Source organism: Diadema antillarum, unplaced genomic scaffold (genome assembly GCF_040938485.1).
Source record: "Diadema antillarum isolate AM-2024a unplaced genomic scaffold, OU_Dant_1.0 seq00000481_RagTag, whole genome shotgun sequence".
In the NCBI taxonomy this organism is placed as follows: domain Eukaryota; kingdom Metazoa; phylum Echinodermata; class Echinoidea; order Diadematoida; family Diadematidae; genus Diadema; species Diadema antillarum.
Window position 1 is genome coordinate 276,073 of NW_027271445.1, and position 51,529 is coordinate 327,601.

Consider the following 51,529-nt stretch of genomic DNA (forward strand, 5'->3'; position numbering starts at 1 on the left):
TTGTCCACTCATACGTCATATCATGTAGTAGTCTCCTCATCCAGCGGTTCCAACACCCAAACTTTAAAAAATCACAACTTTTGCATCGATTGTCCGATTTTCTTCAAACTTTCACTGATGTGTTCTACCAATGTTACTGCTTTCATTGAATCCACATTGTTCTTTGGGTTTGCGTTCCCTTTAAAGACATGTACTGGCTTTTAAGATATGACATTCTTCAATAAAACTGTTACTAAGTGATTGTAATCTTATTTTTTCCTTTATCATTCATTTTGGAGAATCTCCAGAGGAAATGTACAAGAGAGGCATTGTGCGATCTACTTGACTAAAATGTTATCTTACAGCGGTGATTGCTTCTGAGCAAAATAAGACAGCTTGTAAAATGTAATAAAGCAAATGCACATTCTTGTCATTTCGAGAATGTTTTCCTTGTGGAAAACGAAAAGGATTAGTCTATAGTAACCAATCAAAGAAGAGAAAGTAGAAGATACATTTTACTATCAACTCGCTCTTTTATTCCGTTGCTTTTGAGCATGGGAAAGCAGCTTGTAGGGAGGAAAGGTTGCATGCCCCGTGCTCCATATTTTACTTCATTTCATATAACATTGTTTTTCACGGTTTATGGACATGCTCGCTGTTTTAAGCCACGTGGGCCATTCCTATTAGAGCTAATTGCCATCTCTCTCTCTCTCTCTCTCTCTCTCTCTCTCTCTTTCTTTAAAAGTAATACCTGATATGTCCATTCCCCAAGCCTGATTTTTTCCCAAATCTAATTCCTAAATCCTAACCAATTCCTAAAACACTATCTTAATCATGTCCTTAATGCTCACACCGAGATTGACTATGCGTTCTTAACGAGACAATGAGTTAATTCTATCAGAAATCAGAAGTTTCTTACACTTCCAGCAATCCTACGCTCTAGATAATGGCAACACAGCGTCGAGGAGCAGCATCAACAGTGGAGAAGCATCGTTAAAGGTGAACTCGATATCTGAGGTGGTCACCTTCTTCTGCATTCGTTCAATGCTAATCATTTGACTACATATCCGTACATGAATTAGGAAATAAATATTTCTACTTATATGACGACTTGATTGCGTCTTGAACATTACTAACAAATATAAGAAAACCTAAAGAAAAAAAAATCCACTGTGACAAAAGAACCCTCTTAACTTCTCCCGTAAAGTCGTGAAAAGTAGGAAGAAGTCACTGTGAAAGGGACAAAGGGATGAAGAGACCTTTGGGTTACAGTTATCAGTGGTTGTTATTATTGGTCTCTTTTGGCTGCCTTAAAGCTGGCAAACTTTAAAATAATAAATAATTAGTAATAGATAATGGTAATAATGATAATATTAATAATGATTATGATTATGATAATTTAAATGATAATAGTTCAGGAGTTACGATATAATTGTATGAAAAGTGTTGATATTTTCCTGAGCATCGATTGGGCTTGCAACAGAAGACTAGTACAATCAAAATTTGGGAAAGGAGAAAAAGTATCCGAAAAGTCACCTCCTTCCACCCTCTCCTGACACACCCCCACGGACATCCTGCCAGCGGCAGTGAGATACAATTTTTCTCCCATTTCTCCCGGTTCTTAATCAAGTTCAAGTACTTTCGTTTCGGTGCAGTGGCATATATATGGACATATGCGATAGCTTCCGAAGGATATTGTGTAAGCGATAATAGCATACCGCGGCGTTTCTTTACACCGCCACTTCCGCGCAGATCTGCAGGTGGCAGGGATCCATACGAGAGTGGCCTGACACGCTCTTGTTTTCGTCAGGAAAAACTTGACACTGATTGGCTGACCATCTGCACGATTACTTTTTTCATTGGCTGGAGTTTTCGCGCAGGCAAGAATGAAAACTAAAGAAAGTTACTTATCTCTTCAAGATATCCCGATTTCGGTCAGAAGACAATAGAGCCAGCAGGGAGAACAAAAGGGGGCACAAAAGATGTGCAGGCATGCATTTAGGCTGCGGAGATAAATCGCTGTCACAGTATGAGTTGAAATCTTTACCGTAACTCCACCCATATCAGTATTTTTTCGAAGGAAAGAATGTCTAAAATAGATACTCAAGCACGAAAAAGAGCAGACTATGAGATTAAAAATTCAAGACACTTCAAAAGGGTACATCAAGGGCAGAACAAAAAACGTTTCATATCTGAGGTTATGGAATTCTCACGATTATTCTGTTTTCAAGAAACCGTATCAGGGCAATTACCCCCGAGGACAATTACCCCCGACTAAATACTGCTTAGTGATAAGGTTAGAGTAAAGATTAGGGTTAGGTTAGGATTAGGTTCACGATTAGGATTATGGTTAGGGTCAGGGGAAGGGTCTGGGGTAATTGTCCAGGGTGTAATCGCCCTAGAACCCAAGAAACACATGCTGTTGATTACAACCATTATCATAACAACACAAACTTTAATGGTGGAGTAGTACACAGTGCATTGGTCGTCTTATCGAGAGTATCCATCGGATTTGCAATGTGTGTTGGAGAATGTTTGTTTGTTTGGGTTTTTTTTGCCCTAAAACCTGAAAGTCGCCATTGCTATAGAGTCATCACAAATCTAGAATTTGACTGACGTCTTCTGTTTGAATTCATCAAACTAAAACAGAAAAAAATCTGGTGAATGTAATTTGGTTAAAGGTCAATGGGAGATTGGTCAGAGGATGACATCAGCATCTCATCTAATTTGCATACGTGACATGTGACCGATGTCACGAAGACAAGTCATGTGAAGGTTTCCTTTAAAGGTCCACAGCTTACTTCGTCATAATCTAGCGATAACATTGTTCGACGTTCATTCGTCTTTCTAACGCGATTGAACATGGAGTGGAATCTTCTTTCAACCACAAATATTGAGGTCACATTTTATTGATGTGATTAAAAACCGTGACTAGGCACTTCACACTACAGTGGTGAGTCTCTTTCCCGTACATTTTTTTTTTCGATTTTTTTTTTTCTAATGGTAAATTCACCACTGTTTGGAAAAGTTTACCTATATACTTCCTTTGATAGAGAAAATCATCGATGAAATAAAAGGCCATTCCTTGTTTAAGCTGAATGTGACAGTAAGCAGAATGGATCAAAGTTAGCATGGGAGCGGAAGTTTCATTAAAACATGACCTAGATTGATTATGAAATTTACACAGTGCATGCAGTTTAATATGGTATCACGAAGCAGCTGCGATCTTATAAATACATGTGTACGGAGGGAGACAACTGATAAAAATTTGTCATAGCACAACATCTTTGCTTCTCGACTACATGCCAAACTAATTCTTTCATGATCTTTTTTTTTTTTTTTTGAGAGGGCGGGGCGTCTGATCTCCATCAAATTGTCAACCTTCGTTTTGTGAAGACAAATCTACTGATGTCATCACAGTCACTTTAAACATGACGCTGAGTTTCCTTTAAACAAGTAAAAAAGGAAATGAAATGACTCTTGCATGCTTTTCAAGCGTTTTGTCCTTCAACAGGCACAGCGTGTATCCCATGCCCCCTTTGGCTGCTGATCACCTCCTATTTCCCGATGGATTTCCTCCCTCGAATGACGTACATGATTGTATATACTGTATCGCAACAGGCTGACAGGTTTTGTTATATATATGCGTCAAGCGTGTGTCGTTCTATAACCACTCGCGTTCGATAACTTGGATAAGATCAATCACATATAACTCTTTCACACTCAATAGGCATGCATGTATGTATGTAGCATGTATAGTACACATATTTATATACATATCATGAAGTACATTGTACATACATATTTGAGAGAATGTTGATAACCAAACTGACGAAATTGAAAAAGAGATACGAACAGAGAGGGAAGTTAAATATACCTCGTCTTGCTAACGGACAACTTTTATATTTTCTTGTCGATAGACCAAAATGGGTCCAAAATAATTGTCTCATTTAGATTAACCCTACTCTGGACCAATACATTTTGTTTATATGTTATTAATTATGCTGAGATGGAGAAACACAAACTTGAACTTAAACTACTTTTTACAAAACGAAGAAACTATAACAGCAACACTTTGTGTCACGAAGTTGTCGGTGAAAGTAACAAATTTAGATAGTATATAATTTCTCGTACAAAATATAATAATCTCATTGACAGTCCGTGGGGAACATTTGTCTGATGGATAAGCTCTTTTTGATAGTCTTGTTTGCTTTCATAGATTAAGTAAAGAGTAAAAGTTTCACAATGCTGACAAGAGAGAAAAAAAAAAACACGAGCAAACAAACAGAAAAGTTTCATCACGATTGTACGTGTTATAATAAGTTATAGAATGCCAAGTCTAAAGTTTCGAGTGAGACGGTCTTGCAGCTGTATCATCTGCAAAAAAAACCCCAAACAACAAACAAAAACAAAACAAAACAAAACATAGTTTTGATGGCATATTTTATAAGAAAAACCCCGGGAGATCTGTGAGGCGAATAAGTCTTTCTCTCAATGATTTTGCATATGATTATGATTGTGACTAATTCACTGTTTCGCGAAACAATGTGAAATTACATGACTTTCTTTTTCTAAGGTCCGATTCTACTTTATAGCAATTATTTAAGTTTGCTCCCGAAGTAAATTATAATAAAAAGCTAATTTTCCCTTTAAGATGCATGAAAAACGTCATTTGTATTTAAATAGACAAATGGAAATAACTTAGAATTATATTATCGCTAACGTAATGGTCATTAAAAGCTAAAACTTGAGACTCGTGTGCAGATCGGATGAATTTATTTTAATTTGACCGAGTCTAGAAACTAATGTATGTTAGGGACGACGAGAGAAAGACGGTGTGTAATTATTCCTATTATACTGTCAATGATTAATTAATGCAATGACGGAAGAAACTGTAATGAAAAATTAAGGATAACTAAATTTGACGTTACTTTCATTGACAGAAAAAAAGAACCTGCTGATGAGAGGATTGGTAGATTACAGGAACAAATACATCAGCAGGGGACGGGACAACGAAAAAGAAAATGCTCTTGATTCTTTCTATTTCTCAGTCGTTAAATGTGTATCAGTTACGTCCTGTAATTTTTTATGCCTGTTATTATGAACGACTTCTGGACAGGGCAGAAGAGAAAACGGAAGAAGGACAATCATCTTCGAATTAGGGGGAGGAAAATCAAACTTCTCGAATGAGAGTGACGACGTGGCATGTCAGGGTGACATATCCGAGTGTTTGATGAGTTATTTTTTTTCACTGCCTTTTGTACAATCTGTTTGCGCTTTTCTGCGATGCCTTGCGCGCGAAAAGGGCAGAACAATTTGCTAATAGACGGGAAATGAACCGGAGGCGAGCTTGCGTCCAAAGCGCACGTGCACTGCAACGGTCTTAACTCCCATGTTTTCTCGCACGTACGGAGGTGACAAGTGTGTGAGTGAGAGAACAAAACTGGGGCATTTCTTCATTTTTTCCTTTTGGAAGATGTAGACGATTAAAAAGGATAGGAGAAATCAGACTTCCCGAGGAAAGATAATCTTCCATCACCATCAATCAGGCTGAAAATGTCCGTGCATGTGATGTGTCGCGGAATATGCTCCGATGCCAATATAGTCCGAACCCTTACCCTTGTTACTTCGTAATCCGGTTTCCTAATATACAGTAGGACTGACAGGCAAATTACTGCTCACTCGAAAGTCAACCTGACACTTGTGGGAGAGAATTATTGGCACCTTCTTCAGCTGCAGAGATAATTGGTGCGTGGGTGCTCCCCAGACAGACACAAACTTATGTTTTCTAAAATTGAAACAGAAGAAAAGGGAAAGGAAATAACAATTAGATATAATTGGACTTTTGGATAAGTCACTCTGCGCAGTCTTTGTTGTATCAATTGCGTTTATATATATATATATATATATATATATATATATATATATATATATATATATATATATATCTTATGCGCATTTATGGCTTCTTACACGACTCCGTTTAACGGCGATAGTAGAGGAAAGGTTGTTAGCTATTCTTTAAAAGAACCGAGATTGAAGACGTTAAGTTTTATCCCTAACTTATTTTTCAATTTAAACCCTCTCTTAGTCTCTCTAACGTAGCATGGAGATGCGGAAAACAGGTCGAGCCATGTAACATAAACTGCTAATGAATGCAAGAGGAAACTCAATGGCCCGTATTAAATGTGTAGGATTTTATCTCAAACCTCGCTCTCAGTGCGCTCTTGTAATGTCGTTTAATTGTTGTTTAAATCAGGTAAACCCTGTATAACTCCAGTCACAGAATTTCGGTCTGCGTGTAGTGCAATTTCTACGCAAATTTAGACCTTGTGTGTGATATGTAGTTTAGGTTGGTTCCAGGAATGGTATGGGGAGGTGTTCCAGAGCTGATACTTAAATCAATATTCAAACATAAGTTTTCATATCTATCAAACAATAATTTGAATATTTGACTCAACAGCAGCGTGATTTTTACTTTGTGTGAATGTCCTGTGGCCTCAAAATTTGTGCGTATGTTTATAATATTACTTTGATTCTACGAGCATGATCACAATCAACCCCTTGCTGTCTGTATCAAAATAACCTCATTTATTATTTCTTCATGTCCTGATCAAAAATGTAAACTGACTACTTACATGATACGTTTATACACCGCATAAACCTCGGTAGAATAGAGAAATTTTGAAGGTACTAAAAAAAACCTATTGATATGTAAAATATATAAGTGCGCAGATACGCAAACTGCTCTGAATATTGGTGTAATTTAGACCAAAACACAGTAATACATCTAGAGACAGCCCTGTCTGGTTCATTAAACGTATTAACCAAGACGCATCGAAGTCTGACACTATCTAAAAAAAAAAAAAAAAAAAAAAAAAAAAAAAAAAAAAAAATTACGACATGTCAGATCCGATCTAATTCGTGGTTTCTCAAACGGGATCAACCCGAAGAGTGCGCACGTGCCGCTGAGGATTGCCCCGACCCCGCCCACTTTTCGGGCTCGCGCGCAAATTGATATTGTTGTATAGTTCCTGTTGTGACGTCTCGAGAGAGGAGTCGGAGAACTCGAGACCTGGAAAATATGTCACCGGTGTAATCATTCCACGGGGCATCATTTTCACGAGCCATCTCCATACACTGTACCCCTTCCCCATCTCTCTCTTCCCTCTGTCTTTCCATCTATCGTTTTTCTCTCTTTCTGTTTGTCGCTGTTTGTCTTTCTCTCTCTCATTTTCTCTTCATCCTCGTCCACTATCTTTCATCTCTCTCTCATCTGGTTTCTCAATTTCAAACTCGATCTATCCATCTTTCTTTTTTCTCTCTCTCTGTCGGTCTGCTTGGCTTTCTTTCTCTCCTTTTATCTTCACCTTATGGTATATACCTTTTTTCTCTCTTTTTATCTTCGCCGTAGTATAAGTATATACCTATTTTATCTCTCTTTTTATCTTCACCTTAGTATAAGTATATACCTTTTTTCTCTCTTTTTATCTTCACCTTAGAACAAGTATATACCTTTTTTCTCTCTTTTTATCTTCACCGTAGTATAAGTATATACCTTTTTTTCTCTCTTTTTATCTTCACCTTAGTATAAGTATGTACCTTTTTTCTCTCTCTTTTTATCTTCACCTTGGTATAAGTGTATACTTTTTTTTTCTCTCTCTCTCTTTTCTCATCTATCTTTCTCTCTCTCTCTCTGCCCCTACCCCTCCAATCTTTTTTTTTAATCTAAATCTCTCTTCCTTTCTTCTTTTTCTATCACCTCTCCTTGTATCTGCCGACTATCCTTCTCTCTATCTATCTCTCTTTCTCCCTCTCCTGACGTCATGCCTCGATCTGATTGCTCCTTTTCACGAATATGCCCGAAAAGTACGGAGAACCCCCATTTTTTCTGCACGGGAATATATCCTTAATTCCATATTAATATCATATTCCTTTGTATTGACATCTCAGGGTTTTCTCGCACCTGCCCTTCGGCCCTGACGCTATCCATGGGTAAGTGTGTAATTGATGATAAACAAGAGCCATAAACGTGACAAAATTTGACTGGCGTCAGTGCAGGCTTATTGTGACCAGTTTAAAAAAAAAAGAACTTAAAGGGTGTCAGAGTAATATTACGTTCCAACTTCCAACACACACATTCCTAATGCTCTCTTCCTTCTTCTCTTTCTCTTTCTTTCTTTCTCTCCCTCTCTTTCTTATAAAGGTAGAACAAGCCTGACTCAAAAGTAAATCCACACAAGGATCTTCAACAACAAGAACAACAACAAGAACAACAAAGCCAAAAGAATCCTTTTAAGAAAGAGGTTTGGATTGTAGACACGTTAAAACCCAATGACTTTATCAATACTTCTTTCTGACAACACTACACACATCTTGTATCCTACCATGATACTGCCTGTATAAGACGGTCTATCATCGGGACTGACTTTTGGCTGTCAAAGTGTGGTGTTTACAGCGTCTTGGACTTGGCTGAAGAGTATAATAATCGATTCTAGTTTTGTTCTTTATCTGTTCACCTAATTCAGGGTGAAGGTTTGTAATCACGAATTTTAACATCTTTCAGTGTAGAAAGTGCTACAGTAGTTATCAACATCCTCTTATGCATCCAATTCATTTGAACGTGAGAAAATAGGCACCCATTTCAAAGTGATTTGGGGTACAATCACAACTTGATTATCCACAATCTCTCATTCTAACAATTTAGTTTGGATCAATGAGCATGAAATTCTGACAAAATTGTGATCAATTCAATTTCGTGCCTGATCTATATCTACCAGCTACATTAAAAAAACTGAATCACCTTACACTTCAAAAAAAAAAAAAAAAAGTTTGATGGTCAGTAAAGCATAACTTTTTTATTTTTTATTTTTTGCACTCTTTGCCTTCTCATCAAGTAGTCAACTGTCCACGGAAAAATCTTTCATCTTTCTTTTTTTCACACACCAAAGAACTTCTGGTTTGACTTCTTCACACTCACTTTTGTCTGCTAATGTTAAATAAGGAAAAAGGGGACAAAAGTGGGGGACAAAATTTGATGTAACGCATTCAGAAATTCCCCATTGTTAACCATCAATCTGTAAACACTTTTGAGTGTTAGTCATGGACAAATACCAATTTATATGAAAGATACCATTTTTGTATACGCCATGAAGCATCCACCTGTTGACAATATATTTATTTGATGTATCTCTACCTCATAAAATAAATAAGACCATTTCCTGACAGATGCATGCAGAGGCTATTTGCTACATCTTGCTTTTTCAAAGTAGTTATTTGATAAATTTGATCATATATGGAAGGAAGAGTTCACATAAATCAAATAGGCGATTTTCATAACATATTCAAATTTCATGCATACCTTTTAACAGAGGTTGTTCTTGACATACTGAAAGCTTGTCCAAGACTTGTTCGACATAGCAACAAGTAATATACAGTGCACTCCCGTTATAACGAACATGGTTATAACAAAATTCCGCTTACAACAAAGTAAGAATTCAGGCCATAAAATTATCCACTTTATGTATTTTTATTGTTTATTTGTTCGGTTATAACGAAATTTCCATATAACAAAAGAAAACTGCCGGTTCCGAGGACTTTGTTATAATGGGAGTCCACTGTACGAAATTGGATTATCCTCACTTAAGAAGAGCATGTTAATGGAATAGCTCGTTTCTATCTTCTTAAGAATGAAACATCCATAAATTTGAATACATTAAGAAAATGGCTAATTAACCCCAAAATGTTTTTAACCAAACAATATTGTAACAAATAACAGTTCATGTCTGGCTGATGATTTACAGATTAATGCAAAATATTATGTGAAGTAAAGATGTATTCACACTCACATCTAACCGGTACATTCAGTGAAAAGATACTTATGGCAATGAAAAATGGTAAAGATTTTGCAGGTGTATATGCTATCCAACTTCAGAAATATTCATTCTTAATGCACTTGCTGCTAGACTGTTTTATACAGTGCAATCCCGTTATAACGAACACGGTTATAATAAAATTCTGGTTACAACAAAGTAAAAATTCAGGCTGGAACATTATCCAGTCTATGTATTTTTATTGTTTATTTGTTCGGTTATAACGAAATTTTGATATAACGAAAGAAAACTGCCGGTCCTGAGGACTTTGTTATAATGTGAGTTCACTGTAATAGCCAGTAGGAACCTTCAAGCCCCACAGACAAATGTTGACCCGTTTATTGTTATGGCAAGGATTTGCGTTGTGCATTTCTCAAATAGTTCTCAAGCTTATTGGGAGCTTTTGATTGAGGACACGGATGTTAATTTTTGCATGTCGTGTGCAAACTCCTGCTATTAGCATAGTTACGAGCTTGAGGTCCTGCAACCACTCAATTCTGCAATGGTAGTAGGCCGAAATAACATTCTAGAATTACCGACGTAGAAGGGAACAATGCTGTTTAAGATGTAATAAACACATTTCACAAAAACAGCGCGCTCACACTATGCGAAATTATGCGTAGTTTGCTCCCTGATATAAACTTCAAAATTTGAGCTCCCAGGGATTATTGATGCTTTGCTGGTTTTCACGTCATTTCATGGAATTTTGGTTTTCCTGATCCTTAAAGTGTCAACAGGAAATTCTGCCAATGGATACAGCAAGACGCGAGTCATGTGACAGTTTCTGACCAATCACAGACCTGGAATTCTGGTGCAAACCTGAAGGAAATAGTTTTTTTAACTCCACGTCACGGAATGTCTCTGAATTTTGCTAGTTCCTGACCTGTATCGAAATAAAATTGAGAAAACATGCCCTAAAAGCCATACGATACACTTTAGCAAACATAGCATACACCATACCAGGTATCTTAGAGGGGAATGGACAATTTCATGCTATTTTTTTTTGTGTCAAACATGAAGGATCTTTTTTTCTAAATACAACACTGAACTTTGAGAGCAATTTTGATAATCCAGATTTTACTTTTCTCTTTTATTTTGATCATGGGCATATCTGTTGATATTTTCTCTTTCATTTGATGGTAAAATTGTCAAAAACCGTCTAGAAATACTTGTTCTACATGAACATGTTTATGACCATGTGTCTGCATTACGTACATACAAGCGTCGCTCAGCTGTGCATACGACTTGAATAAATATGTGCTATTTCACTTGCGCTGCGCTCTGACTGAACAGCAAATAAGAATATGCAAATGAGTCCGCTGATGATGTCATCACCATGTGTGAAAGTTGTTATGGATTGTTTTCATTGGGTAATCAAGACCATGACCTGCACAATAAAGTCATTCCTTTGCCCTCTATAGCAGCATTACAGTCACTACCATTTCCTCTCCGCCATTATAAACTGGTAGAATAGTGACTGCTTCAGTAGAATTACCACTCAAAATTTGATTTATTCATATCTGCTACGTCTGCTTCATATGATATGTGTCCGAGTAAAGTATGACTGTACTGGACAGACATGAACGTCACATGTTGGCTTAAAGGGACTATAAAGTACTGGTTGAGGTGGGAATTCATGTTTTGAACATTCCTAAGTGAGATAATGAGAAACCTCTTATGAAATATGAAAGAGCATGTAATTTTAAGAAGGATTCAACATTTATTTGATGAAAATTGGTTTTCAAATGGCTGAGATATCCAAGAAAGAGATAATAATAAAATGCGACAGGCCACGCCTTTTATTACGATCTCTTTGTTTCACCTTGTTTTTGGATATCTCAGCCATTTTAAAACCAATTTTCATCAAATAAACTTTTGATATCCCTTAGCATTGCATGCTCTTTGACATCTCATAGAGTGGTTTCTGAATATCTCGCAAAACGTTAAAAGATAAATCCTCACCTCAACCAGAACTGTACACACCCTTTAATGCAGACAGATGTGAACAGCACGTGCATTATGGGCACCCATGCCCCTCCCGCACCAGTTTTGCTGATCCTGTGATGACATGGTTGAAACATCAATACATAAGTACAGAAAGGAACAGCAATTCACTTGAAAACATGTTAATCGTTTATTCTTAACGATTTCATCCACGATGTCACCTAAAATGTTTTGAGCACTACACATGTACGTGTAGACAGCCCTCAATATCGTCATTACTTTTATTATCATGATGGTCATCATTATCATAATTCTTCAAATAAGCATCTTTATCATTTTCTATCATTACTATAATAATTATCATTATCATTCTTATGATTATCATTATCACAGTTATCATTATCAATATTATAATAATGATAATGATTATCAATATTCCTTGTAGTACACTGTATTTGCATTATTATGCTTTTTTTGACGATGTGGGTATTCCTCCACATATTGCATACCTATGTACTAGATCCCAGGGGGTTGATTTGCGTGGTATACTGTATACACCATACATATCACTGGGTTTTATTTTCGCCAAATTTCGCAAGCCATGTGCCATTTACAAATTTTACAACACGCAGAGATATCAACTCTGATTCCAAATGAGCTATAGATACTAATTTTGCTCTCTGAAAATGAGTGAATAATACCAATTTCACTGTTCATATGATTGCTGTATTAGATGATCCTAAATCCTACTAGCGGAAGTTCCAATTTGTGAAAAATTAGACTCGCTAAGTATATGGTGTATACAGGAACTTTGAGTCTCCCGCAAGATAGACCTCACTGACGTCAGAGGAAAGCTTGGTTCTCTGGGCAAACTAGGCTTTCTGTTTTCACTTGGTCTTTCTGATGAGCACTTTCTCTTGATAGTGAAAGCATTTTAAGTCCCTTTGCCATAGCAATAGCCAAATTAATGGAATAAATGTGAGGCTACTATCATGAATTTACTATTTGAAAGAGCATAATTAATGATGGGTCAGTTGCTGTGTGTATTGTAAAACCCTCTTTTATTAATTGATCAAACCCCATGCGTGAATATTTGCCAGTTAGTGTTTTCTTCTAGAATCAGGCAGAGATGTCCACTGAGACATTCCAGTTTCTCCCCGAGGAAAACTGATGTAGTTTATTTCAAGATACATACTTTTTTAAGGGCGCTAATGGTCACCATCCCAGGCTATATTCTGGCAAAAATTCAGATAAGGAGAGCAGATGAATTGGAGGGGTACCTCATTCTTCAATGATATTTGGTGACAAACAACAATCACAGATCCTCCACAGTCACTCACTGCCTTGTGGAATATTCTCTTCTGGAATTTGATGCAGTCTCACTTTTCTTCAGTTTCTAATAATGTTCCTTTACTTTCCCCATCTCACCAGGCTAAACAATTCCTTCCTCTTTATGGATCACATTCACTAAGCTCTTCGTCTCTCTCCATGTCCTTGCACAGAGAGGGTAGCTTGAGAGAATGTCTGATGACGACTGTAAGTGGTTGGACAGAGAGTGATGGTCAGTTTTGAACCAGCCCTGTGATCCTATGGTCATCCATCCAGCTGAGAAACTCCAACCAATGACCTTACTCTCCTAAGAGTCTGCTGTCAGTTTGGGAAGCTGGTGTCCTCTGGCAAGGTCAGGCTCAGAACTCAAACTTCAAACTCTCGCCGACAACTTCTCCGCTGTATGATGCTGTTGATTTGAAGAATGATTTGAAAAATACAAAACAAAACAGAGCCATGTATTAATATTAAGAGAAAGGAAAAAGATGAAGTGTAAAGAAGAATGATAAAATCATACATATCTGTTTTTACAGCAATTATTACACTTTCTGTAAAAACATTTACTAAAACCTGCAATAGGTGTTCGCAAAATATGTAATAGAAAATAATAGAAAAGGATAGAAAGACACAAATGCAGGGAGAGGAAGATAATACCACTAAAATAGAAAACAAAACCAAAACACAAAGGGAATGCATATTCATCATCATCATCATCATCATCATCATCATCATCACAATATCATGTAACAAGACATTCCACTATCGCTTGATTAACTACAATCATGTAACAGCTTGAATTGATTGTCAAATGTGTAGAAAGTGGTGCTTGAATTTGTGTATACTACACGTGATTCTCATGATCAAGACAAATTTCTATCATTCATACATAGAGGGTAGTTATTTCTGAAACTAGAAAATGCAGTACTGTTCACTCTAGTGGTTAACAATGCAGAAATAGGGTTCAAATTTGGTTGCTATTTCAGGGGGGCATTTCATGAAGGAACTTGTCGGAAAAAATATCTGGCAAGTCAATTATATCCGACAAGTTTTGAGAAATTCTTAAGTCAGATTGGCTGATTTCTCTGAACTTGTCGGATATAATTGACGTGTCGGACATTTCATCCGACAAGTTCCTTCATGAAATGCCCCCCAGACTATGTGCATGTTGTCAAAGACAGAAAGTCAATGTGGTAGTCTTCTGGGTGGGGAAACACTCGAACAGAGCTGCAGGATGTTTCACTGATTGCAACGGTCCAATCGTCCACTCACCGTTCTCTGCCACGTGGTGTGAGGAGCCAACGATGCAGTCCTTCAGCTCTGTGTTCCTGTAGATCTGGGCGTCTGGACAGATGACCGACCCTTGGACGACGCACCTTGGAGAGAGAGACAGAAGAGTGAGGAATCGTGTCAAGATTATTGCTGGATGCGCATTACAACCTGCACTGCAAAAAAAATATTTAAAAAAACCGTATCTCACACTTCCTTCTTAAGACTTCCTGGAATTTCCTTACATAGACCTTCTGGGGAGACACACACTGGTCTATGTCGATGCAGAAATGACGATGGGCTTTACAGGAAGGTGGAATATCTTTACACAAAGTGAGCTAAGATATATCTGGCAAGTAGTTATTTAGGTAGGCATGTAGGTGGATAGTATAGACAGTGCACTCCCGTTACAACGAACACGGTTATAACGAAATTTCGTTATAACGAAGTAAAACTTTTGGTCCCAAAATTATCGCCATTAATGTCTATGGTACAAAATTCGCTTATAACGAACACGGTTATAGCAAAATTTTCATTATAATGAAGTCTTTTCCGAGCCGAAATTTCGTTATAACGAAGTAAAACTTTTGGTCCCAAAATTATCGCCATTAATGTCTATGGTACAAAATTCGCTTATAACGAACACGGTTATAGCAAAATTTTCGTTATAATGAAGTCTTTTCCGAGCCCCACGGACAAAGAAAAACAAAAGAAATGTGCTCCGTTATAGCGAAATGCGGATCGCTTTCGATAATTCGTAGCGGAACAAGCATGGGCGAACGCTTCACACCACAGTGTGTTCGCTCCGTGTGTCACGCACAGTTTCCGTCAATTTTATGCTCTCTTTGATGTAATATCCAAACGAAATTTAAAAGGTACAGTGCTAGTGTACCATTCCGTTTAACATATCTGCACAGGGTAAGATTAGTATTCAACAAACAGAATATGATATATGCCATGCGTGGTTTCCTTGTTTTTGTTATATATTATATTTGTTCGGTTATAACGAAATTTCGTTATAACGAAAGAAAACTGCCGGTCCCGAGCATTTTGTTATAACGGGAGTGCACTGTACATATTAGTAGCAGCAGCAGTGGGCACAACTGTAGCTGGAGTTCCATATATACTTTGTGATAATTGGTGTATACAGTAGTAATAGTGGCAGTAATGGTAGAAGTAGAAGTAGAAGTAGAAGTAGTAGTAGTAGTAGTAGTAGTAGTAGTAGTAGTAATACCAACTAGTACTAGTAAAAGTAAAAGCAGTAGTAATTGGAGTAATAGTAGCAGTAACAGTAGTAGTGAGAGTAGCAACAAAATTATGGATCAATGTAGAAGAAGAGCAGCAGTAATAGTAGTAGTAGTACTTTTAGTAACAAAAGTAGTTTTAGTAACACACAACAACAACAACACAATCCAGACCATAACATGGCCAAATGAATTCCAAATGGTTAAACCAGGTAGCACATAATGTTGAAATTCAAAGCACTATGTACTTATTTTCACAGAGTAAGCACACCTGATAGGTGCTGAGGTGGGGTGGGGGGGGGGGGGGGTGGAGGAGGGGGTGGGAGGGGGTGGGAGGATAGGACATTCAACACCTGATGTGTCCACTCACCCTTCGTTAATGGTCACATGGTTCATGATGATGGAGTTGGCTATCTTGACCCTGTCGCCAATAGTGCAGTGTCTGCCGATGATGGATCGTTTCACGGACACCTTATCCCCAATAGAGGACCCCTCGCCTACTACACAGTCTTGACCGATCTACATTCCAGAGATGAAATGGGAAGAAAAAACAAACAAACAAACAAACAGACCGATCAAACACTCCAGAATATTCTGTACTGTTACAGCCATATAACAGCAATATAGAAATACTTTGATAATGCATTTGGGCAGACAAACTAATATTAGGGAGCTGTAGATTTTTGCAATGGGGACGTTCAGAGGAAAAAAAAAACATGTTCTGCGCATGCGCACAAACGCGCATCGAGTCGATCTATTTATAGCTCGCGTCGTCTGAGTTTTTCACTGCGCATTCTGGGCTATTTCTACGTCTGCTCAATTTACGATGCAGAGAGCTACTTGATGCACCAATCATATGGGGGCGCCATTTTATTTTTTGTAGGTTGCGTCCTAGCGTAATCTAAAGCTACTTTTCAGCACGACGCAGGGAGAGAGGAGAATGCCCAACACACTCATCATCTCAAACGTCCGCGCTGCAAATTTAAAGCTCCCTATTATTGAAAAGTGATGCAATGAGTGTGAAGCGTGGGTGAGGTCATTGGTTATGTAAACAGCAACCCACCATGTCCAAAAAACAAAACAAAACACATTCCCATGTCAACTGCCATCAAAGCGCATTTCATCAAAAATACATACAGTCATCACAGGCAGCACAGATTTCTCACTTGATTATAATTTCCAATATACTGTATGTGAAATATACCACATTGTATTACACCGTGGAATTCACTTCCATGTAAGCTGAAAGACTCAAGCTCCATGACGTCTTTTAGGAGTAATCTAAAATCCTATTTGTTTGACAGGTGCGTTTTGAAGGCAGACATTCATGTCTTCTTTTTCTAATCTTATTCTTTTGTGGTATACATATTTTCAATCTTTTTGCTTTGATTCAAAGTGCCTTGAGCATTTAATCAGAATGGAAAATGGCGCTATAGAAATTGTATGTATTATTATGTATTATTATATAATATATTTTGCAAATTTGTAAGTAAACTGATGGTTAATGAAGTGAACAACTCGCCGCTAAAAAATTGCCTCAAAAATACAATGTACAGTCTCCAAGGTTGGAAACTGCATGAATTCTTTCTTGTCAAGGAGTTATACTGAACTCTCGCGCTATGACTGTGGTTTTTTATTGCAAATTTCCACCACTCATGGATTTGTCCAGCAAGTCTTCAAAAACATGATATATAAATTACAACAGATAATATAGATATGAGTGAATGGCAAGAAACAACGTACATGCAGAGCTGGGATTATTTCTTCCTTCATTAGCCTACTCTTCAAAAAGAGACATCATAACTAGGATACAGGTGTATCCCTCTAGAAACCGCATTCCTCAAAAACTCCACAGTGTATAATTAAAAGAAGATGACAAAGAAGAAGAAAAAAAGAAATGTTAGGATATCCCTTTATTTGGATGATGATTTTTATATATTTTTCAGTCACTCCAGAAGGTCCCATACACGAGAAATATCTGGAAAGAAGAGAAATAAAAACAGAATGCCTTTGCTACCGAAGAAATTCCTCTCTCAATCAACTACAAAAACATGAAAGGTATCTCACATATCAAATACATTTTTTTTTCCAGATTGTGTCATGAAAAGAAGGAGAAATTTTGAGTTTGCTCATAATATGATCTATATTTCAAGTCACTCTGTAAAATAAAATAATAATAAAATAATAACTGCCGCAGGCTGAAAATATTTGAAAAAAGAATGGATTACCACTAATCATATTCCTTCTCCTTCTACAAAACAAACATAAAAAATATATCAAATGTCACATATCAAATACTTTGGCTTCTCTCTCTCTCTCTCTCTCTTTTTTTAGTGCATAAACTTGATGGCACATCGATGACATACATCATGATCCCTGTGTCAAAAGTAACTCGCATGGCATCAATCACAGCACTAAAAGTGGCAGGCACAAAATTCAATACAGAAAAGGAAAAAGAAAAATATGTAGGTTTTTTTTTGTTTTCTTTTTTGCTGAAGTTCAAAATAGAATCCCTTCTCCAGCTGCGGCATTTCTTGTTTACTCCATATCCTAAAACACCATCTGTTTGCATGAATTATCAATGGCAAATGTTTTGACAACCACGCATTGAATCTAATTTATTGTATGTCATCAAGAAAATACATAAACAGGGCAGGTACCTTTCTAAGAAAGGATAGCACCTCTCATAATTATGATGAAAAAAAAAAGAAACAAAAAGAGAAGGAAGTATTTTTGTAGATATCTTGCCATTCTTGGGGTGAGAGTCACAAGTGTTTCATGACTAAAGGAGTATTATACTCCCAAAGAGACCATCTTGAAAAGTACTTTACAAAACATTTGCAGTTGAAGGTTGTCTGCGGTCTTTCAATCACACACACATAGATCGCCCCTCTGAAGAAAAATAAGGGAAGAAGTAAAGAACAGTTGTTTTTTTTTTCAAAATTCATAACTTGAAAATACCTTCATTTTAATCCCATGTGCAAATAAATATGTTGGCAACTCTGAGATTGTTTACTGAACTCTACTTTGTACTTTTGCAAATGAATTTGACAAAACAATTCTTGAACTAGCTTGCTGTGATACATATGTTCATAATACACACACACACATTAAAAAAAACTCGGGTTTATCCAATCTTTCGAGTAATTGTCAATAAAGAATAAACACCTGCGAAGTGAGTGAACAAACTCTTATCCCCTTCGTCCCCCCCCCCCCCCCCCCCCAAGGCTGGCTGTCATCATGCTTTAAATATTCCTGTTAGAGTGCTCACATAAACCACACACGAATGACATATCATCATATTCAGACATTACACCATTTGATACATAAAATGTGTCACATATTTATTGGTTAGTAATAGACCGTTTTTGTAATTCATTACTGTAATTTAGGGATGTTTCTTTTCCTACAGCCTAGCAATGATACATTTCATTTACCTGCTCCCTCCCATTAAGTTCCATACGCAGGAATTCAATTAGTTGTTGCCAGGTCGGGCAAGCCTCTGGCAAGCTTTGTGGTTGTTATGTTCAACTTTTGTGAATGAAGCATGCATAACATCTGAACACATTTCAGAACCAGTCTATTACTGTAAAACGAGGAATTTTCGCGTGCACTTTAATTTCGCGAATTTCGCGAGCGCCAAGATTCGCGAAATTAAAATGCACGCGAAAGTTCTTGTTTACACTATATGCATTGAACGCCAGTGGCACTTCGCGAAAATTTCATGCCACGAAAAAGGCTGTCAGCTCCAATTCGCGAAAATTTCATGCCGCGAATATATCATGTTTTACAGTATATCACTCAAATTCATGGGCAATTCTTCTTTCTCTAATGGCCAGGGAGCTTGTCAATGTAAGTGTTAAATTTGAGTACTAAGTTGTAAGAATCCAGTTTGCACGGATTGGTCATTGCTAGTGTAGGGAAACTTCATACAAACTCTATGCTTCTCAGGCATACATTTTTTTCTTGTAGATGTCTGCATGAAATTTGAATATGTTGGCTAGCTAGTCCATTAAATGCTGATAATATGGCTGCCAGTATTGTATATCACAGCCTGTTTAAACTGCATACTGTAAAACCAGAAATTTTCACATGCATTTCAATTTCACAAAATTCACGAGAGCCAAGATTCACATAGTCACAATGTACGCAAAAGTTCTTGTCTACACTAAAATGCACTGGATGCCAGTGGCAATTAGTGAAAATTTCATGCCGCAAAAAAGAGTGTCGGCTCAAAATCATGAAAATTTCATGCTTTGTATATTTCTTGCTGTACGGTTCTGCCCAACTTCAGTGCACCTCATCTAGCCGATATGGTACCCAACATTAATGTAGCTAGACTGCTTGCTGGCATAGTTTACAAACACAGGCCATGAGATCAGGAATATCAGACTTGAGCGAGATACCCATAGAGATTCATATTAAGCAAGAACAACTAGAGTGCCAACTCTCAGTATGCTCACACTCCAAGGCTCTGTGAGTATATGGAGCACAGTCCACCATTACTAAGATGGGCACAACTCTGGTAATATACAGAGACATCCCATTTGACACTAAGCTACTGTGCAGCATGAAATCTCAGTCATGGGGCTCATTTATCAATTTTCTACAATAAAAATCTGTCCATAGAGCAACCAGATATAACTCACAAACCTGGTACCTTTTTCTCTTCTTGTTTTTTGTTAGTTTTTAATTATTTCATGTTTAGTTTTTTTTTTTTTTTTTTTTACTCCATGTGATCTGAAAGTTGCTTCCAATTCCCTGTCAGTTTGTGTCCAAAATTACTGCCAAGATTCAATTCCCTATCTTTGAAAAATATACAATGATAAATCACTTGTCGAGTGCAGAAATTGTATAAATATTTATACATACAAATTCTACGGTGCTGCAAGAGCTCCTTAATGTGATTTTGCTACACTGAACATAATAATTAAAATGAATGAATATTAGGCAAGTATCAAATCCACATAAATTATCTTTAGTTATGGCATATCCTGTGCTCTGCTGCACTTTGATGTAGCGTGTCCTTTAAAGGTTGTATTTCTATGATAGTATCATGTATACTGCCCTCAACAGAGCAGAAATTGTCATTTTAGTCACATGATATTCCATGGCAATGCACTATGAATGCTGGCAACTCCACTACAGGGGGGTGTTTCATCAACGCTTGTCAGCGCTGACAATTTCAGCAAAATCCTTGGTTTTGATTAGCTGAGATGCTCTGGTCACTGACTGTTACTATGGTGATTCAAGTTGTCAGCGCTGACAAACATTGATGAAACAACCCCCTTGTCTTTGCAAAAAATGGGATGTGGTAGGCTTTTATTGACTGTGTGAGAACAGACATGCTCCTATTCTCAGCAAAGGCAGGCAAAATGACCCCGTCACCAAACTGCTTGGAAATAGATGCAACTGCAAAACCAAAGATTAAAAATATATCTTGATAATCAAGATATCGCTTGCTAATGACAGAATTAAGTGTATGACTACACTTCACGAACATGGGTAACACAGCATGATGCAACCTCTGTACTATGGGTAAACAATCACAATGCAAAATGGAGGGAATATATAATGCATTATAGAAATGATGCATTGCAGGAGAAAATCATTTTCTGTGGACTCACGGAAATATTGGATTTGCGTTCCTGTCAGCAGAAACAACAACAACAACAAAAAAGACTTATGAAATATCAAAACAGAAATTGTGAGAGCACCTTTTACAAGCTATAGTACTTTATATGGACCTCTTCGGAAAATACATGGGGGGGGGGGGGATTATGTGGAAAAAATAGTCTCTGTACAAGGCTGCTTAAAATGAACATCCCCATTACTTATGGTAAACTGAGGAGACTTTACAGGAATGGCATAGTTTTGATTGAGGTGGCCAGCTTCAGGTTTCCAACTTTTTTGAGAGATAATGAGAAACCTCTTATGAAATATGAAAGAGCATACAATTCTAATAGGATCTCAAAAGTTTATTTCATGAAAATTGGTTTTGAAATGGCTGAGATATCCAAAATAAAGCAATCCTATTTATTAGAATCACTGTGTTTTACTTTGTTTTTGGATATCTCAGCCATTTCAAAACTGATTCCAATCAAATAAACTTTGAATTCCTCCTCTTAGAATATCTCTTAGAATAACATGCTGTTTGATATCCCACAAGTGGCTTTGTAATTATCTTGCAAAAAGTCAGAAGCTGAACCCCCATCTCAGCCAAAACTATACCATCCCTTAAAATAACCTGAAATTGAGCTAGTAACCATTATGATATTCTAAATTATACAGCTTTAATAAGAAAAGACGGGACTATTTTTGATACAAACTACTCACCTACAAGCACCTCTTTGATACAATACACTGAATGAGATTGCGTCACTGTATGAAAAGTTTGCTCATATAATACCTCAATAGCATTATTATTTACCATATTTATCAATCTGGCTTTTGATACCCCCCCCCCCCCAAAAAAAAGAAGAAGCACACATTAAATGATGCAAAGTCAACACTCAAATTGACGAATCATTGTATCTATAGAGCCTACAGTATAGACAGCTAAACCGGACCTTATGTCAATTAACCCGTTGAGGATGGACTGATTTTGCTACAACACGCATTTCCCATAGACACCTGCCCAGTATACTTGGGACTCGTCCTCAACGGGTTAAAAATAGCTGCAAGAATAATTTTTTTTGGTTTTTTTTTTTGCTACAAAATATCACATGTCATATTTTATTGATTTAATGTTTAATTTTTTTTTTTCAAAGAGGCTGGTGCATCTATGGATCTTTGTCTCTTGGAAACAAAAACTCAAAGTCAAATGCCATAATTTGGCAGCCACAGAGCTAATAGGACCTTCTGCAATTGATGTTGAGTGGGGACAGGGTTGGACAGTGAAGATGAGGCAGTACTGAGCAACATTAAGATGGAGATGGGTGCAAACACTTACCCCTGCAGATTTGCTCCTGGTGACAGAGGGGTGTATCAGTGGTTCCTCACCCAGCAGGTGTTTTTGAGCTGTCACCTGGAGGAAAGAAAAGGTTTAGAGTAGGAGAGAGGCAAGTCACATTAATATAGGGAGTTCCCAAAATGTTTCTTCTGCCCAAAGACCCCCTTGGAGGTCGGAATACAACATCTTGATATTCATCAGCACGCTCACTAAATGTCACAATGATTTTTAAGTCAGCATGTCTAGCTGAAGAAAGAATTGAGCAATCTCTTTAATGTTACTATCCCTTTCTTGATAAATGATTATGACTGTGTTATGATTTAAATTAAATGATCATCATTATAGTGAGGATTTACATGTAAAAACCATGACAATTACCCTAGCTACATGTATATTAGGTCTCTCAATATATCAAGGTACAAAGTAAGAGTTGGACCCATAAAAGTGTTTGTTATGTAGCAGCACAATGAGTCATGCTTTCATTTTTTCACTCTACTAAGAATTGTTTTCGTCCACTCGCTGACCATATCCGCTAGTGGTCACTCTACAGCGTAATACAAGTACATTTTTACGACTGCTCTGGCCCTCTGTATCACGAGCACTAGCTCATATATCATCTGTCCGAACATTCCTCGCGAACAACTTAATTTCACCTCCGGTCACTCCTATGGTCACCATGACAACGCGAGATGGACATCCTTTCCAACCAATCTCCTTCTTTCTTCGCTCCACATCTCGAAGAAGTTTCGCATGCATGTTACAACTCTTCATTTACAAGATTCAACTCTTCACGCACACTACACTTCTTGACCAGCTTTCAACGTGAAAGTACGGAAACATCAAGTTGCAAACTCGCCAAACTTCATCATCAAACATCGGACTCGCAAACTTCTCTCTCTCTCTCTCTCTCAATCTATCTATCTCTCTTTCCATCTATATTTCACTGTCTCATGGAGTATTCGACATTGTGCTATTTCACCATTGTGCTACTTCAGGGAATATTTTGTGTCGCGTTATGTTCTTGTGTATTTAACAAACGGGAGAAGTGCAATAACTGAACTTTCAATCATTGGAGGACCATTTCCTGCAACATCATCTAATCCAGGTGCAGCTCGGCAGCACGGGAGATATTGTGTGTTATAGAATCAACGAATGGTGAGTAGAAGGATATATATTCTCTATGCTCTTTTAACTATCCTACTACGAAACCCCTTCAGTAATATATTTGACTTATATTTGAAATTATGTTGGCTATGTCACACAAATATGCAAAAACACATGCACACACACACACACACACACACACACATGGGAAGAAATGTAATAAAAGAATGTTGTGCCTACAACTCGTACCCATGCTCAACATGTATACACTTGAGTGAAAAAGGATTTCCAACTATACACCCAATAATATGGATACACTTCATAAAAAATATTTACTCCATAGGTTTTTCTTCCTTCAAACTCTCTACCTACACCACGGATGACACTCTGGCTCTTGGACAGTGAATACACGAATATAAACCACAGGAATGCCACACACACCACTACACACACTGTGACTCATTACAGAGACCACAAAAATTCACCCCTCATTTACTTCCAAACCAATGACATTCTGGGACTAAAATCCTATTAGGGTTGGCAATTGGAACACATTCCGTCAAACTGACCTAGGAGAGAGGGATGGGAGCCCTCCAAACATGAAAACTCATCTCATCACTTGGCTTCAAGATAAGAGAAACAGACAGGTAGAAAGAGATGAATAAAGCATCAGCAAAACTCTTGCCTTACTCTCAGACTATTTGATATTTCTTTTTTTTTTTTTCTATTCTGGCAATCTTATATCAAATCCTTGAAAATATACAACTGTATATCCTTTTTGTTCAATCCCTCAGTCTCAATACAAGGGAGGGGGGGGGGGGGGGTGGGGGAGGCATCAGTTCTGTGACATTACAGAGGCCTACCAAAAGGAAAGATTTGCTGTGCAAAATTAATTCCCAATGGTGTCAAAACTACCTAGATATGTTTATCAATCTGAATAGATGTGAATTTGCCAGTTGAAGACAGGTCCAGGTCAAATTTTACAGTTTGTATGGTGAAACAAACCATACACACACCAACTCTGATTGAAATTTACACCTAAACACACAAATTTACATACACCGTGTATGACCGGCTGGTATAACAGTATTCATTGCATGTAAACAAGTTGTAAATGAGAACGAAAAAAAAAAAAAAATCAGAAACAAAGTTAAGCCTGGAGTGAAGGCTAACAGACCTCAGGGGGAGTACATTTGGATGGGTGTTTAGCCTAAATGGGCCAGCCAGCGCCAAACCACAAGCCTGGCAGGTGCAGAGGGGTGCGGGAGTACTTATGTGGGCCAAAGGTGACAAATTCGCTAAGGAGAACCAAAACGGTCCCTAGTTAAAATGCTGCAAAGAAGAGGAAAAAGCCCTTAGAAATCATATCTTTGAGTTCAAAGCATTACTTACTTATCTAGTTTCTTTGCTAATATCCATGCATGTCAACACTTTTCTTTCCCTAGCATTATTTTGTAAACCATTCAATATACAGATTGTACACTCAACTCCAGTCAAAGTTGAAGTCAAATTTCCAGGTGTTGTCAAAGTAATAAATGAAAGTCAAGTGATAATTGACATCAAGTAAATGTCAAAATATTCTATGATTCGTTGAAGTCTTCTCTGCTCTTACAACAGATATATACATGCAGAACTGAGTGTTATCCCACTACATTCAACAACCATTTATCAAGACCCCGTTTACAGTGTGGGGCTGGGCCGAGCCGCGGCCGAGCCGCGGCCGAGCCGCGGCCGAGCTGCGGCAATAATGGTTTCGTACAATACGTGTATATTGATTCTCGCGGTACCGCGTCGAGTCAAACTAACGGCTCGTTCGAATTTTCCAGAGCCCGCTCTGCTCTGGTACGAAACCATTATTGCATGATTACTAAGACATATGAGAGCACCTTGGGGTGAGTAAGTCTCACAGTGTTAGTTATATGAAAGGTACTTTAACCTGAAACACAAACTAAGACAAGGAAACTCATGGAAACTTTTGAGGTACCAAAACTTTATATTATTTTTAAATGTGAACAAGTGGAGTGACAATTGGGAATTGTCCTACTCTTCCATTCATCTTCACATATTATATATCAGAGAAATGCTATCAAAACCACCCTTTAATTTTCAAGTGTGAATGGAACCCTCCATCATACAGTCCCAGAAGATGTCACTTTTGCTGGGTCCCAGGAGTGTGAGGCAAAAGTTCTATCCAGCCTATTAATTCTTTGATTGTATGCATGTACAGTCAAACTTGTCATAGCGACCACCTGTCTATAGCGGCTGCCTACTGTATACAACCACTAAAACTCAATTTCCCCAAACAGAAAGGTCATGTTAAAGACCCTGTCTATAGCAGCCACCTGTGTCCAACAGCCACTTTTTTTTTTTTGTCTTCCTTGGGTGGCCGCTATAGACAGGTTTGACTGTATTATGTAACCACTCTGCTGCTTCTGACTCTATTACATAAGAAGAAAATATATCATGCACAATAGAAGGGAAATTGTAAAGTGCAGAGACTCATACAGTGTACCCCAATCACTTTCTGATCTGGAGATTTTCCCGCCCGAAACCCCTAGCAAACGGGAGACTCCAACTTGATGTGCGCGAAGCGCAAAGTTCCTTGCGGCGGGGGTCCAGGGCCCGCCGAAGCTCTAGGATGAAGCTTATTTTTCAACATAGGATGACATTAAGTGAGAAATCATTTTAAGTGGGAGACACAGAGCCAGGGCGTGAGAAATTAAATCTCAAGCGGAAGAGCAACAGGAGATTTTGCAAAAATAGGTTTTTGGCGGGAGATCTCCTGTCGAAAGCGGGAGAGTTGGAGTCTCTGAAAGTGCATTCACATGTCACTTCATTTCTCAGAGGACTAAACTGAGGAGTGTGAACATCATTCTCCATCACTGAGTAATTCTACAAAAGGTAATCCTCAAAACAAAACAAAACTAGAAATGTCGCTATGGCGACTGGTATGCCTCCGCCATAATGCATGATTCTCCTAATAGGTCTATAGTACATGTGGACAATGTGTGATTACATTTTCACAAAACTGGCAAAATATTAAAATGACATGTTTGTCACAAATGTATTGAATGTTTACCTTCCTTGACCTATGTTTAATTGGATGAATAGGAGAGCATGTATTTGGGGATTTAAGAACTTTAACTTGACTTTGACCATTTCATAAGTTTATGCACTGAGTAATTTTCAAGGTATGGAGAAAAAGTGTGATTTCTGTATTGAACAGTAAATTGTTATCATTTTCATCTGGCCTTTGATTTATAAGAGAAGCACTGTCAGGCAGAACATACATAAATTCAGCATGTACTAAGTTTCAAGATAACTTGAGCCACTTCCGAGATATGGAGAAAAAAGTAAGTTCAGCACTTTCACTTGATCTTTGACCTTTTGACCTTTGACCTTCTTGGCAAAAAAAAAAAAAATCCCAGAGAATCTCTATTGGGTTAGACATGCATACATCAAATTTAAAAAAAAATATCCTGCTGGCATTGCATAAATATAAGGAAAATAGTAAGATTTTGAAGTATTGCCCTTGACCTTTGACCCCTGACCTTTGACCCCATGAACCCTAAATTCCCTAGATAACCACTGCCAGTCAGTAGATGCATATACACTATGTTCCATGAAGATACCTTGAACAATTTCCAAGATACAGAGAAAAAGGTGAAATTTTAACATTTTACTTGACCTTTTGACCTTTGACCTTTGGACCTCATGACCCCAAACTTTCACCAGAGAATCTTAATTGGGTAGTACATGTATACACTAAGTTTCAAGAAAATATCTTCTGGCATTGCATAGATATGGGGGAAATAGTATTATTTTAAGCATTTGACCTTGACCTTTTGACCTTTGACCTTGAGCATGTGCACCCAAAAGTTGATAGGCACAACTTCACCCCCTAATACACATACATGCCAAGTTTCATTAGGATACCTCAAAAGGTTTTGGTAGTTACCCTGTCCACAAAATTCATTACGGACGGACGGAAGGACGGACGGACAGACGGACGGACGGACGGAAGGACGGACGGACGGACGGACGGACGGACAACCCGAAAACATAATGCCTCCGGCACCACTTCGTGGCGGAGGCATAAAAATCACAAACTCTACATGTGTTAACTGCAGCTTTGGCTATCAGATGTATACCAGTCAAAGTTCAGGTATAAAGCTCATGTTCCACTTCAAAATGTGAACATAAAAGATGACACTTAAATATGCAGACAGAAATTAATGCAGTAGATTTTCCCCTAATTATCCTTAACCCGTTGAAGACTAGTCCCAATTATACTCTGGCAGGTGTTTATGGGAAATGCGAGTTAGAGCAAAATCAGCTCGTCCTCAACATATTAAAGTACAAAATCTTTTTCTTTTTTTTTCCCCCCACAAAAAATTAATCTTTGACATGCAGATAACAAGAAGAAGGCAGGAATTGAGGCAGTAAGGTGTACTATCATTATGATACACAATAGAAAAGTGTCTTGACATCTCAAAGGACTTTCGCATTGGTTTCTCTGTGAGTGTTGCATCGAATCGAATTGATGATAATTTTGTCCGTTAGGCTTTTACCGAGACAAGTGGCCTTTATTTGCAGATAGCTTCCCTGCAGGTGGTCAAAAGAAAAAACACTTCCTCTTTGGACAAAACAGCTGCTCATCAAACCACATATTCAAAGAATTTCAAGGCTCTACTCTGTCACAATTTGTGAATAGACAGGTCACAATTTTTTTTTTCTGCCTGAGGTGCCATTATGGCACAACAATGACTACAATAGAACTATCTTTTGCCTCTGATGTGTGGAGGCAAATGTATCTTTCATTATTTCTCATGAATGTTCAAATTTTGACCAAGAATATAAGAAGACTTGTAGGTATATTGGTTGTATGTTAGTTATCCACACACATGTAGGGAGGTAACAAACATTATGTCAGGTAAATGTGGGGTCGGGGGGGGGGGGGGGGTGACTCCTGGGATTGGGGTTGGAGGTCTGTACATTGTATCAGTTAGCCTATGCTACTCTGCTGTCATAATTCTGTCCAAAACATGAAAAAAAGAAATAAAATAAAATAAATTCTTCTGGTCACTAACGTTTCTTAAACAAGTCTCTATGACCAAGAAAGAATGTTTCGAGTTTCAAAAACAATAACAACAACAACAACATTCTATTTCTCACAGAGGGTTCCAACCTACACGAATGTTTAAGGTAACCATAATTTCAGGAAACCCACTTCTCATCACATTCAGAGTCAGACACTGGAATTGAGTCTTCTCGTCAACCACTTACTGCTAACATTCCGTAGGACAGCTGTGTAAGTATCAAAGGCCGGTCTCTCTAACAAGTATTGATATCGATGCTAAAGTGGAAGAGTAAACCCAATTAGAAACACTGATGGACCACCGGCAGTGTTTGTGGAGGAGAAAGCCTTACCAACATAAGTCATGAGCATGAATCAGAGATGTGAACAACAGCATTGCAGGATTCTGAGGGCTGAAAAGGTTGTATTTTAGGGTGAGAAAACAACATTTTTTTAACCTTTCTTGCAAACAGACATGGACAGTAATGTAATTTGGGAAACAGAGTATTTTCCAAGAGACCTCCAGTATTTTTAGAAAAACAAACAAACAAAAGACAAACAAACGGAACAAAATACTGCAAAAAAGTAAAAGTTGGCATCTCTGATGAACCATCCTTACAAGCAACTTTTCAGCAAGTCTAAAAACCCTCATAAGAGTCAGAATGTTTCATGTCAAGCTGCAATTCAATAGATTCAACCCTTTATCAAATCAACCTAAAAACAGCAGATTTCATGTGTGTAGGGCCTGAATCACTTAAATGATACCAGCACTGACAGTAAACCATCAAAAAATCAATTGGTGACATTGAAAAAAAAAAATGCTGGAACATTTCCTTTAATCTTTTTACAGACATCTTGTCGCATCTCCTTCCAGATACCTTCATGTACATGTAATTATTGATATACAATGGTAATATTTTGCAACTATGACCAAAAAGTATTCATCTGCGATCTTTAGTTGTCTGTTCACACTGGAAGCCAAACTTAAGGATCGAGAAGTTTGGGTCATTAGTGCACGTGCGCAAGAGAGAAGAAAGAGTACGCCATCTGACAACTAATCATTACGAAATTACAATGCACACAGGTGCATCCTACCGAGGCACTGCCCGAAAATCATCGCTCGATGCCGCAAACAGGCGGTGTACTGGTCACGTGACAAACTTTGTACAGTTTCAGTTGCAAGCGTTCAAGTAAACCTAGTTTGAGTGGGAAGTTTTGCAAGAAGTTTTGCAGTAAGTTTTGCAGTAAGTTTTGCGAGAAGTTTTGCGAGAAGTTTTGCGGGAAGTTTGCAGTCACACTGGCAAACCTTCGATATCTGAAAGATCACGATCCTAAACTTCACGATCTTTTGCCAGTGTGACCACGGGTACTGATGGCTTCTGGATCAAAGAAGTTTGGAATTTTGCCATGTCATTGTATGCAACATGGAGAAAGAGCACCCCCACATCTCTATCCCTCCCCTCTCCCCTCCCCCATAACCTGGGCATGGATGGCTCTACATGGGACACTACAACAGCCCTCCCTTAGCATTTGGTCACGTTTACCTCTCCATTATAGGAATTTGTAAATATTTTGCGCCCCTGAAAGAAAAAAAAAATGCAGGAAGAAACGAAAGTGAACATCTCAAGTTGATTCGAGACATAGAGTGAATGAAGAATGCCCGCAGGTGTCTCAACCATGCCATCACATTCCTCCTGTAGCTTCCAACTTCCTGTGGAGCAAGCCCAGTGGATAAAATGATGTCACATTGTTTGTGTACATAACCCACTGCAGTGGACTGACAAAAGAATGTTAAAGGAACATTCTTCCTATTTTTGCTCTCTCTCTCTCTTTGGACCTGTGTCCTTCTGTTGTTTAATCCGTTGAGGACGGACTGATTTTGCTACAACATGCATTTCCCATTCTTCCTATTTTTGCTCTCTCTCTCTCTTTGGACCTGTGTCCTTCTGTTGTTTAATTAGTTGAGGATGGACTGATTTTGCTACGACATGCATTTCCCATAGGCACCTGCCAGAGTATACCCAGGACTTGTCTTCACTGGGTTAATACACTGTTATAAAAATGTCTTATTCTTGTTTAGACGGGGATGTCTGTTTGATTAACTCTTTTTTTTTCTTGCAGAGATGAATGCTTTCCTGAAAGGTGCACTCAATTTTGTTTCTTTTATTCCATACAAAAGCTATACATCTTTGATGAATGTAGGGCAATTACCACCTGGACAATAAAGGTACTCCAGACCCTTCCCCTAAACCTAATCCTAATCCTGAAGCTAATCCTATTAAATCCTAACCCATACTTTAACCTTAAACCTAACCTTATTAACCCTAATCTTTACTCTAACCTTGATACTAACCAGTATTAATAGGGGGGGGGGGGGTGACTGCCCCAATACAATCTTTGATGTCCCTGCAGAATGCTCACAGCAGTGACACATTTCCTTTGTTTGATTTGTTTGCTTACTTGGTTTATTTCAGGCTGGGAAGAATAACTACTTTGTTTCTTCACAACAAAGGAAATATACACACACATTCTATTCAGTAAGTGACAATACATGAACAGGTGACTCCTATGTTTCGTTTCTTTTACAAACAAAATGAATAAGCATAGAAGATATTTCATGCAGGTGGTGAAGGTGACTATAGAGTACCAAAGTGATGATGTCACAGTCTTTTGTTACAGCTTGGGTTGGAACCAGGGCAGGTGTGAGCATGGTCAGGAACAATAGTGTTCACAGACATTTGGGCCAGGTGAGGCTGTTTACAACCAGTTTCCATGGCAATGAATGGTTACAGCATCACACCTACGAACTATGTATCCCTATGCAGTCTGTATTGTTTCCATGGAGGAATTTCTAGCTATGCCAGGTGGTAGCTCTCAGCAGGTGGCAACTACAAGTTTTTTTTTTTTTTTTTTTTTAATGTGTGTGTGCATTGATCTTCCAAGTCCTAACCATCACATTCCAACCTCTGATGCCATTCATAAATGCTGAAAAATAAAACAAAACAAAGCAGATTGCTGGCAACTTCAACCAGCTTTTAAAGTCAACCTTGGGTATCCGAAGTAGACAGATTGCCCTGAATGATATTGCATAAATCTTTGACTTGTTCACAAGTCATAGTCAATGTCAAAACATAGGTAAAGGAGGGGGGGGGGGGGGGTATACTTTATACAACGCAGGCCAATGATCTGACTTTGCAGGAGAAAAAGACTTCAACATAAGCAAAACAGATAAACACAGCTGTTCTTTGACTGCAGGTGCCACTCAGAATAGGATGGGACTTTAAGCAGATGGTTTCATCCTGCCTTCAGCTCCCGCTGGTGGCATCAGCTTACCCCCATCCCAGGGAGGAAGGAGAGGGGGAGGAAGGCAGGGTGGGGTGGGTTGAAGAGAGAGAGAGAGAGTGCTCCTCTTGCCTGACTGCCTGGGGAGCAACATTCTCTCAAGGCCAGTAACCTTGTTTATATCACGTTCATGACCAGCATTCCACCGCAAATGATTGATGGTGTCCAGGTGAAATCGACGATGTTGGTGACAATGATGAGGAAAGACAACAAGACACCGGTATGGTATACGGATCCCCCATCCCCCTCTGCCCCCCCCCCCCCCCCCCCCAAACTAATGTTTTGTGTGTTGATGATCTATTAAGGATATTAAGCAGAATGTGACTCAATGGTATTCAACAGGTCTTGGCATAGTGGGAAGGGATTTTCTGAGAGCAGCAGTTTAACGCGGGGTGGGGGGGGGGGGGGGGGGGAGGGAGGGAGGGGTAGAAGTGGGGAAAGCTGGAGAGTGTTCAAGGTCATCATAGAATCATACTACACTGCAAGCCCCAATGTTGATCACAAGCACCGATGCCTAGAGCAAGATTTTACAGCTCTTCAAAGGAATGTTATGGCCTAACATACAATGCAAGGTGTAGACTATGCACACACACACACACACACACACACACACACACACACACACACACACACATACACACACACACAAAATCTCACTCTGTATAGTCTGTTTCTTTAACATGTCCATTTGTTTGGTTTTTCTTCTTTTGTTTTTTTGGGACAAGTTTCTTCTCTACACAACAGAAGGCAATAGGGATGTATTGTCGTGACGCACTAGTCTTCTGGGTACAGGGCAATATCCAAATGATGATGTATTACAATTTTGGCGAGTCTTCTTTTTTGCTTAAATTCCTACATGTCATTTCATTATACAATATGGAGAGTAGTCATTTTTATCATCTTGAGATATTTGAGATTGAAGCTGCTGGAAAACAAAGAAAACAATCCAAATGTATGTGATAATTTTAACAATATCGCCCAAAAATCAGTAATCAGTGCAGTATCAATGAAAAGACTTAATTTTTCTCTATTTGATGGTGACCTTTAATACTTAAAAATCTTCAAAAATAACATCTATCTGTTTATGTATTTTACATATGGTATCAAATGGCTTAGAAAGGAATGAAGAAACTCATGGGGAATACTGCAATGTATTTTGTTGGAGAGAAGACAACTTCAGAGGTAATTTCACCTTTGAGGATTTGTCTTTACAACCAGATATTCTCATCATTGAATATCAAGGTTTGTTTTTTTTATGCGTGGATGAAATGTTGATTGAGGAAAGCACACGATGACTTGTGGAAAGTCCAAAAAGAAATTGAAAAAGCCAAATTGATCCTTCGTCATCCCCCCACCCCCCCCCCCCAAAAAAAAGATAAAGAAATAAAATCATTAAAAGAAAAAACTAGAAGCACTTCATGGCGAGTACAAACTTCCTCCAATGCTGTAGGGTCACTAATGCCATTAAACTGTGCTCATATTCTTCTCTGTGGGAAATAAAAATCCTGAATTCAGATCATCACCTCAAAAAAAAAGCCTATTCCTGTAAGAACAACATGTCCATCCTAAATTCCATTGAAATCCTTCCCCATGTTTTGGAGTGATATTGCTTTAGATAAACAAAACAAATACACAACGGCATAAACATAAAAAGGAAAAGCTTATTCCTTGAACAACATGTCCATCCTGAAAATTGCATCAAAATCCTTTCATATGTTTTGGAGGAATATTGCAACACAGTTACACAAAACAAATTAAAACTGGCATGAAAATAAACCCCATTTTAGTGGGGTTCTTTTAGTGGTTATATTTCATATCCCACAGGCCAATGATTCCACCTTGCAAAAGAAAAAATGACTCCATAAAAAGCAATGAGAAAGAGAAAACAGCTGTTTACAACTGAAAGGCTAGAAGCTCTGAGAATGCCATGCAATATTTGCAACATAAACCTGATGGGAGCTGTAAATCTTCCTTTTCCATCTCCTCTTCCTCCTCCTCCCCCTCCTCTAGAGGGTGACAGAATATGGGTCATCACGCCACTGTTAGGTGCACACAGGAATGCTGTCACATACTTTTTCTAAAAATATAACAGTCTCAAAACATATTTGCAGAATTTTATGCTTCAACAAGTGGGGAAACTGTCTGGGGCATTGGCTGTTCATTTGTTTTGGCACCTTTTTTTTTGTGGAGGAAAGAAGAAAAATGAGTAGGAGGGGAAGGAGGGGTAGGAATAAATTGTCTAACTATCAAAGTGTAAAAAACATCTTGTCAGGGTGATTAATTACCTCAAGGATATCTAGGTGAATTTGTACTCATGCCTGGTCACTACGGTAACCAAAGAATGTGGCCAAGCAAACCAACATTGGAATGTTAGATGTTGGTGAAAACAGGCCATTAAACTTGCGATTAATACACTTAAACCAGAATGTCTGTATAAGCACCTACATCAGTATGTGGATTTAATCTGAAAATAAGGCACATTATTTGCAAATGATTAAATGGCACCAGATCACAGATAAAATGGATGATGGTCTCAGACAATTCTGTTTCTTTCGTTTTCTTTTTCCTTTACCTGGGATTGAAAAGGGAATTGACAAAATGAATAAAATAAAAGAGTGATCAATTCACCAGTATCACAGTTTGTGTCGCAGTGTCACATTGTCACTGAGGAAAAATAAAAAGCAAACCTATCTTTACAAGCAATGACAAGCCCCATCCCTTCAATTTGTTTGTTTGTTGTTGTGTTTGCTTGTAAACCAATTAACCCTGGAACTGGTACAAGGAAATTCCTGTCAAGGTCTTTTATTTTGCTTGTCAGCTGATTAAACCCAGAAGTGGTGCCAGTAATATAAACTGCTCCCCCCCTCCCACTTTCAAAAATGCAGCATCTACGCTCCCTTGCTTTGTATTCCCCTCCCCCCCCCCTTTTTTACAGAATTCCTGGATCTGCCCCTGCACCATGAAGATCTCTTTTCAGGATGAGTCCTGATCCTACAAGGGACCTTCTCACTGGATGTTTCATACAGAGTGTTCTGATTATTGTCAGGATCTATATTATGGACTATATTATAGGGACCTTTCGATTGTGTACATGAGGATCATGGATGCCACTCTCGTACTCGAGCGATTCCAAAGGCTGCAGTCCACTTGTTACGTCCAAGGTGTTATCACCCATTTCGCTTTTCAGTGCATGCCATTCAAGACGTATTGTTATGACGTCATGGCCCTGCCCCCTCCCGCGGGCTGGAAATTGGTGCACCAAGCAATAACGTCATTCCCGTCCTGAATCTAGGAGGACGTGAAATCCTTGGAAAATATGAAGAGTTTGTTTGCAAAATCCGATAAGTCCATATTTGCCAAATGGAGATATTTGCGATTAAAGGTCAAGAAAAATAAAGAGAATAATAAGAAAATTTTTGCTTCTTTTGACCATAACTTCAAAAATGTACCTTTATATGTAGTGACCAATATATCATTTAAAAGGTATTATTTTGTTCTTTATGACAGAGACCGTACTTCAAAATCTTCAAAAATGGACATATCGGTTTTTGCGAACAAACACTTCATATGTTCTCGATTCTGATTGTGGACGTGCTAGAGAACCTGGAGTATGCGCACTTCCTTCAAATGACGTCATTATGTGGCCATCCACGTCCAGGACGTGAAATCAAAAAGTCCCTAATCCTACAGAGCAGGGGCCTCTAACTACAAATGTATGTGAATATTCAGAGAAAATCTGCTTTCTAGTATCTAACATGCAAAACCACACCATGGTATGCGTAGACTTTAATAAAAAGAGCAAAGTCTAGTGAACAAAACCAGAAGTGTCATTAAATCAGAATAGTAAACAGTCATAGAATTTCAAGGTTTGACAAGATGTACTATTGGTCTCAATCCCACATGTCTTTTAGGGTATTTGATGACGTCATCACCTCATAACAGTCCCATTAATTTGTACATGAAACAAAAAGTAAAAAAAAAAAGTTTTGTCAAAAGTCAATAATTAATCAACTAAAATCCCTTCCCAATTGAGAGTCTATATTACAAAATTATTACAATCCTCCAATTGGTACAGATAGATAAACTTCTCTCTTTTTCATTTCACATACAAATAAATTAAGGTCATGAAAAGTCAACGCGCCATTACATCATCGGCACTGTAAGTTGCAGTATTTTTTTTTTTGGGGGGGGGGAACTGAACAATTCCTGAAAGTTCTCATTCTATGTAAAATTCTAATATTCTGCTTATTTGATATTTGTCTATCTGTAGAATAAATGTAACATAGTATGGATTTGCCCTTTAGAATTAAAGTTGAATTACTTGCATCCAAATCAATTTCTATGTGATTCATACAATGTACAAGGTCTGAAGATGTTCTCCAACACATTTCCCCTTGTTCAGCTATGTGACTAGATCAGTCATTTTTATCGGAGTTGAGACATGCACAATTTGCAGACCCATCCCAAGTAAAGGTAAAGTACTGAAACAAAATCAATTTCATTTCTACTGACTGCTGCAAAAGGTCTAGCTCGAAGATTTACTGCCCTGCAGTTACAGCCCAGAGCCAGAATTATAATGTGGCACCCAGTCATAATATATATATCCTCCGTGACAAATGAAATGCATGAAATTGCATGTAGATATTATATTGCATTTTCAGAGATGTAATATATAAAGTGACGTCTCAGCAGTCTCCTGATGCGGTGATTTCGCTGTTTGCAATATAATGATTTTGACCCTACATGTAGCTGCATTAGTCAGTGATTGCATAATGACCAATCACCAGCCAGTATTTATGTTGACCATTTTATATTGTGAATTTCACAGAATCCCAACCGAGTCCTACCTGACGATTCGCCTCGCAGTATGCGGCCACGTTGTTGGCCCGCAGGCACATGCCTCCTGAGGCGATGTAGGTGAAGCAGCGGAGGTGGTCGCCCTTCTGGTAGACCTTTGACATTTCACCCCTGTGAGCGTTCCACGGTGACATCTCCAAGACCTTCATGTCCAGCTCATTGGTGGGGAGGTAGCTGGAGAGTTCTGTGCAGGTGACGAAAGAAATCACAAGACACTGATAAACTTTAAGCCATTATGCCCCCTGGGAAGGTTAGCTGCAGAAATTACAATCTTGTCATCATTAAATCACCCCTGAATTTCACTCCATATCATGTTTTAGACAAATATTGCATGGGATTAGTTATAGTGTACCAGTACCCTGGAAATCAAATTTGTGTACAGCTGGAATACACTGACAAAAAAACAAAAAACGCTAACAACATAACTCATCTGTGTTAGCTCCTGAAAGCATACATATTTCGATAAATCAGATCATATCTCTATAACAATTTGGCACTTGTGCTCTGCGAGCTTAAGTGAACTACTCTGCAAGCACCGATACTGATGTGTGTACGTTCTAGCTATACGCATTATGTTTTTATGAATAATATCGAGATTCAACGTCGATCGGCTGGCTGATTGCACGCACACATTGCATATCACTAAAAATTGCCACTTTGAGATATAAATTATATCAGCTTTGACCTGCTAAAGACTATTCCCAAGTATTCTTGGGCAAATGTCTAAAGCCCGCCGCACACTACACGATTTTGCCCCGATTCACCGGTCTTAAGACCTTAAGACTAGAAGTGTGACGTCACAGTCTTGCCATTTTCTAGTCGTACGACTGGGTCTTAGCGCCAGTCGTAGAGATTTGACATGTTGAATTTCTACCGACTGGTCGTGGGCTTTCAGCCATTCACAACGCAGTAAAATGCAAGCGCACGCATGTGCGCACTGCGCGCGCTTTACAGTCGGGTCGTATAGTGTGCGGTGTCCGGTCGTACGACTGGTCTTAAGACCCAGCTTGGCTTAAGACTTTAAGACCAGTCGGATCGTGTAGTGTGCGGCGGGCTTAAGGGAAATGCGTGCAGAAGCAAACTAGACATATCGCTACGGCTACTGATATGCCTCCGCCATAATGCATGGTTCTCCTAATAGGTCTATAGTACAATGTCTTGACAATGTGTGATGACAGTTTCACACAATTGGCAAAATATTAAAAGGACAGGTTTGACACAAATGTGCTGAATGTTCACTTTCCTAGAACTAGGTTCAATTGGATGAATGATTAAAATGTCAGAGTGCAGGTATTTGGGGAACTGATGATTTTTACTTGACTTTTGACCCTTTTATAAGTTTATGCATTGAGTAATTTTCAAGGTATTGAGGAAAAGTATAATTTCAGTATCAAATGGGAAAATAGCATTATCTAAACCTGGCCTTTGACCTTTGACCTCACAGTTCCAAAGAGAATCACTGTTAGGTTGAACATGCATAAATATGTAAGTTTCATGATGATACCTGGAGTTACTTTCGAGATATGGAGGAAAAAGTGCAATTTAGCACTTTCACTTGACCTTTGACCTTTTGGCAAGAAACTTCCCCAAAAATATATATTGGGTAATACATGCCATACATCAAGTTTTAAAAAAAAAAAACCTTCAGGCATATTGCATTCTCAGGAAAGTAGTGATATTTTGAGGAGTTGACCTTGACCTTTGACCCCCTGACCTTTGACCCACGACCCCAACTTCCCTAGATAATCACTGCCCATCAGTACAAGCATATATACTAAGTTCCATGAAGATACCTTGAACCATTTGCGAGATATGGAGAAAAACATGAAATTTCAAATTTTTTTTCACAAAATAACCTGTGACCTTTGACCTTTGACCCTGTGACCCTAAAATCCACACAAAGTATTATCCCCCAAGGATATACCCTCATACCAAGTTTGATGTAAAACCACCACACGGTTCTTGAGATATCGACAAAAACAAAACGGGACGGACGGACGTACGGACGGACGTACGGACGTACGGACGTACGGACGTACGGACGGACGGACGGACGGACGGACGACCCGAAAACATAATGCCTCCGGCCACTTCGTTGCGGAGGCATAAAAATAGCCCTTCCTCAACCGGGTAAGAATCAGTTACAACATAGCAATTTAGGAACTTTGGATATTTTATGGCCAAAAGAGGGCGAGAATGAGACCTACCTTTTTTAATACTCTACTTAATGAAACATTTAGGTCAAATGAATAGATATCAACCCTGTTTCTAAAGAACAAACTATTCAATCCTCATTGATTTGCCACATTCAGTAAATTATAACCTTTCTAGTCTTTTTGTCTTAGTGAGGGCACACTGAAACTTGATGTAGCATCATCTGATTGAGCACTTCTTTCGAGACAAACAGATTGATAGCCAGCCATACAGACAGATATTAAAACAGACTGTATTTGTTGTTGCCAACCTGCACAGTGTAAACCCAATTCCCATCCTCAAATGATCTTTAATACAGCCTCACCTGGTTGGATGCTTGGTTTAACCTCCCCTATGGGTGTGTCCTTGTCATCTCCTTTACGGGACGAATTCCTTGAGAACTGCTTCTTGACCAGATATGGGAGCACCTCTCCTTTCAGTGTAGTAAGATTCCTATTACAAAACACATATGCACAAATACATTATTTTAGAAAAAGGCAAAACTACCTTTGTTTGATATCATTTCTTTCTGCTGTGAATTGAATCAATGCACAGTGAAATGTTTGGAATCATATCTCCCTGTATTATGGGAGGGGAAGTGTGAAGAAATTTTATATTGCAGTGATCTGTTGATGAAATTGATGTTGTCACTTCTCCATGAAAAAACAATTTAGTCACAAAATTGTCATTTCGTGATGAAATGACTGATTGTGTGATGAAAGTTAGCTTATCCTCCACGTTAAGGATCACTGTCTGAACGTAACTAATGTCAGGTGTGTGATTGTGGCATTCAAAGAATTAAACAGCAAATAAGACCAAAGAATGAGCTGCTTCATTCTGTCCATTATAGTCAGGCCACAAAACAAAATGAAGCACACATTTGTTGGACCTGCTTGGACCCAGTCTTTGAAATATTGATAAAAATTCCAATGATTTTGCAATACAAAAAATGCACTGCTGATTTTTCTCAAATTTCAAATAAAGACACACACAAAAAAAAATCACCTTCAAACTTTAATGCTTCATTGTGTGTGTTGGTGTTTTGTATTTGTGTATATGGAGTGTGTGTATGTGTGTGTTTATTTTGATTTTCAGGAAAGTTATTCAAGTTTGCATTACACAGCTTATCATGGTAAAGTGTGGTCTCATTAATTGGGCACTGCCCTCAAGCAGTACATACAACTGTACATTTGCAGATGCTAAGACATAGATACAGAACAGCCTTAGGGTGTGTTCCAGCGCTCTCCTAAGTCAAACTATACCATACTGTATCCACGACAGAGGAGCGCTCGAACGCTCCAAAAGTGTACCGTACCGTACTATACCGAGCCAAAAGTGGACTATTTCCCGATGTGCTCCAAAAGGGTGCCAAAAGCGTAACAAAAGTTTGCATGTGAGAATGCGCGTAACATGCACATACGTCATAATGCAAAGAGTTCATGCTCGTTGTTCGGGATAGCTGTACGTAGTTTAAGCGCACCAGGTGAATAACCCTTTTGCTGCATAATGCGTACCCCCCCCCCCTCTAAAAATAAGTCATGAGGTACGCTTTCTCAACAGAGCGCTTGAACGCCCCAAATCTGGTACAGTTCACTACACTATGATTTGGTTCAGGTTCGCTTTGGTTCGCTTTAGAGCGCTTGAATGCACCCTTAGTAAATTTGCTGATGTGCAACTTTTTGCACTCTTACCTTCCAAGCTTAGTGTCAGCCAGGAAATCCACCACCCACTTTTTCAGCAGATACATGTGTGCATCGAGTAGCTTTGTTTGGAACTGAATACAAGGAAACCTGCAGGGAAATACAAGACGAGGGACACAGTCTTTCATCAGAGAACAACACTTCATGGAAAGAGCAATTTAAATAACTTATAATCAATCAGATGTGAATCTATTATCGAAGTGCGAAATATCAACTATAGTAAGAGCGAAAACCTTTGCAGAATCATTTTTTTTCTTCCTGGACCAATTCTAATAAACTTCACTTGCTTAAATTTTTTATGGGGGGTGAGAGTATTGCTATACATGTACATACCAAGTATTTTAATATCTCCTGCATTTTTGTTTCATATTCAGGCTACTTCAGTTGAGTGCAAAATTTTGATATATTTCAGCACAACAAAATATTCAAATGTTTACATTCCTGCACTGGGAGCAGATGACGGATACCCCAATTTAATGAGATTTTATGTTTCTCCAAGCACATACTGGTAGGCCTTTGTTTGAAGCACGTTACTTCATCTTGACTTCCCACAAAGGTTCTAATTCAATCAGTGAAATCAGATTTACACCCAAGAAGACAATGTTGACTTACGACAACAACAAAAGATGCATATTTCATCTACAAAGAGTAACATTTGTATTTTAAGACCCACAACATTTTGATGACCAGTTACAATATGGCTGATGCTTGACAGAATCGCAGGTGTGATTACTAGAGAATACATTTCCATGGAATTTGTCTGGAGGATGAAATTGGCAAGATCTACTCTTCCTGTACTCACTTTCTCAGTAATGACATTTTCAAGCCAAGATCCACTTCAACATCGGCCTCTGCAGTCATCAGTAACAACCTCTGACCATTCTCATCTAGGCCTATGATATCTCTCTGATCTGTGATGCATAAATGCAAGAACATTATATTAAAAAGAAGATCATGTTTCATTCACTGAAATTCGTGTCATATATCTTCAACCTGAAGAAGAAAAAAAACAGACAAAAAAAAATCAAGAAACAACAATGTTGTGAAACAGACAGAGTTAAAGCTAGCTAGGCCACACATACAAATGCATGTCAGCAAAATGACAGCCATGCACGCACATTTGGTGCCATATTACCATGATAAAAGTGACTCACTATTATTAAGGATTAGTGAGGGTGCTTGAAATCATTACTCTAATTGGGCAGTCTGACACCTATCAAATCATCACACTGACAACTTGAATGATCCTCACTGTGTCTTACTTTGGTTTTGCAACAAAGACCCCATTTCTCTTTCACACTTCGCATAGCACTCTGTCCATGAACGCTCATTCTGACTACAACAGAAAGGCAAGTCTCCACAAAAATATGTCTGCGTGGTCATGTAGAAAACATTCTGGCATTTAATATCTGGTTGCATTTTATCATATCCCTCAAAAGAAGCACACACTCGCACTTATACAAGCTGAAAAAAGATACTTTTACACAATTACTTGAAACTAGCAACAATTGCTCCTGTCTTGAGTATTTTCTTGAAGGACTTAGGGTTCGGGTTAGGGTTGTGATAGGGTTTTAGGTCTAGTTTGATGTGAGGATTAGGATTAGGTTTGTGGGTAGAATCTATGTTTAGCTTAGCATGCAGATATTTAATGGGAGCAATTGTCGCAGAAGCAAAAGTCAGGAACCACTTCTGAGGTTGTGGCTTAAATGATATTCCAAATATTCTTCCACTTCTCACAGCTAAAAGTATTTTTTTCTCCAATCTTGACACAGCTTATAGCCAAACATCATAGAAATTAATCAATCCAGAAAGATGTTGACAGGACTCACCTGATTTTCTCTTGGACTTTGTGCCTGGGACGGTCACACCTTCCAGGCCCTGGTCAGCTTGTGTGTGGAGGAGGGCAGTGATGGTCGCATCATATTTTCTGTGGACATCAGCTAGGAGGTGGAGCTTAACATCGGTGATGAGATCACTACTGACCACCAGGACATCAGTCTGTAACCATGGCAACAATGACAAATGCAAGATAAAAAGGCATTGAGTTCTTGATCACTTGGGTGAAAAAAAAAAATCAAGAAAAAAATTGGTATTAGCCCACAAATATTACGAATTAAAGGGTTAAATTGTCTGAATTGTCCTTGTTTTATCTATCTAGAACTTTGAACCGAGAGGAAAGTTTTTTTTGATTGATAAATTACTGGCCACTTTTCTTTTAGTATTTTCTTTCCCACTGAACATGAAGGATAATCTTTAAAGGCCCCCCAACTGCCCCTCACCTTTAAAAGAATGGCCAAGAATTTGGCTGTGAATTGGCTGTGCATATATGACCAGCATAGGCATGGGAGACACACCTTGATCTTGTCCCGGATGTGCCTCAGAGAGTCCGCCGTGCCCCAGTCCTCGTCGCTTGGGATGGTGACGACGTCCAGCTCCAGTTTGATCTCCCCACAGGACTTCAGCTTCTGCCTCAAGTCCTTCCCGACTGAATCGAGTGTGACGATAATGGCTCCTGGTTAAACAGAGGGGGAAAAAAGAAGAACATTTACGATATCATACCACTCTAAGAATTTTGTTCAATGGCCAATTTGTGCTGCTACTAACATTCTTAATAAAGGATGCCAAAGCTAAAAAGAAAGAAAGATTCACTTCTGTTTTATCCCTAGATAACATTTCACACAGTTGGTCACACAATCATCCTTGCTAGCTGCTTTGAGAGTGTTGTTTCGCTTGCTCCAAAAATTCCTCCATTCAAAATTTCCTCGACATAAGACCTACATGCAGTCTCTATTTCATACTCGATAAAATTGCACCAGCAGATGCTCAAGGCCTCTCCTTACGTTCAAATCCTGCCCGCTCCAGCATCATAATGGGGTACCATATCATGGGATGGTTTCCGATCGGGAGCAGGGCCTTGGGGATGTTGTTGGATAGGTCCGTCATCCGAGAGCCACGGCCTGCAGCCATGATGACCGCCTGGAACTCCATCTTGAAATCTGGTGAAAATGGTGGTCATGTGAATAACTGAAAGACTACAATATTAATGTCACTGAATTGCAGACACAAACAACAAGTACATCTTTATGTTGATGTAGGGCAATTTGTCAATCAGTTGAACAAGTTAAAGTATGTCTTTAGACAAAAAGTACTAATGAATCCCAATATATATCAACTGAATAATAAGGCGCTATCTAAGACAAGAGCACTAGCACCGAAACACAAAAGAGAGGATGTATTCTCGCTTCAGCCTCTGCTTTGTGGTGAAATGATAGAAAGACAGGACTGAATTAATTGCCATTTAAATGCTGACATACATCTCAAACAGTGAAAAACATAACCTCCAGCATAATTTCATATTTTCAGATTCAATGTGTAAGAACAGGGAGTTGGGATTCTTATCTCCCTGTTCAGAACCAGATCCTGGCCTAACGGTTAGACACCTACCACCAGGAAGACAGGGCCCACTATTAATTCCTTATCATGTAAAATACTATTTGTACTAGACATTCTAGTACTGGTATTGAAAGTAACTAGATCTATCATCTAATTTTAAAATGATTATTGATATAAATGATGAGTAACTTTACTACTAATTTTTGAACATTTTAAAATATTGGGTAATCATGTAGAAATGCACACCAGGCACACCTACCATTTCCTTCCTTAGTTTGTCAATGAAAACTTCTTGCGGCTATCAGAAATGTCAAGATGGACCATATCTGACAGTTTCCTGAAATTTCATAGCCAATTAAAGAAGAAAAGTAGCTAATTCTGAGTCTTTGACTCAAAAAAGTACGCCGATTGACGATTGTGTCAGCGTAGCACGATGGATGACCGATTATCTAGAAGAGCGAAATAACAATTATAATCAATCGTTATAGTCTGTGATACAGCTGCTTGTTTGGTGTTTAACCACAATAATTAAGTCGGCTCGACAGTATAAAGTGGAAAAACAAATCCCCTTTGAATTCAACTTCCTTCTCATCTTCTTCTTTTCTCTCTCCCTACCCTTTCCCTTCAAAGCCTTTACCTTTTTCTTCCATTTCTTCTCCTTCAACCTCCTTCTATACCCTACAACACTATTCAAATTAACATTGTTGTCAACTTAAATTGTCATGATAAAATCAATACTTGACACAATTTTTAAAGTATGGACGTCTAAATCCTGGTATAAATAAGCTCTATCTATTTGAATAGTAATAATCATGATAGTGGCGAAGAAACTAATGAGAAGAAAAAAGAATTCCTAAGATGCGTCTGGGGAAAAGTACACATATTTCTAGAACCTATTCCACGAGTCGTGTTCGATATTGTTGATAAGCGGCTAATTACAGACTATCTATATAGTATCAGAATCGATCAATATCTTTCTCTGCGAAATCGATGCACTACATACTACACCGAGACAGCTCGCGATCGACATACTTTTTAAATCTGATTTTTCATTTTTCTTCCCTTTTCGGCTTTCTAATTCCATGAAAACTCTTTGATACGGTTCAATTTAGCAATAGCATCTCCAATAGCTGCACAAAATTTAATTGACAAACAGCGAAGCGAACGGTAGGTGTGCATTTCTACATGATTACCAAATATTGTACCATAGCAAACTCTACAGGTGTTGAACAACGCCGCTGCGCGCTGCTAATCAGCCTATTGTATTATTGTTAAAGTAGAAATCTACACGATGTCGATGATGCGATGATGCTGATGCATGCTCAGCAGACCTGATAAGGCAGAACTACATAGAAATGAATGTACGGGACTGGGCTGACGCAATATGGTGCAAGTTCGACAGTTTCCCACCCTACGATAAATTTAACGTTTATCTTTGGCACAAAGTATAACCCTACATCTCTTCTGGCCTATCTTATCAATCATTTCTGACACTTACCTGTAAGTAAATGTGTATACGCGGCTCACTTCTGTCGTAGAATGCCTTGCTCTTCTGCTTCAGTCAGTGCACATTTCTGGAGACACATGAACAGGTGTGACGCCCTCTTGTGATAAGTAATAGCGCAATGAGTAAATTCACGTTCTGTAGGGATCGGACAGGTGAAGCGTATTTTTATAATTCTCACGACATAGCCTACTTGATTGACGCTGTCATTCTTCTTCCTCCTCCTTTTCTTCCTTCTTCTCTTCTCCCTTTTATTCTTCTTCTACTTCTTCTTCTTCTTCTTCTTCTTCTTCTTCTTCTTCTTCTTCTTCTTCTTCCTCTTCTTCTTCTTCTTCTCCTTCTTCTTCTTCTTCTTCTCCTCTATCTATACGACTGATACTTGTTCTCATTCTCCATGAATCATCATCATGATCTCCGTTTGTCCTTTTCTTCTGCTTCTTCTCCTTCTCGAGTCCCCCTATTTTTCTACGACTCTTTTAATTACGTTTTCCCCTTCTTCTTCATTATCATGATCAATGTCATTCCTGCTCTTCCCTTCCCTTCCCCGTTGATCCGCCACCGCACCTCTTTCTCTTCCGTATTCATCTGCCTCGTCTTTATTCTTTTTCTCTCTCTCTCTCTAACCACAATGAGAGTCTTATACATAGATTTCTACCAAAGTGTAACTAGTTCAAGGCGTTAGTTTTACAAAAAGACTATCAATTACCCATGCTTGTCAAAGTGGGTGCCCTTCGTCTGACAAACTTTTTAATTACATATTGTATGTACTTGAGCAAAATCTATATATTTTGTTAGGTGCATATTCCACTTCTTTTTAAAAGTCTCGGCAAAGATGACAATTTCAAATTTCCATAATTAACGCATTCAAATCCTGTGTCGGAGGAACTTTGGCACACAGAGTTACTTTATCAAAAGCTAAAGCCATACACTATGACCATTTTGCCCCCTCTCTTAATTCTTAGAAAAAAAGAGGGTCAAAATTATATCCCGATATTCTATGTGTTCAACAGCGAGACCTCGTGTTTTAGTCTGAATGTTTTGTTTGTTTGTTTGTTTGTGTTTATGTTTTGTTTGGTTACTGTGTTTGTAGCCGGTGTTAGCAGAGCAAAGAAGTTAGTGATTTTTCACAACTTGGAGAAAATCAGCGGACAGGGACTTCACGTCAACCAGTGGTCCTGTTGTCTACTTCATTAGAACTTAAACAAACAAAAACATGCACGTACATGCTATTTCTATAGATTTTTTAAAATGATATTTGCTCTTCATTTGGCGAGTTCATCAGTCCAGTCCAGCCCAGGGTCAATCACAGTACATGTACATGAAGTATTTCATACACATCAACATACCACGCAAGCACACATTTCTGCTGTTTGTAATAATTTTATTACGGATATAAATGTCACATAGATATCGTTATTACTCTTTATAAATCAATAAAAAGACGTACCGACATATTGTAATATGAATATCAATTGAATTGAAAACTTTCAACATCCACCTTCTTTCTCGTTTTTTTCACTTCTTGTTTGACGCAGCAGAGAAAACAGTTTTTTAAATCTTGAACCCAATAGTGCTGAAGCGTAGTATCACACAGGCAAAAACATGAAAATATCTGATCTCTGTTGATAATCACGCTAAACAAACTTTGCAAAAACTAACCAAACTTACCACCATCCCTCAATGCTTTATGCAAACCCTATATGGAGAGAGGCATCTAACTCTTCAAATCTTTAAAATTCACTAAATTCACCGAGGTTTACACATCGTCATCCTTCAATATTTGAGTTTACTACGCTTGAAAAAAAAATCTTGAAAGACTTCTCAATATTCTGCTACACATTGCTTCATGATCTCGTCATTTTTCAAAGAAGCATGAGTCTGTCGTGCAATCACGCATCGGTTTCTTTTTCCTCCAACGAGTGGTCTGTAAACTTAGCGAGCAACGGATTCAAAACGACACTTAGTGCGACGAACATCAACACCTTAGCAATAAAAAAATAAAGAATACATTATGAATCCCTCACTCGATATAACGTAGCTAGCTAGCTCATCAAGTAATGATGACTTTGATAGGACCTTCTTTATCTTCTCGCCACGTGACTGCAGTAACATGTGACTGTGCTATAGAAAGCAGGGGTAAGATTCATTGCTGCCGACTTGCAAGACAAGATGTATACTTAATGATGGACTTGTATTCTCCTGACAGAGTTGACGATTCTGAAATGAACATTCCGAGCATCTGTGCCGTACCCATCTATATACGGAGACAACGTCATGCTGCAGTAAGTTCTTCCAACACACCTCTTAATAATCACTGATGATCTGGTTCCTAGCTACGAGCTCCTCGACCGCTGATCCAAATGCATGCACGCAATTTTATCAGAAATTCAGACACTGAATATTTTGTTTTTGGTAATTTCATCTCCCCCTCCAATGCCTCAGGCGCTACCTATCGAATTATAGTATAATGGGCTGTTACAGTTTCAACGAATGTAGTTAAAAATTTCCTTCGGTCATTTACAGGGAAACAGGGAACACTGCCAATATAAGGGATATCACTAACTTGTGGGAACCAGTGCGTTACTTTAGCAATCAAAATACTTGATCACAATACATCGTTAGATATCGCTGCAGCTGATATGCCATTTGATCATAATCATTGGGTATCTTTGCTCATGCGATATTTGATCATTATGTCGTTAGATATTGTTGCTAATATTACTTATTCATGATTATGAATAGATATGTATCTACTGTAATGTTTTGATATAATTGTATAATAATTTAGTTCATAATAATATATCATAATATGATTACAATTAATTTATGGTAATAAATGTTTATTTATCAATGATTATATCCTTGGATATTGTTGCTAACACAATGTACTTCGTGTGATCATTATGAACAACGTTATATTCTTTTGATTAGTCTTTCTTATGGTGACATGTATTTGTCAATATGTTCTACAGCAAGCATGGCCGCGACTGTCACAACCATCCATTTTCGATCGTCTTATCTTCGAGATTCTGAAATCATAACCCTTCGGGTCCTTTGAGTGCGATTTGCACAGAAAACCCAATAGCGTTGTACACACTGTCCGAAGTCCCTGGCACAGAAAGCGTTAACTTACATGGATAGACTTTTACAACAAGGTTCCAAGACACTGGGTTAAGATCTAGGCATATATTACCATCGCCTGTGACTATATCCTATGCGTACGTTTGCAGCAAAGATTACCTCATACATCTTAATAATAGTAGGTTTGTCTACAAAGGATTTAAATCGTTATACAGTGCACTCCCGTTATAAAGAAGTCCTCGTGACCGGCGGTTTTCTTTCGTTATATCAAAATTTCACTGTAGCAGAACAGAAGAGTACGTGGTAGACGATATTCCTTTGACTTGAATTATGGATGTTCGTTGTAACGAGCATTTCCTTACAACCGTGTTCGTTATAACGGGAGTGCACTGTATTGACATGATTGATCTACCACACTAATGTACAGTGAAAGAAAAAAAAAAGGGGGGGGGGGTTGGCCCAAAGAACGTAAGAGGTGCTAACCAATAGGCATCATGGTTACTGAATACAAATCCGTGATGGTTATGTCTCCCCATGATGATTTAGTGACGGCTTGTTCAATATTATTCAATCCACCTATTCCGATTGAATGCGCTTCAACACTTGGAGTCCAGGACGCGTTAGTTTGTTGCTATATCGAGCAAACTTAGGGCAAGCTTTCTGGTTGTCAATAGCAACCTATAATGTTATAAAGGCATGCATAATCATGATTTGATGAAGTTACAATAAACTTGTCTATTTTTGACTCACAAGGATATACATGAATACTGAACAAATTAAAATCAGCACTTCATGAACAGACGCTACCATCTTGTGGTAGCAACAACCGTAGTGATGTCGTACTAATACACGTAGCTTGCATCATTAGTAGTATAGCAAAAGGAAAAGTAATGACTTTACTTAAAGGCGCGAAGCGATATTACTCACAACAGAGAGTAGACTTAGTGCCCTCCAATACATGACATCACAGATGTAGAAAGGTCCTATTCTGGAATCAAGGCTAAGGCAGATCTGGTCATGCTTTAAAACATTCGGTTATAATATTCACTTTCAGTATGGAATGTGCAGGCGTCGCACATTAACAATATACCAACTCAAATTCACCATCATTACATACCGATCCATGGGGTCTAACCAAAATATTTGAGTTGTTTGAATCTTTCAACAAGGATGCCAGATCCATACGTGTCTAATAACTATGATAATGATGATAATAATACCGAGTAATGAAAGTAATAATGCTAAGGATGATAACAACATCATATTTGTGATAGTAGTGGTAATGATAATGATAAAGGTGATTGTCTGTTATCTATGTATTATGACGCAAGCAAGGTGTCAAATCAAAGCTGATGAGCCACTTCGTAACTCAGTAAACATTTCACTAAGAATAAACAATGTATTCTTGACATAGCTGAATTTCAAACTTCTGTTACCTTTTTTTTTTCGAACACCCTGTACACGTTTAGACCGACTGAGCAGGATGATGTCGACACGTAACGCTGAGCGGCGCTTGTTAGAATGCAGTCACCACAATGCCAATGGGGAAATACGATGGTGTGTAATGTAACGTGACTACACGTAATATATTCGACGCTAAGAGATTGATCAAGTTACTGTGTGTGGACAAACATCAGCTAGCAAAGTCAAGCAACAATTACGGAGAAAGATTTCGAGGTATACATCCCCGTTATGAAAGAAACAGAAACAGCTAGGTGATGTGGATTTAGATTAAATTAAAACATTAAATAACCGGTAGTGGTGTTTTTTTCCCATTAACGACACACGATTCAGTCAATAATCTGTTACCATTTCATATCTGGAATTCGCTCTACTAATCTCACATCTCATACAATGCACAGAACTATAAAAAGACACACAAAAAAAAGAAGAAAATGCGAACCTCCATCATTTGTGTATTTGTGTGTGTTTGTGTATGTGTATGTGTATGTTTCATGTTGTCATAAAACAAAAGTGTGTGTGTGTGTGTGTGTGTGTGTGTGTGGGTGTGTGTGTGTCTGTGTGTGTCTGTGTGTGGCGCGATAGTTACAATATAAGTCTATCATGTTATTGTCTGTACAAAATCGTTACAATTTTCCTCGTAAACTGTGCATACCGCATTTGCGCTATAGGCCTACAGTGTACTTATAAATCCAACCGCATAATCTTGCTTACTGTTATCTGTGCAAGTGAGATCTGCTAGAAGGACTTTACAGTGATTGCTGTTTGGACACACAAATATTTTATGAACGCGAGAACACTTTGGTCATGAGTTGGGAAGCAAGACTAGGATTATAGAGGAGTACTGCCGTGACATGGGAGGGATTGACCTGACCCGGGGGTATTTTTAGCGTTTATTACAACACCCGGTGAAATCATACGCCAGACATTCACATCTATCTAACTATATATGCACATAATATTTCGTTCGGTAATTGGCCTTTCCCAATCAACTTCGTTCTTTCAAATATAGGCGGTGTATAAGTATTTTTCTTCTATTGAGCCAGTTTATTGTATTGTTGGTTGTAAGTTGAACCTCCATCCGGAATGACAAAAACGTTTCCCTGCTTGAAACCCCAAAGGAGTATGATATGAAAGGACTCCTTCCGTCACATTGTCCCCGCCCAGGCACTTATATGATCGTACAGAATGATAGTACATTGTAGTTGTTTGATAAACTTCTCCAAACTGG

General features: G+C 38.4%; 1 protein-coding gene across 1 annotated transcript; it reads right to left on the reverse strand.

The window, feature by feature from the left end:
- Nucleotides 1-12,310: 12,310 nt before the first annotated feature.
- LOC139733479 (translation initiation factor eIF2B subunit gamma-like) lies at nt 12,311-45,831 on the reverse strand. Its single transcript, XM_071644294.1, has 13 exons — nt 45,751-45,831; nt 43,700-43,855; nt 43,214-43,371; nt 42,689-42,857; nt 41,662-41,770; nt 40,851-40,949; nt 39,485-39,612; nt 36,957-37,150; nt 22,587-22,661; nt 21,262-21,282; nt 16,005-16,153; nt 14,394-14,497; nt 12,311-13,533 (listed from the first exon to the last, which is right to left on the reverse strand). Exons 2-13 carry the CDS (start codon nt 43,845-43,847, stop codon nt 13,484-13,486), a joined length of 1,404 nt encoding a protein of 467 aa, XP_071500395.1. The 5' UTR covers nt 43,848-43,855; nt 45,751-45,831; the 3' UTR covers nt 12,311-13,483.
- Nucleotides 45,832-51,529: the final 5,698 nt, after the last annotated feature.

Bases quoted from the DNA above. Each gene is read 5' to 3' on its own strand.
- LOC139733479 (XM_071644294.1), bottom strand. From the start codon at position 43,847: ATGGAGTTCCAGGCGGTCATCATGGCTGCAGGCCGTGGCTCTCGGATG. The intron at 40,950-41,661 runs GTGAGTACAGGA...ATTTCCCTGCAG, and splicing joins AAAATGTCATTACTGAGAAA to GTTTCCTTGTATTCAGTTCC. The intron at 39,613-40,850 runs GTAAGAGTGCAA...GTTTTGTAATAG, and splicing joins GCTGACACTAAGCTTGGAAG to GAATCTTACTACACTGAAAG.